The 71,941-nt window shown below is 42.7% G+C and overlaps 3 protein-coding genes, 1 long non-coding RNA gene and 1 pseudogene across 6 annotated transcripts; 3 read left to right on the top strand and 2 right to left on the bottom strand.

The window, feature by feature from the left end:
- Positions 1 to 4,550: 4,550 nt before the first annotated feature.
- On the top strand, positions 4,551 to 6,449 carry LOC104599972 (3-ketoacyl-CoA synthase 17 pseudogene; annotated as a pseudogene). The gene has a single exon (XR_016076097.1). The product of XR_016076097.1 is annotated as a 3-ketoacyl-CoA synthase 17 pseudogene (transcript).
- Positions 6,450 to 29,201: 22,752 nt separating this feature from the next.
- On the top strand, positions 29,202 to 30,566 carry LOC148791369 (uncharacterized). The gene is made up of 2 exons (XR_016076692.1): positions 29,202 to 29,612; positions 29,743 to 30,566. It is a non-coding gene; the product is annotated as an uncharacterized LOC148791369 (long non-coding RNA).
- Positions 30,567 to 32,260: 1,694 nt separating this feature from the next.
- Positions 32,261 to 33,944, bottom strand: NF-YC13 (nuclear factor Y, subunit C13). The gene has a single exon (XM_010262746.3). It carries the CDS (start codon positions 33,076 to 33,078, stop codon positions 32,656 to 32,658), a length of 423 nt encoding a protein of 140 aa, XP_010261048.1. The 5' UTR covers positions 33,079 to 33,944; the 3' UTR covers positions 32,261 to 32,655.
- Positions 33,945 to 36,596: 2,652 nt separating this feature from the next.
- Positions 36,597 to 41,150, bottom strand: LOC104599974 (violaxanthin de-epoxidase-like protein). 2 transcript variants are annotated; one of them, XM_010262748.3, is made up of 3 exons: positions 40,691 to 41,148; positions 38,527 to 38,725; positions 36,597 to 38,409 (listed from the first exon to the last, which is right to left on the bottom strand). In XM_010262748.3, exons 2-3 carry the CDS (start codon positions 38,593 to 38,595, stop codon positions 37,108 to 37,110), a joined length of 1,371 nt encoding a protein of 456 aa, XP_010261050.1. In that variant the 5' UTR covers positions 38,596 to 38,725; positions 40,691 to 41,148; the 3' UTR covers positions 36,597 to 37,107. The 2 variants fall into 2 exon arrangements, with proteins under 2 accessions (XP_010261050.1, XP_010261049.1); XM_010262747.3 differs by lacking the exon at positions 38,527 to 38,725 and having other exon boundaries at positions 40,691 to 41,150.
- Positions 41,151 to 59,115: 17,965 nt separating this feature from the next.
- LOC104599975 (uncharacterized) lies at positions 59,116 to 63,708 on the top strand. Its single transcript, XM_010262750.3, has 2 exons — positions 59,116 to 62,572; positions 63,107 to 63,708. The coding sequence occupies exons 1-2, from the start codon at positions 59,716 to 59,718 to the stop codon at positions 63,487 to 63,489; spliced, it is 3,240 nt and encodes a 1,079-aa protein (XP_010261052.1). The 5' UTR covers positions 59,116 to 59,715; the 3' UTR covers positions 63,490 to 63,708.
- Positions 63,709 to 71,941: the final 8,233 nt, after the last annotated feature.

Raw genomic sequence — 71,941 nt, 5'->3', positions numbered from 1 at the left:
TCATTACCTTATTTACATGACAAATAAAAAAAATATGGATAAATGTACTTACCTGATTACCTGGATAAGTGTTTTTTAGAAAAACTTACCCAAATAACTACATTTACCCCGATAAATAACTTATCGAAAAGTAAACGAGAACTTAGGGGTAGTTAAGTGTTTTACCCATAATTAATACTCTACAGAGACCTGTATAGAACACCTTCAAGCCCAACACTCTGCCTTACCTGTAAAAACAAAGTTATGAGAAGTCCTTGTGTGAATCATAACACACTTGGCCATTAACATCAACCTTCTCTTTAGTTGGCTTTGGTAACTCATTCTTGCTTCCTCATGGAATTAAGGAAGTGTAGTAACCTAATCATGAGCATTAAGGACTTTTATTAAGTCTTTGTCCTGGCTCTGTTCTAACCCTTGTTATTCCAATCCTTTTACACTTCCATTTCTTGTCAACTTTGGAATGGAATTTGGATGGTTCTAGAGAAAGGTTCAGACTTGGAAAAGTAGATTAAGTTGAACTCCATGAATTGATCAACCACAGCCACTTTCCATATAGCAAAGTTCTGCATTTCTCACTTTCGTAACAACTCTTACTCGGGCACTCCATCTATGAAGTTGAAGGAAATCCAATTTTCTTCTCACAGAGTTCACCTCTCAGCACATTGCAGTCATGCATTGGGAACATTTTTTCATGAAAGACAACATACAAATAGGAGAGAGATTTCTAAATGGTTGAAAAAGCTGTGAGGTAGATGTGAAACGTGTTTGTGAAGACATCAGATCTGCTCCTCACACAGGGCGCCTCACACACATCCTACCACGCATTGAGAACATCTCCCATATTTATAAGTTATTATTCATGGGAGATGTTCCCAATGCACGGTGGATGTGCCTGTGAGGCGCCCATGTGTGAGGAGCAGATCCCGCGCATTCTGCTTGTGAAGAGCAAACCCTGACTTAAAAACATTTTTTTCTTGAAATGACAAGTGGAAAACGGTGGTTGGGAAATTACAACAATCATATCCATATTTCTATGATTTTATTCATGGGGAGATATTCTTAACGCATGGCTAGGACTGTGAAGACTGTGTGAGTCTGAATTTTGTGCAATTGACTTGTACTTACCAACTCAGATTCAGTTCTGATATCCACTTGCAACCTTTTATTGATATTCCAATGCACAGCTGCAATTGGCTATGAATACAGTGTGAGCATGCACCATTTAGTTGTGTGAGGACTGAATTATATCACTGCACTCACAGCAATGATCGATGGTATTAGCCATTCCAACAGACGTTATACCGTCCTCATATGAAACTGAGTCTGGATCTGCTCCTCACATTGTGCGCTCCACACCGATCTCACAGTATGTCCTGGTCGTACATTGAGAACATCTCCCATCCTTCAGTTTATTATTCATGGGAGATAATCCCAATTAATACAGGGTGGGATGTGTCTGTGAGGTGGATGTGAGGTTAATTTAGTTATTACATCCAACAACCACAGAACAAAACTCCTCTCTTAAACCTTTCTTATTTTTCCCATAATTATTGATGTTCTTTCTCCCTTTTCCCTAACTTCATTTTCCTTCTCATAAATTAAATTTTCATCTCTCTCTCCCATCTAACAATTCTACACGCATTTAACCTGATGAGGGCAGATTTGGCCCTCTAATGATATTGTAACACATGGCACATCGGAACAACTAGGTGACACCCGGAACAACTTAGGCAACAACTTACTTGCCTTAGCCAAGTTGGTGGTGTCCCACCTAGCAGCCTGGCACAGGCGCCGACCTGGCGACATGCGAGACGTGCTCGCCGATAAATTCCTCATGCATATCCTAACACTCCCACGATCCTTGGAAGTTGGCCCACATGCCGAACGATTTGGAGGGTGGTCAACATGCACAACGATTTCCTTAGGGAATCTCGAATCACTTAGACGACTTCTCGGAAATCTCGGATGCGGTGCATGAAGCCCACGCCAAACAATGCCTATATAAAGGCACCAACCCCAATGGCATAAGGGGGGCAATTAAGCATATTCTAGTTCTCATACTTTGTAATTTTTAGCTCGCAGTCTACTATGAGAGTACTGACTTAAGCATCGAAGCGACCTTGCCTGGTTAGCCACCCCAAGTCCTCTAACATTGATTCCTTGCATGTCTCTAAAGAACTACAAAGCTCAACAATCAATCCAGCTCGCCACTAGGCAGCTCGACCCTCTGGTCAGCTCGGCAACTAATAGGTAGCTCGGCCCTCTGGTCAGCTCAGCACCTAATAGGCAGCTCGGCACTCTGGTCAGCTCGTCACCTAACCTGCCTAGCTCGGCCCAGTCAGCTCGTAACCTAACCTGCCTAGCTCAGCCCAGTCAGCTCGACACCTAACCTGCCCATCTCGGCCCAATTAACTCAGCACCTAATCTACTCCCAGCTCGGCCCAATTAACTCGGCACCTAATCTGCTCCTAGCTCGGTCTGGTCAGCTCGGCATCCAGGTCCTCATCCAGCAAAAGTTCACTTCGGCCTCTGAATCATCGGCCACTTGGAAGCAGACCAAATGACAAGGTACTTAGCACAAAAAAATTGATACATCACCAAAAATTGATTCGTCAATTGGCGCCGTCTATGAGAAACGCTACAAAAAACTAAGTTCTCATCCTCTGAAAGGCTAAGTCCTCTTCTTCCAGAAAGATTATTTCTCACCTTTTAAAAACTAAAAGCTCTCACTTTCTAGTTTCCATCTTTATGAACTCAAAGACTATGCAGGAAGTTGATGGCCAACAAACTAAGCAACTCTGCCGACTTTATTTCAACTCGGATAAAGCCTCATCAATCCTCTTCGCGAGGTACCCTCTACAAAGATGAGCTCTTCGTGGCTTCAGCGGGAGTAGGCGACCAACAGACTGCATGGACGCCCCTGCCGGTCGATCCTTCCAAGGCTCCCATGCGAGCTGGTGACCTAAAGTCAGTAGTGCTACCCCCGTAGGTTGAGCTCCTAGTAGCTTCTTGTATGAGTGGGTAACCAACATCACTAACGAGGCTGATGCAGCATAGCTGTAGCTCTAAGGTGCCAAGCTGATAAAAGACCACGGCACCACATAAGACCCAGTCGCCTCTTCGGCATGGGCAAAATCAAAGATCAAAGAGAGTGGACTACGAGTCGCTCCCAGAGCCTAAGGGCTAAAGTGTCGAACTGGCAAAGACTTCGGCACCACATAAGACCTAGTCGCCTCTTCGACATGGGCAAAATCAAAGGTAAAGAAAGTGGACTGCGAGTCGCTCCCAGAGCCTAAGGAATTGAATCGATGCTTACGAGCTCATCGAATTATTCATTTCAGGCCAAAAGGAGCAATCTACTCCCTTCGTCGAGTTACTTTCAGCTCGGGAGTGGGGGGCAAATGATGAGGGTGGATTTGGCCCTCCAATGATATTGTGACACATGGCACCTCGGAACAAATAGGTGACACCCAGAACCACTTAGGCAACAACTTGCCTTAGCCAAGTTGGTAGTGTCCCACCTGGCGACCTGCGAGACGTGCTCGCCGACAAATTCGGCATGCATATCCTAACACTCCCACAATCCTTGGAAGTTGGCCCACGTGTCGAACGATCCGGAAGGTGGTCAATGTGCATGGCGATTGCCTCAGGGAATCTCGGACTACTTAGACGACTTCTCAGAAATCTCGGATGCGGTGCGTGAAGCCCACGCCAAACAATGCCTATATAAAGGCACCAACCCCAATGGCATAGGGGGGGCAATTAAGCATATTCTAGTTCTCATACTTTGTGATTTTTAGCTCACAGTCTACTATGAGAGTACTGACTTAAGCATCGGAGTGACCTCGACAGGTTAGGCACCCCGGGTCCTCTGACATTGATTCCTTCTAAGTCTCTAAAGAACTACGAAGCTCAACAATCAATCCAGGTCACCACCAGGCAGTTCGACCCTCTGGTCAGCTCGACAACTAATAGGCAGCTCGACCCTCTGGTCAGCTCGGCACCTAAAAGGTAGCTTGGAACTCTGATCAGCTCGTCACCTAACCTGCCTAGCTCGGCCTAGTCAGTTTGGCACCTAACATGCCTAGCTCGGCCCAGTCAGTTTGGCACCTAACCTGCCTAGCTCGGCCCAGTTAACTCAACACTTAATCTGCCCCCAGCTCAGCATCCAGGTCCTCATCCAGCAAAAGTTCACTTTGGCCTCTCAGTCATCGACCACTTGGAAACAGACCAAATGACGAAGTAATTAGCACAAAATTTTGATAAATCACCAAAAGTTGATTCGTCAATTCAAACTTTAAATTGATCGTAAAAAATTGTTAACCAAAAATTGATTCGTCGATTCAAACTTTAAATTGATTCGTAAAAAATTGTTAACAATTCCACACGCATTTAGCCCAAATCCAAAGTTTAACATGCATAGGTGGTTTTTCTTGGTAAATGTCACATCTCAGCGACCGACGGTTTCCTAACCTTCAATCCTTCATTGGCTCTCTCTCTCTCCATCTGAATTTATTACTTATTAGTTTCCAAGTAGACCAATTAATCAAGGGTGAGCCCTCTCTCAAGAGTCAAGCCTCCTCGTTATATAAACACTGCACATCCATCTCTTTATAATATACTACTACATTGAATTACTCATACACCATCCATTTGTTCTCTTTTTCTATTGCAGAGCAAAGAGAAAGATCATTATTACATCCCCTCCCACCTCTACAACGAGCTTCTGCAACTCGATCAAACAAAGCAGACATCATGAAAACCATTATCAATATCCAACTCCTCCAGGCTTCCATTGCAACCCTCTTAACCTTAACCTTCCTCCTTCACACCCTCATATCAGGCACTCCATTAACCCATCTCTTCCTCTTAGACAACCTTGCTATCTCGTTATCATTCGCGTGGTGCCTTCTTGTTTCCATCATCTACTACTTCTGCACTCGTCCACGCCCTGTTCTGTTGCTGGACTACACCTGCTTTAAACCAGACTTCGACCGTATGCTCAGCTTGGAGAGCTGCGAGTATTTCGTACGTCGGACTCGACGCATCAACATGATAAGCGAAGAATTCATGCGAGGTATATATCGCAAATCCGGCGTGGGTGAGCAGACCTATGGACCCAACTTCTTATTTCAATCATACGCCGATGCCAATTTACAGTCCGCCGTTGACGAAGCTGAGGAAGGGATGTTCGCCGCCGTCGGTTCACTCCTCGACAAAACTCGGATTGACCCAGAACAGATCGACATTGTCATCGTCGCCTGCGGCTCCTTCGCGCTGGCTCCTTCCCTCTCGTCGATGATAGTGAACCATTTCAAGCTAAGACCAGATGTTAAGACTTTCAACCTGAGCGGAATGGGTTGTAGCTCAGGTGTCATGTCTGTTGACATGGCCGCTAAGCTCCTGAACTGCAGCAGGCGTATCAGGTACGCGCTCATCGTAGTAACAGAGAACATCAGCTTGAATTGGTATTTTGGCAATGACCGCTCGATGCTCGTCACCAACTGCATCTTCCGCGTCGGTTGCGCCGCGGCGATGATAACCAATGACCCGAGTCGCCGGGGAGAAGCTAAACTGGAACTCATTAGCTCTCTGAGGACTCACCATGGTGCCGACGACAGTGCCTACGCAGCCGCGTTTCAACAAGAAGACGAAGCGGGTAACCCCGGAGTGTCACTCAAGAAGGATTTGATCCGGGTTGCTGGTCTTGGCTTGCGTGAGCACATCCGGTCACTTGCACCGAAAGTTCTGCCGGTGAGTGAACTCATCTCGTATGCCTACTCGGTTGTACTGTCTGCAGTATCAGGTGGCGAGTCCAAGCCAACGGTGCCGGACTTCACGACGGCGTTCGACCACTTTTGCATTCACACCGGAGGGAAGGCCGTGATTCAGCAGGTGGCACGAGTGCTTCGGCTTGGCGACGATGTGACTGAACCGGCTCGAATGTGCTTGCACCGATTCGGAAACACGTCCAGTAGTCTGGTGTTTTACGAGTTGGCTTATTTTGAAGCGAAGCAGAGGGTGAAGAAAGGCGAGAAGATGTGGATGCTGGCGTATGGGACGGGGTTCAAGGTGTGTAGTGTGGTGTGGAAGTCATTAAAGGATTCGCGTAAAGATGACGGAAATCCATGGAACGATTGCATCCACAGATATCCATTAAAGAACTGGTAAAGCAAGATAGTATATTAAGACGGTGGAAAAAGAAGATATTAATTAATAAAAGTAGAAATAAATAAGGAAAGCCCATAAAAGAAACTGGTAGAAGAAGAAGAAGAAGAAGAAAGAGCTTTCTGAAATCTGAAATAATAAACACAAGATGAATATTGTTTCAAATCTGTATTTATTCTGTCATTCATTTCTTCCAAGGAGAATTGTAAAGGCTTAAAGGGATGAAAGAAGATGAATGTTACTTAATTATGTGAATTGTGATTTAATCTCTCTCTCTCTCTCTCTCTCTCTCATGCAGCAACTTATTCAGTCTCAAACACTACGGTGCAATTCCAGTATCCGGTTCCAAGATGTATTTTAGAAAATGGGCCCAGGTTCTCAAAAATAGAAAAAAAAAGAATTTTGCAGAGATGATGGTAATTTTTGTGTTTTCTGATAGCGTTTTGCACCTTATGCTCAGTTTGAAAAGAATAAAAATACAAACGTGTATAATATAAATACATACAAAATAATAGAAAATATAATATGTATAGTATAAATACATACAAGATACAAATTTGTATTTTACTCTTTCCAAACTGAGCCTTAATTATTAATGAAGATATCTCCCTTCTCTTAATTAAGTGGTTGATTTATTTTGCAATAAAAAAAGTGGTTGATTTGTCTATTGTTTTATAAGGATTCCGCTCACAAAATATGATTTGAAAAGGTGATTTGCTGAATTGGCTGATTTGGCAAGATAAATAAAGTGGAATTCCTATTTCATTAAGTAAATCCACCAGATTGTGGCGGTGTTGGTTTGCAGTACAGATTTCATTTGCACTGGTCTAAATGATGCATGGGAGTGCAAATACTGATTTACTTTATTTCAAATTTGATTCTGTCTTGTTTTTCTGAAAAGTAAAATAGGATGTAAAATGGTGTGGTCCCACCTTCTATTGCAAGAGACTAAAGGTAGTGCAAATCATAGGTAGAACTTAACAGAGATGCAAAATTGATATTTGGTTTCAGATTTGTACTGCAACCAAACGCCGTGGCAGGAACAAAATTTGGTTTAGGGCAGTCCTGACTCCTGGGAACCAGTCTGGATCTCCTAAACTTAAAGTTAACTTGTACACTAACCAACGATAACTCATCAAAATATAATGGGTGGTTTTGATTGGTCAGGTCATCACCACCAACTCTTACTTCTGACACTATGATCGACCAATCAAAATCACCCTGTTAAATTTTGATGAATTCTCGTTGGTCAGGACTTGGGAACACAGAAGGCCATTAAAGCTATATCTACCATCCAGTACTGGAGCAGTTGCCTATCAATAAGTCATTCTCCTCGAGTGGTGTATATGACTTAAATGGTTGAGAGCAGCCTGAACTGTGACCAAGAAGAGATGAGCCTTTGTCTTGGCTTCTCAATTAATTCAACTAGATTGAACAAATATAATACACCTTCAGATTCCATGCACCACGCCCTCTGTTCTCTTCTCTTTCAGAACTCAAAACCCAAAACTAAAAAGGGTAGTGTAATTATCGTTTTTCTTTCCAAAAATGAAGAAAAAGAAAGGCTTATCTTCTTTTGTCCACCTTCCATTCTACCCAGTTGAAGCTTCACTTTTTGTTTTCATCATAAACTCTGTCAGTTCTCTCTGTCGTCTGTGTCTCTGTGAATCAAGCTGGATATCTGACATACATAATGACTGATCAACACTCAAGTTGTAAGTTGCCGTGAATCATTTATAAGCATTGAATGAGTTTGATCGTTAGTGAGGGGACACAGTTACTGTGTTCCAGTTGTATGATTAATTAAAACCAGAATCTTAGCATCTAGTATTTGGGTGATGGCACTGATAAATTCAGATGAGTTTGACCGCACACAGAAAATTCGACGAAGCTTCATAAAAGCAGATTGAGATATGGCCAACTTCCTCCTTTCATACTCTTTCAGGGTGCTGATGATTTCTGTACAACAGAGTGAAGCGAAGCATTATGAATCCCTGTTATTCTGATAAAACATTCTAATTCAATATATACAAAATCATTGCTAATTAAGTTCCTCTATTGATCTCAAACAAGATAGAATCTTATAAATACTATTGTTCTCCTTAAGACATCAACCCAACTCGTCTCTCCAATAGCCACCTGCCTGAAAAGAGAAAGTAAATTGAAATCCATCTCTACAATAACTCTTATCCTTTTGATGATGCATAATCTAGCCGGTCTTAGCTGTCGATGATCTTACCTCTGAACTGAGTAACAGGGACCTGAAACGGAAGGAGAAGAGAAGCTCCGGGGAGAACCCGGCGTAAGGGCTCCGAAGCTCAAGTTAGAATCCTTCAAAGGCAAGATAAACCAGATAGCGCGAAAGTTAGCATACCTCGTTCCTGGGGGGTAGAAGCCTTTTATAACCACCTCGCGCACCCACTTCCAGGCTTCCGTCAGGTCGGGCATGATTACTTCTGAACTCCTGCCAGTTCGGATGTCATTTCCTCTAGCCGGACAGAACCGCCACTGTTCCTTTTGTCGGAGCCGTCTCTGCGGCTAGTGACAACGGTTGCAGGTGGCGGTAGCAGGAAGCCGTTTGAAATGCGGCTGTCAGGCGTCAGATCCCAAATCAGTCAGGTACGTCGCCCTTGGATACGGACGTCTTTGGTGTCGGGTACGTTTGGCTGGCCTGGTGCTTTGGAAGTGAAGTGTTTGAATGGCGAGCGAGGTGTCTTGAGTTCGGTTTGGAGTGTTCCGAGCTGCCATGGGCCAGCTCAGGTCAGCTTTGTGAGGCTTGGGGCCCAGTATAGTTCGTGCTCCTTGCAGGGAGCTCGGGTTCTCAGTAGGGAGCTCGCTCTTAATAGGGAGCTCGGACTCCCAGTAGGGAGCTTACTCTTAATAGGGAGCTCGGATTTTAGGGAGCTCGGGTTCTTACTTAGGGAGCTCGGACCCTTAACAGGGAGCTCGCTCTTAACAAGGAGCTCGGACTAAGTACAATGGTCTGGAGTTCAGGCTCGGTAGTGAGCTTGGACTTGCTTCTGATGTTCGCTTTGGGCGCTCTACTGTCCCGAGCTGCTTGCCTTTGCCACGTGTCGGGCGATCGCGAGGTTGGGCCAAATTTCCCTTCATCAATTGCCCCCCACTCCCTGCGACAACGGTCCCGTCTTGGCGCGGGGAGTTTGCAAGGTAGCAAGAGGGTTTTGGTCCGTGCCGAGCGCGCTTGCTCTAATTTGATTTTCAAAAAAGGGCGTGCGTTTGGGAGTCGTCACGGCAGTTGTTCGGGAGTTGCGCTGTAGACGCTTTTATTGCGAGGAGACGTGCGCCGATACCCCGTCAGTTTCGGGAAGACGCGTGCCGACACCTGTCCTCTGACAAGACGTGCGCGACACTCCGTCAGTTTCGGAAAGACATGCGCTGATTGGTCTTGGAAGACGTGCGGCTTAGCGCGGCTGTGGGCCGTTGGATTGGCTTCGATCTGGGCCGTCGCTTTCCGGCCGCTGTGGATATAAATAGTGCACGGGGGGGGGGGCGTCCTTGCTATTGTTGTACATCTTGAGCTCGCGCCTAAGTTTCAGCTCGCGTCCAGGCTTTTCAGCTCGCGTCCCAGGTTTCCTTGCTTGTTCGAGCTCTCGCGGTCTGCTTCAGTCTTCTTCCCGGGTGAGTGCTTTTGGAATCTCGTTCCGTTTTCCGATGTCTGGTTTGGAGGGTTCAGACTGTTCAAGCGGGTCTGATGTAGGTTCTACGAACCAGTTTGCGTCCCCCGGTAGTTCAAGTGAGCCCGATGTAGGTCCTGAGGAAGGGGTCCGGCCTACAGCCCGAGGTGCTTCGGGTAGGTCGGCGTCCACCTCCCGTCGTGGCCGGGTTGTAGATCAGTTCGGCCCTTCGACTATGACGCCTGAGGAACTTCAAACCCTCGTAGACTACTATGACTTGCCCAGTGAGTACGGTTACTTTATCCCTACGGGCAGCTTCCCTTGGGAACACGGTCCTGATGAGTTCGTGATTTTTCGGGAACAGCTCGCCGCGGGGCTGCGACTGCCCTTCCACCCTCTTCTTGTCGAGGTCCTAAACCACTTCGGTGTGACGGTCGGCCAGCTTCACCCGAACTCTATTAGGAACTTAGTGGGAACGATCTCTTTATTTTGCAACGAGAACTTTCCTCTGGATCTGGAGATTTTCTCTTCCATTTTAATGCTGAAAAAGCAAGTGGGTCCCCTTCCTGGGCATAGGCGGGCATACTACCTGTCCCCTCGCCCGGGCTTCAAGCTCTTACACGGACTCCCCAATAAGGTCCCAGTGTGGAAGCGGGACTATTTCGGGGTGCGAAGTGCGCTGAGGTGGCCATTTCAGACCGGCTGGGGGATGGCCGCTCCTGATTCCGGCATCACACTTGATGAGGAGACGGCGAAGGGCCTCCGGCAATGGGCGCGGCTTGGGCTGGATTGTCAATGGTATCTGACGGAGGCCAAGCTTATTGTTGCGGGCCTGAGTTCGGGTAGGTTCTTTCCCTAGTGATCCTGTCTTGCTCTTCTTTTACGTGTCTTATTGATGCCGAACTCCTTTTCGCAGGTACGATGGACTCTCGAGGGACCCGAGGTGGCTAAGCGAGCTAGCACCGAGCCATCCCGGGGTGCGGAGCCCGAGGTGTCAGATTATCTGGCAGAGGAGCCCGAGATGGTTCCTCCTATTCAGGAGCCGGCGAGGGCTCCTTATGCCGAAACCACACACACGGGGGCTCCCGCCTATTCTGAGTCTGCTCATATGCGAGCTGGGCCATCGGGCTCGGAGGCCCCGGGGGACTTCAGGAGCGTGCTGTCACCTGTTCATGCTCTTCAACAGAGTAAGGAGGCGATGTTTCCCGAGGAAGTTGCGGCGTGGACCGAGCTCCCTCTGCACCAAGTGGCCTGCCGTGCCGTTACTCATGCCATGGTGGTAAGTGATCCCTTCTTTAGAGCTCGGCTTTTATTCTTTTATTCGTTTCTTTGATCCCGTTTTCCTTTGATAGGTGAACTCTTCCATTCACGCCTTGGCGAACCAGGTGGAGAAATGCTCGAGGCAGGCGCGAGCTGCCGAGGAGGCTGCTCGGACTGCCGAGGAGAATGCTCGTGTTGCTGATGCTGCTGCTCGCCTTGCGCGGTCTAGGCAAGCGAGGTCTCAGAGGGATGTCGAGGCCATGGGAGTGGTGGTGAAGCGTATGGCGGAAATGAAGTTGGACCTGGAGCACCAGGTCGAGTATCTTCAGGAGGATATTAGGGAGAGGACTCAGATCTTCTCTCAAGGCATCGAAGACGCGAAGAAGAAGGCTGTCAGCGATTACATTGCTTCGCCGGATTTTGATGATCTGATGGTAGACTCCTACAGGAGGGGTTTCAAGCTAAGTCAGTGGATGATCCGGAATACGTACCCCGACCTCGATACCAGCACCATATCCACTTCGCGCATCACTCAAGAGATGGCTAATGCTGCGGATGCCGAACCGGACTCCGAGGGGGAGGCAGGTCCTTCGGGCATTGTCGAAGTGGCTTCTGATAATGATGAAGTGGCCCCTGGCTTATGAAATGAAATGTACACTTTTTTTTTTGAATGTACACATCTATTCTGAAATGAAATGGCTTTTTGTTCATGTACTGGTTATCCTGTCATCGAGCTATATTTTTTGCCGAACTGACCATTTCGGTCCTTCAGTTCGTTTTCTGACATGAAATGTCTTCGGGGTACTTGGTGGCCTATAGGTAGTACCTTCTCAAGTTGACAACGTTCCATGCTCGGGGTACTTGTTTTCCTTCTAGGGTTCCGAGCTCGTATGCTCCCCCACTGAGTGCTTTCTTTACTCTGTAAGGACCTTCCCAGTTCGGTCCAAGTTTCCCTACACCGGGTTCGGGCACCATGACCTTACAGAGAACCAGGTCGCCGACACGGAAGTTCCTCTTTTTTACTCGCGCGTTATAATACCGAGCTACCTTTTGTTGGTAGGCCGCAGTTCGGATGTGTGCGAGGTCTCTCACTTCGTCCAATAGGTCGAGGTTGGTGCGTAACTCGCCCTCGTTTGTTTGTTGGTCGTACGCTTCTAGTCGCAACGTAGGTACTTCGATTTTCGCCGGGATTACTGCCTCGGTGCCGTATGTGAGGTTAAAGGGGGTCTCACCTGTGGCGGTTTTTTTCGTGGTTCGGTGTGCCCATAGAACACATGGTAGTTCGTCTGCCCACAAACCTTTGGCTCGGTCCAATCGCGCTTTCAGTCTGCGGAGGATGGCTCTATTCATTACTTCTGTTTGGCCATTTGTCTGTGGGTGTGCGACCGATGTGAAGTTCTGACTAATTCTCATACTTCGGCACCATTCTTGGAACTTGATATCTTCGAATTGTTTGCTGTTGTCGGAGATCAGTACCCGAGGTAGCCCGAAGCGACATACAATGTTCTTCCAAAAGAAGTTTTGTATGTTTCGGGCTGTAACTATTGCCAGGGGTTCGACTTCTATCCACTTTGTGAAATAATCTACTGCCACCACTAGGAATTTTCTTCCGCCTGTCGCTAGTGGGAATGGCCCCAGGAGGTCGATCCCCCATTGGGCGAAGGGCCATGGGCTGGTGAGGTATTTGAGGTCGGCGGCGGGCTGATGGTGGATGCTGGCGTGCTTCTGACACTTATCGCATTTTCTGACGAGCTCGATTGCCTCTGTCTTCATCGTTGGCCAGTAGTATCCTTGTCGAAGTGCCTTTTGGGCGAGGGCTCTGCCCCCCAGGTGTCCGCCGCACAAGCCTTCATGGATGTCGCGGAGTACCAGCTCGGCTTCGGCTGGGCGCAAGCATCGCAGATAGGGGAGCGTGAAGGATCGTCGGTACAACTGTTCGTCTATCATGACGTATTTGGCTGCCTGGCGCTGCACCCTCTTGGCTGCGTTGCGGTCCGTGGGGAGGGTTCCGTCTAACAGGAAGCTCGCGAGTGGGTCGATCCAGCTCGGCTCTGCTTCGGTGACGGGAGCAACCTCTTCTGCCCCACTGAGAATGCTGGGCCGAGGTAAGTCCTCTATGTACATGATTCTCCTGGCGTTGTGGCTCGTGCTAGCCAGTCGGGACAGGGCGTCGGCCTCAGCGTTCTCTTACCTCGGGATTTGCTTGATGAAGTGTGACTGGAAGTTGAGCAGAGCTTCTTTTACTTTTGCCAAGTACGCAATCATAGTGAGCTCGCGTGCTTCGTACTCGCCTGTAACTTGGTTGACCACGAGCTGGGAATCACTACAGATAACCATGTGCTTTGCTCCGACCTCGTGCGCTAGGTTTAGCCCGGCAATCAGTGCCTCGTACTCCACCTCGTTGTTGGATGCCGCGAACTCAAAGCGTAGTGCTTATTCCAGTTTTGTTCCGCTCGAGCCGCGTAGCACTATTCCAGCCCCGCTGCCTTGTTGGTTCGAGGAGCCATCTACGTGAAGGATCCAGGGCTCCTCATCCCAGTTCGCGCTTGGTCTAACCAGGAGGGATGCCACACTGGCTGCTACTTCACGGGGTTCAGACTCGTTTGGCTTGGGAGCTCCGAGTTCGCCCGAACTGGGGATCTCGGGCTCGACCGGCTCAGGGGCTTCGAGGCTAAACGTGCATTCTGCGATAAAATCTGCCAAGGCTTGGGCCTTAATGGCAGTTCTTGGCTTGTACTGAAGATCGTACTCGCTGAGTTCGATGGCCCACTTCGTCAACCGGCCGGAAACCTCGGGTTTGAGTAAAACTTGTCTCAGAGGTTTGTCGGTCAGGACGATGACGGTGTGGGCCTGGAAGTACGGGCGGAGTTTCCGTGCTGCTACCACCAGGGCATACGCTAGCTTTTCTATCTGCGGGTACCTTGTCTCTGCTCCCTGCAAGATTTTACTAACATAATATATGGGTCGTTGGACCCGGTCTGTCTCCTTTACTAGTACCGAACTGACCACCTCGTCGCTAGCCGAGAGGTACAGTTCTAAGACTTCGCCTTCCTCGGGCCGAGCTAAGGTTGGCACACTGGCGAGGTAGCCTTTTAGCTCGTCAAACGCGAGCTGACAGTCTTGGGTCCATTCGAACCCTTTGCCTTTGATTGCTTTGAAGAAGGGTAGGCAGCGATCTGCCGACTTGGACATGAAGCGGCTTAGAGCGGCTATGCGGCCGTTTAGCCTTTGGACTTCTTTTATTTTCTGAGGTGGTCTCATATCTAGGATGGCTTTTATTTTGTCTGGGTTGGCCTCGATGCCGCGTCGATTGACAACGTAGCGCAGGAACTTGCCCGAGGTGACGCCAAAGACACATTTGTTGGGGTTCAATTTCATGTTATACTGACGTAGGATTTGGAAGACAGAATCTAAGTCTTGTATTAATTCTTGTGAAAACTGTGTTTTGACGACCATGTCGTCTACATAGCACTCAATCTTTGTGCCGATCAGGGGCCGAAACAGCCTATTTACAAGTCTTTGGAAGGTCGCCCCGGCGTTTTTTAACCCGAAGGGCATGACCTTGTAACAGTATAGACCGAACTCGGTTATGAAGCTGGTTTTTTCCTCGTCGGATTGGTCCATCCGGATTTGGTTGTAGCCTGAGTAGGCATCCAGGAAGCTTAGCAATTCATGTCTCGAGGTCGCGTCCACTAGGCGGTCGATCCTAGGAAGGGGGAAGCAGTCTTTCGGGCAAGCTCGATTCAGGTCGGTGTGGTCGACGCACATGCGCCACTTGCCGTTCGCCTTTTTCACCAGCACAGGGTTGGCCACCCAGCTCGGGTAATGGACTTCCCTTATGAAGTCTGCCGCGAGGAGCTTTTCGACTTCCTCGTCGACCGCTTTCCAGCGCTCCGGGGCTATGTTCCGTTTCTTCTGTCTAACGGGTCTGACTAAAGGGTCAGTGTTAAGTTTGTGAGTTATAAGACTAGGGTCAATACCGGGCATATCGGTCGTGGACCATGCAAAAATATCTAAATTTTGGAGTAAAAAACTTACCAGTTCGGTCCATAGGGGTTCTTTGACAGAAGCACCAATCTGGAGTGCGCGAGCTGGGTCCGTAGGTGAGGTCAGGATCGCGACTACTTCTTCTGTTGGCGAGGCTCGTTCTTCGCCTTGCTCCGTAGGCCGCTCCAGATCGAGGTCGCCGGCCGGCTTGGACTTGCCCTTTAGGGCGGCAACGTAGCACTTGCAGGACTCGAGCTGGTCGCCCCGCACTACCCCCACACCGAAGTCCGTAGGGAACTTCATGGCCAAATAGTAGGTGGAGACCACCGCCCGCAGGATATGCGTGATTGGCCATCCTATTATGGCATTGTATGGGGAGGGGGTCGCGACCACCAGGAAATCGTGGTTGAGTCTGACCGCACAAGGCCACGTGCCGACTTCCACGGGCACCGTTATTTTTCCAAGGGCCCTGACTTCCTCCCCACTGAAGCCCACCAGGGGAGTGCTTGCAGGTTTTAGTTCGCTCCTTGGCAGCTGTAGCCGATCAAACGCCGACTTGAAGAGGATGTCCGCTGAGCTGCCTGAATCTACGAGCACGCGCCTAACCTCGAAGTCGCTGATCCTGAGTTTAATGACAAGTGCGTCGTCGTGAGGGTAGCGAACTCCCCGCGCGTCGTCTTCTGTGAAGAGGATCGGCTCCTCGGTCTTCGGCCTTTTCGGGGGGTTCCGCTCCTCGAGGACCGCTTCGCGAACTGAGGTCCGGGCTGCCGCTGATGTGCATCCCGCCACCACCGAACCACCCACAATTACATGGATGGTTCCCCGAACTGGCCTTTTTGTCGGAGGCTGTCGCTGCATCGGTTCGGTAGGCCTGCTGCTAGTCTCGGGGGCGTCCTTTAAGTGTTCGCCCGGCTGATCCGCTTTATTGCTATTATTGTTGTGCTGTACAAAGTTTCTTAAGTATCCGCGACGGATGAGCCTTTCTATCTCGTCTCGGAGGTTATTGCACTGCTCGGTACTGTGACCGTGGTCCCTATGGAAACTACAATACAAATTCTTGTTTCTTTCGTTCGGATTTCCCTTTAGGCAAGGTGGCCATTTCACGTATGGGGCGTCCTTGATCGTCATTAGGATCTCGGTCCGCCTCGTGTTCAGGGGCGTGTAATCCGTCCGAACTGGCAGGGGAGCTCGGAACGACTGGTTCGGTTTTGGGTCCCGGGCCGGGTTTCTTCGGTCGGTCGAGCTAGAGGGCTCGCCGTCCCTCTTTCTTTTCTCGCTTCCGCCCTCGGTTCGCTGGTTGATTTCCTCCTCTGTTCTCATGAACTTGTCCGCGAGCTTGAGGAACTCGGCCACGGTCGCGGGTTGGTTGGCTACCATGTGCCATTTGAATTCCTTGTGCGTCACCCCTCTTTTTGCTGCGGTGAGCTGCACCGCGGGGTCTAACTGCGGTATCTGTAAGCATGCCTCGTTGAATCGCTTGATGTAGCCCCGTATGGGTTCTCCTTCCCTCTGGACTACCCCGAAGATGCTTTCCTCTGCTCTGGGGCACCGTTTGCTGGTGACAAAATGTGCAGTGAAGACCTGCACGAACTGAGCCCAACACTTTATCGATCCGGGGGCCAGGTTCCTGTACCAAGTGCGGGCTACCCCCTTGAGGGTTGTGGTGAAGGCCACGCACATGCATGATTCGCTGGCTTTGGCGAGGTGCATTTGGGACTGGAAAGCGTCCACGTGGTCGTTGGGGTCGAAGGACCCGTCATACTTGTCTAGGGGCGGGAGCTTGAAATCTCTGGGCAAGGGGACTGCCAGGAGTTCTGAGGCGAGGGGGAAGGAACTGAGAGAATCGGGGTGACTCCTACCTCGTCCGAGCTCGTCTCGCCTTTGCCTCTGAGCTCGGATAGGACGCGGGTGGCGGTTCGTCTACTTCGACGGCGCCTTCGCTGTTGAGTGGGCCTTGTACTGGCGCTGCTGGCCTCTGTGTTGCCGAGCTCGATGGGCCCAGAGTGCTGGTAGTCCGCTGCTGCCAGTGCGCCGAATCGGTTTCCCACCAGTGGGGACTCCAGTTTGGAGACCCGAGGTGCCGACCTCGCGGGCGAGGTTCCCGATCCGCCTGCGAGCCGCGAGGCGGGGATGACTTTTCTTTCTCTCCGGCCTGGGGACGAGGCCTGGCTGTTTGGGGGATTCTGGGGCCTAGAGGCCTTTCCTTGGTGGAGGCGCCCATCCTGCGGAGAGGCCTTGACTGGCTTCGGGGCAGGGTGGCGAGGTGGAAGTAGTGGTTGGTTCGGTGTCAGTTAGGGGAACTGCTATTGATAGTGGTATTGGGAGAGGTTGTGCAACACTTGGTGCTGGTGAAGCTGGTGTTGCTGGAACTGCTACATCTGGGCTTGCATTGCCCGCATACACTGCATTAAGTCGTCCAACCGATTTTGGCTAGCTGCCAGGGGGACGGCGGTTGGTTCAGTGATGGTAGTCTCGATGGGAAGAGGGAAGGGGATGTTTGCGAAAGGTAGGCTTACAGGCGCCACTGCTTGTGGCGTAGTCAGATTGGGGATTCCATCCACCGAGAGGGGGATGGTGAACTACCCAACACACACCACGGGAACTTGGGGCTGTTCCCCTGTGGTGTTTGTCTCTGTGCCGCGTCCGGCGTTGCTGGATGAGGCCATGAGTATCGAGTTTCTCAGAGAAGAAGAAAAGAGTATGAAAGTTTTGGAGGGAGGCCTTTTGAAGCGTTCCCACAGACGGCGCCAATTGATGATGCACAATCTGGCCGGTCTTAGCTGTCAATGATCTTGCCTCTGAACTGAGTAACAGGGACCTGAAACGGAAGGAGAAGAGAAGCTCCGGGGAGAACCCGCCGTAAGGGCTCCGAAGCTCAAGTTAGAATCCTTCAAAGGCAAGATAAACCAGATAGCGCGAAAGTTAGCATACCTCGTTCCTGGGGGGTAGAAGCCTTTTATAACCACCTCGCGCACCCACTTCCAGGCTTCCGTCAGGTCGGGCATGATTACTTCTGAACTCCTGCCAGTTCGGATGTCATTTCCTCTGGCCGGACAGAACCGCCACTGTTCCTTTTGTCGGAGCCGTCTCTGCGACTAGTGACGACGGTTGCAGGTGGCGGTAGCAGGAAGCCGTTTGAAATGCGGCTGTCAGGCGTCAGATCCCAAATCAGTCAGGTACGTCGCCTTTGGATACGAACGTCTTTGGTGTCGGGTACGTTTGGCTGGCCTGGTGCTTTGGAAGTGAAGTGTTGGAGTGGCGAGCGAGGTGTCTTGAGTTTGGTTTGGAGTGTTCCGAGCTGCCATGGGCCAGCTCAGGTCAGCTTTGTGAGGCTTGGGGTCCAGTATAGTTCGTGCTCCTTGCAGGGAGCTCGGGTTCTCAGTAGGGAGCTCGCTCTTAATAGGGAGCTCGGACTCCCAGTAGGGAGCTTGCTCTTAATAGGGAGCTCAGATTTTAGGGAGCTCGGGTTCTTACTTAGGGAGCTCGGACCCTTAACAGGGAGCTCGCTCTTAACAAGGAGCTCGGACTAAGTATAGTGGTCTGGAGTTCGGGCTCGGTAGTGAGCTTGGACTTGCTTCCGATGTTCACTTTGGGTGCTCTACTGTCCCGAGCTGCTTGCCTTTTCCACATGTCGGGCGATCGCAAGGTCGGGCCAAATTTCCCTTCATCACCTTTCATGGAGGAAAGTGATTGAGAGTTCATTAAAACTACTTCAGATACCTCTAAACATTGACTGAGCAGCCTTCAAATTCAAATATGCTGAAAAGACCGAGTTACCCTTATATTCATATATAGAAAAAGACTTTCAGGGTCATCCTTATACTTTGACCTTTTCCCTTGCATTGGAGAAGTTTATAGGTTTAATGGGAGAACAACAAGAACATAAAATAGGAGGAAAGAACAAGATTGTAGATGTAGATGTGGATATTCAGGATGCGGCTTCAATTACTAAAAATTTCATTGATTGGTTATAAGTTTTTCCGGCATCATAGACTTCTCCGTGATATCTACTTTGAAAACAAATTTGTTAAACAAACTCTGAAGAGGGCAATGAACCCAATTGGTTTATCAGCATCCCACAATCTAAGGAGGTGTGGGTTAAAAATGGTAGGCTCTCTATGTTAACTGGGTTCAGTTTAATGCACCCTGTCCCCACATTTCCACCCTAAAAGAAAAGAAAAGGAAAAGAGAAAGAAAAAACTGTGAAGAGAATCAGTTTTTACAATATGATAAATTAGATTGGTATCATCATCATCATCTAAACCTCCTCCCAACTGTATGGGTTCCACTCCACCTGTTTCGCCATTCCATTATTGTTTTTTCTTCTGGCACTAAACTAGGGCTGTTCATAAGAAAATCCAACCCGACCAACTCAGATCAATCCAACCCGAGTTGGTCGGGTTTTATTCAGCACCGGTCGATTTCGGGTTGTAAAAAATCATAAACCGATGGTTCGGGTCAGTTTCGGTCATGAAAACCAAAACCAACCCGAACCGAACCGATTTAGTAGTTAGTTCCTATTTACTAGTTACAACCTACTTACTTCCTATTTAACTAAGTTGTCCCTATTGTAGTTACAACCTAACTTAATTTCTAGTCTTCTAGTTAGGAATGACATTAATGGCAAGTATTGTAAAACAACTAGACAAGAAATTTTTTTGAAAAGTTTATAAAAAAGAATCAAAGGATCCTAGTTTCTATGGTCTTTTACACCAAATAGGCAACCAATTACAATTAGAATTATGTATCCTTTTTTACTTAGATTAGAAGGTTTCTTGAAATATACAAATTGCAGTCTTCTTTCTCTAATACAGTTTGACTTTCTAGTTTCTTGATAACTTCTATTCTAACTTGGCTCGCCCCCCTTAGCCCCTCAACTCAAGCACAATTTCTAATACAATTTGACTTTCAAGAATCAAAAATTTGAAATTTTAATTTATTACCATGGTTGAACTTAGAGTCGAAACCGAATCAAACCGACCCAACCCGACTCAAACCGACCAGGTCGGTTTTGCTTAACACAAGGTTAGTTAACCCAACTCAAACCGACCAAGTCGGGTCGGTTGGAAAAATCTCAGTAAACCAACTCAACCCGACCCGTGAACAGCCCTACACTAAACTATTAATTCCTATCTTTTTGGTGCCATATCCATTGTTAAGTTATAAGCAGTTAAATCATAAATTAGAGGGTAAAATATCCAATGAAATTGTTTCTTGCAGGGTGAAATATTGAAGAGAAACAATAATTATACTATTTTCTTGATTGCCTCTTGTTATTTTTTTGCATAAAATAATCAAAAGCTGACATCAACATTAATCAAATGAGCAATCTTATTGCTGAAAATGGTAATTTAAGCTGGAGGGAAGGTTCAAAGTATGGATACGTATCGGCCCGTATCGGCCATGCCGATACATATCATATTGCAAGCTTCCTAGTACACCCCTACAGAGGGTGTATCAGGGTTTTAACCGATTCAGGAGGATGGACAGACCTTAAACCAGCCCCTCTAAACCGAATTTAAAAAAAAAAAAACTAAAAAAAAAATATCGATACACCTCTACCAATATATCAAACGTATCGATATTTTAAACCTTGGCCGGAGGTCCAAGTCATATCAATATACGTTACACCAGAAGCAGGACCAACCATTTAACTGATCCTAACTTGGGCATGAATTTACTCAAGCTTCTAGTGACATTAGCTAGGCATCCTAACTAGGGCTTTGAACACTGACAACATTGTTCATATTACAGCCATTATGCCATTGTTACTAATCTTGCCGATATTTATATTGATGTAGTTTTATTGCTAAAAGTTACAATTCCTTACATAACTACAAGAATGTATCTCCCTCCACTTACTAAAAAAATTCATCTGTTGCAAAAGCAGCAAATTTATAAAACAGTTATGATGTATAGATGAATGTAATTATAGCATCACCCTCTCAATTGGTACTATTCATGAATCCATCCAGGTTGTTCTCATGAAGATTTTGGGGCACCCATGTACACCTACTCAATTGGGCAGGCTTAAGTCAAGTACTATAAAAAGTGGTTAATGCGAAGAGTTGGGATTCCCCTAGTTGATAAGGTGTAACTTTTCCGGGTTAGGGTTGTGATTTTATCAAAATTTCAATGGATCTTACCGGAAACAATGTAAACTGTTAACTCGGGTCAATTCGATTTGCACCCCTACCAATTAGTAAATGGGTTCAATCCCAAACTGTCTATGTCATTCATTTAGAGGACTAAATGGGGTTCGAGTAGGGGTGTCAATTGGACTGGATTTCGTCCAATCCAATCCAGTCCAATGTGAGTCCATTATAAATAAATGGACCTGGTCCAATCCAATCCAATGAATATTTTGTGCTGGTCCAATACAATGTCTGGACCATCCAATCTATTCAAATTTGTTTTAATTTAGTTTAATTCTAACCCAATCCTGGTCCATTGACACCTATATTCTTATCTTCTATCAATAGACCGGATATTGGCTCAATCCAACCCAATCCAGTATAAATTCATTATGGATGGACCAGGTCCAATCCAATCAAATACTTTGGACCATCAAGTCTAGACTGGTCCAATTCGATATATCTTGTTGGTCCATCCAATCTGTCCAAATTGATTTGGTTTGGATGGGGTCCAATTCAAAGACGGTCCATTGACACCCCTAGGTTCGAGTCTGAGGGTGGTCATTTGTGCCAAAAAAAAAAAAAAAGCTAAAAATTAGTTAGGTCTTTATTCAGTCCACCCCTCCTAACACCTCAGAGAACCGTTTTATGGATCATCTTCTAAATGTTGTTGTTGCACTTTTTTACTAGGGGTGTAACTTGGGCCTGGGTTGAGCATTTGCTAAAATTTGAAGGGGTCTGGACCGATGGCCCAAATACAGCATGTTTTGTTGGTTGAAAAGAATGCAGAATTTGTAGAAAATAGAACTTGTATTTTGGTATTAATGTACATTTGTAATAATAGTAGGCTCTTTTCTATTTTGTTTGGTATTGATGTAGTAGGCTCTTTTGTATTTTGTTTGCCTTTACAAAACACGTGGGAACAACATTTACAATAAAATGCATCGGGACCCCATTTGAGAGAGAGAGAGGATTTATTATGAGGATAGAGATTTCAAAAGTAGATTGGGAATTAAAAAATGATGTTAAAAGAAAATTAATATCTATAAGTCTTGGTCCACCGTGCCTAAAAAAACTGGTAATGGTTGGTAGGACTTAAATGTGTATCAATTTCAAAGAAAAATTGTACCCTGAACTTTGAGGGTAGTGTCCAGTTAGTATCCCAACTTTCAAACGTATCGTATTCAAATTTTCAAAAAGTCTTAAATTGGTCTCTACAATTAACCAACAGTAAATTATCTGATCATGTAATGATTGTGCAACTTAAAATTTTTTAAAATGTCAAATCTATCTTTCAAAAGAAGATATTATTCACTATTTCCTACCTTGAGACTTTATGCAGGCTGCAACGGCTACAGCACTGAACGAGGGTTAAAGTGGGACCCAACCCTAACCGGCCAATAGGGAAGAAACTAAGCTCTTGAGTTAGCTCAGAGCCTCAGACCTGACTCCAGAGAAAGAGAGAGTATGTCACCTTTCAAATGGGCCTAGATCACTATAACCGGAAGGCGTGGTCGAGATTCCGAGTTCCTGAGTCCTAAGTCCTGACCTTATAAGTACAGTTCGGAGTATTCGGACCATTCCAATGGCTTATCTGTTCAAACATCCGATACATTGCCGATGGCCCCCACTAGGACCTCTGTAGTGTAATCTGTATCAGCATGAAGGATATATAGCCATTGATTGGAACTAAAAAGCTTTATATGAATCAACTGAAAACATTTACTCTCCAAATTTGATCGAATGGTTGAGATTATCTGGTTGTCTTTGGACCCATTTCAAAGATCTCGAACGAGTTGTCTAATTAAAATCATATAATTATTATTGAGTTGTCAAGAATGTAGGTGTAAGAATTGAATTGAACTCAATAAAACCTTGCAATCAGGACTCAGGGCTCAGGCAAGAAGGAAGGGATAATAGCATATAAGGGTAACTTGTGTGCCCTAATATCAATAAAATTAATATATTTAAAAAAAAATCAAAAATAGGTTAACTTTTAAAAAATAATATCAATAAAGGGCAGAATTATTGTTCATCTTCTTCCTCTTGCAATTTATTCACCAGCGCCGCCGCTCGCCACCGTCTACCACCGCCCATCACCACCTTCAACAACATTGCCGGAGGTGGGTGGAGGCAGAGGTAGGAGCAGCGGCGGCGCTAAAGGTTATTTCTCTGCCCAACACCGCTACCTCCGCCCACCAGCACCGCCACTACATCTGTCTCCACCCACCCCTGGCAACATTGTCGGAGGTGGCAGCAAGCAGCGGCACTGGTGAATAGACTGCAAGAGGAAGAAGATGAACAGTGATTCTGCCATTTATTGATATTATTTTTCAAAAGTTAACCTATTTTCGGAAATGTTTTAAAAATATTACTTTTACTGATATTAGGGCCCAAAAGTTGCCCTTATATGCTATTATCCCAAGAAATAAAGATAACCAGATAATGTTGATTTTGGTTGCATGTCTTTTGGAAAATAGAGAAGCAAAAAAGCAAAATACTCCAAATCTTTCACTCGTCAAAAAATCATTGAACGTGTATGTATTTAAAAGGCGGGGAGGGGCATTTGGATGGGCTTAACTTGTTTAAAAGGGAGTCTAGAGAGTGAAGGGAATTTTTGTCCTTTTACATGATACTTAACGTTTGTTAACAATTTTGGACCAATTTAATACTTTTTAAAAGTTTGGGTACTGCAGTGATACATTTGAAAGTCCAGGTACTAACTTGACACTACTCCAAATTGATTTTGATTTGGATGGATCCAATCCAAAGCCGGACCATTGACACCCCTAGTTTCGAATATGAAGGTGGCTATTTGTGTTAAAAATACCTAAAAAAAAAGAACCTAAAAATTAATTATGTCTTTATTCAGTCCACCCCTCCAAACACCTTAGAGAACAATTTTATGGATATCATGCATCGGAAGCATCTCCCTATTTATTAATTATTATTCACGGGAGATGTTCCCAATACACAGTGGATGTGACCCATTTATGAGGAGCAGATCCCGTCACATCTTCTTAATGTTGTTGCTGCACCTTTTGGTGTACCTTGGGTGGGCCTAGGTTGAGCATTTGTTAAAATTTGAAAGGGATCCGGATCTGGACTGACGGCCCAAATACAGCCTTTTTTGTTGGCTGAAAAGAATGTAGAAAATAGAATTTGCATCTTGGTATTAATGCACATTTGTAATAATAGTAGGCCTTCGTTTCTTTTGTGTTTTGTTTGCTTTAAAAAACACCTGCATACAACATTTACATTAAAATGCATGGGGACCATTTGAGAGAGAGATGATTTATTCTAAGGATAGGGATTTCAAAAGTGGATTGGGAATTAAAAAATTATGTTAAAAGAAAATCAATATCTATATGCCTTGGTTCACCATGCCCCAAAAATTGGTAATGGCTGAAAATTGGTAGAAGAACTTAAATGTGTATTAATTTCAAAAAAAAAATCAATATAATTTCTATTGTTATATATTAGTATAGAAAACTTAAAATCAATTTTAGCATTAATTCACAAACATCCATTAAGAAGAGAAAATTTGATTGAGAAAAAGCGCATATAATTTTAAAAAGGACCATTCACTAAAAAGACCTCTATAGTTTCATGGATTTACTAAAACCTACCCTATAATTTGTGTTTTACTAAAACACCCACTATAATTTGTAATTAATTTACTTAATTGACCATTCATTAAATGACAGTGGAAAATGATAATTTTGGACATTAGACATGAGCAATCATTCTATTTGGCCAATTTTATTTTCTGTACAAACAAGTATTACTGTATTAGGGGTACTTTTGGAATAAACAACCATAGGACCATACCCTTGAACATTTTCCACTTAGCTTAGCTAATCATGTTATTATTTTATTATGGCAAAACAAGCACTTTTAACAAATGGAATTTGAATTTGGCATAGTAGTAAGGCCATGTGTTTTTGTCTTAAATGGAATGTCAAATTCGAACATTGTATTAATGGCCAGTTAATTTCAAATTTGAATTTAAATTTAGCCTTAAATGTACCTATTAATTCAAATTAAACAATTTTGAATTTGCCTTAAATATAGGATTACTAAAAGGAATTGTAGGGGGCTAACCAACCGAGGGCTGGCTCGTTGGTGTGTTAGCTGGTTTATTCCAGCGTTAACACGGAATCAAATCCCGCAACAAGCTCTTTGGGAAAAAAGGGGTTAAGGGGATGTTATTAACGGTGCTGTATGGCACCGAATACCAAAAAAATGGGAATTATAGGGGGCTAGAAAAGGTTGTTAAGAGTTATAAGAGGGACAAGGAGTAATTATAGAAGGAATTAATGAGATAATGTAAATACAGCAATATCACAATTCGTCAACACTGATACATCTAGAGTTTCAGCCCATATCAATTCTGTAGGGCCCAAAATGACCCTTTACAGACCAGTATCGGCCAGATTAGGGGTGTCAATTAGATTGGATTTGGTCCAATCCAATCCAGTCTAATGTGAGTTCATTACAAATGGATTAGGTTCAATCCAATCTAATGAATATTTTAAACCATTTAAGACCGATCTAATTCAATGTTTAAATCGTCCTATCTGTACAAATTTATTTTAATTTAAAGTAATTCTAATTCAAACATGGTCCATTGACACCTATATTCTTATCTTCTATCAAGTGGCTTAATCCAACCCAATCCAATATGAATTCATTACGGATGAATCACATCCAATCCAAACTTGAGATCTTAATTTTTGGTTGCATATTTAATGACCAGAGCCAGAAGTAACAAATAAACAACTCTTCCACGCTACCTTATCTGTTTCTTTATCCTGAGGACCTAAACTTGCATATTAAATGGTGGAAGGAAACATTGGTAGGTGTTTGTCTGCGTCAGCCACAACAAGTCTATGGTCCTTCACTGTAGATTCCATCAACGAAAATGTTGGCTCAACCAACCAAAGACCAAATGCTAACTAGAATTAATGCATTCCACATTAACTATTGATGGGCTTTCATTAGGCATGTTATTCTCTATCTAATTTCATTTTCCAATTTGAATTTGATAATGAAGGGCAATTCAAATCCATTATGTTTGTGGTTGGATAATTTATGGATTAGGTTTAGTTATAAATTCAGTCTTATAGAAATTGTTTTTATGTCATTTTATTCATGATTATACAACTGGGCATAGGAATTTCCAATTTGAATTCGATCATTTGCTGATTTGCATTTAACTTATAAAATTGACAAGTTCATGAAACCCTGATCAGGGATTATAAAGTTTTTGATTTTTCATAGTTGAATAATGTTAAATGAATGAGAAAAAAAATACAGCTACAAGAAAAAGAAAAATATTCTCAACATCAAATTATTATAATGACAATGGAATTGGAAACGGCCATTTGTTGGATTGAGTGACTTATGACCTTTGGGTTCGTTCTGTTTGGTTCATTTTCGGAGTTTGAATCGGAATCAAAATCAAAATTTATTGGAATTAGAATCGGAATGGTCTATTCCAATAATATGTCTGGTTCAATTAGAATTAGAATCAGAATTGAAATAAATTGGAATGAAATCTCATTCCCAAGGGGAGGGAAAGGAAATGACCATTCCCTCAAATGGGGGAATGGCATTCCACCAGGAATAGGAATAGGATTCCAATTCCAACCAATCAAATGGTTGGAATCAGAATGAGCCATTCAGATTTTGATTCCTGACCTCTATTCCCACGAACCAAATAGGCCCTTAATTTCATCCCACTTAAACTTATTAATGGGTCGGGCCGAGCTTTCACTCTTCATTAACAAATTTTTTAAGGCCCGAGCCCTAGGGCTGTTCATAACAAGGCCCAAACCGACCAACCCGGTCTGATCCAACTTGTGTTGGCCGGTTTTTTTCTTCAGCACCGATCGGTTTCGGGTTACAAAAAAACATAAACCGATGGTTCGGTTCGGTTTCGGTTTTCATGTGTGAAAACCAAAACCGAACCGACTTAGATATATTACATATATGATATATTTCAGATATTATATATATATATATATATATATATTTCAATTTTAATATATATTTCAGATATATATATATTTGTGGAAATATATATATATATATATATATATATATATATATATATTTATTTATTTATTTCAGAAATATGCATATTATATATAAAATTTCAGCTTTAATCCATCAAATCATTTTTAATTTCTAGGCATCCAGCCTTCGCTTCTTAGACTTGAATCCTTTACCGTTCACACCGAGAGAATCATTCACAAAACCGATCCAAACCGACTCAAACCGACCAGGTCGGTTTTACTTAGTACAGGGTTGGTTTCAGTTTCATTTCTAGGTAAACCGACCAGGTCGGGTCAATTGGAAAAATGACAGTAAACCGACCCAACCTGACCCGTGAACAGCCCTACCAAGCTCGAGCCTGATCCGACCATTGGGCCTACAACTTGGGCCCAAGCCTGGCCCTCATAAAAAGCTTGAAGCCTGGGCCCAAGCCCGAAGTCTAAAGCTCAACTTGTTGCCACTGCTACCGCTGAAGTGGCTGAACAGAGAGAGAGAAAGAGAGAAATTATAAAGAAAAAATAAAAAATGTATATATTAAATTATTAATATACATTATAATAAATATTATATATTTTATATTATATAAATTAGCCCGATTGGGCCGGGCTTTTTTGACAAATCCCGAGCCCGGCCCAAAACACAATCGGGCTTGGTGTTTTGGGCCCAAGGTCAGACCCGCGGGCCTAACTACATGTCCAAGCCTAACTGGGTGCGGGCTGGACTGTCAGGCTACCCGGCCCATTAATAGGTCTAATCCCATTCAATCTCCTACCCATAAACTCTTTCCACATCCCTACTAGACTTGTTCACAGGTCGGGCTTCAGGCCTGACTTTACACTATGTTGGGCCTAGGTTTTAGGTCGGGCCCATTCAAATTTTGGCAAAAGCCAAGCCCAAACTGGCCCATGAACAAGTCTAATCCCTACCACTGTCGATGTGTATTGAAAACATCTCATAAATGACAAAGGAAATATTGCCAATGCGCACCTCTAGTGTCGTATGGGTAAGGATGCGCAAAGAGTTTGTGAGTAGGAGATCTGAGTTCATCTCATCCTCCACAAGTTGGACAAATCATCAGCCTACTAGATCACCTAAAAATAAGAATCTTTCTTTGGTGGTCATAAGAAATAAAATTCCTTGCAAAGAAAATCTGAAGAGAAGAGGATTATTATGCAATCCAGAATGCCATATTTGTGGGAACCCTGAAGACACAAACCGCATTCTTCTTAATTGTCCATTAGCCATTCAAGTTTGGAGGCTAGTTAATGACCAACTCCTGGTTCCCAACCTTGATGGAAGCCAATCTCTAGTACGTTGGTGGAACAGCTTTGTTGAAGAAAGAAAAGACAAAGAATATAGCCTAATGCGGGAGAAAGTGGCTTCTATCCTTTGGGTTTGGCACCTATGGAAGAATAGAAACTAAGGCTTCCGGGGATCATCAAGAAAGTTTTAGAAAGTAACAGATACTATATAGAAGTTCAAAATGTTGAGAAAGACCAGAATGGGCAACGAAACAAGTACACAACAAAGTTATATTGGTAAAATGGACTCTACCAAGTGAGGACACAATTAAAATCAACTTTGTTGCTTCGAAAAGAGAGGATAATTATTGTGCTAATGGCTGTGTAGTCCAGAACAATAAAGGAGAAATCCTAAAAATATTAGCCGATTCTATAGGTTCCACAACCATCACCGTGGCTAAAATGAGAGCTTGAAGCCATGGTTTTCAAAACCGGTAACTGGTCAGCCCCCGGGTCTGGTTTTACTAAAAACCGAAATTTGGTAAAAAACGTTGAAAAGGTAAAAAAAAACACTGACGCGGGTGATCGGACCACTAAACCGTTTGACCGGGCAGAAGTTCAAGAGTTATCTTTTTATTTTTAATGTTTTAAATAAAAAAAAAAACAAAAAATAAAATTCTTATTATATCCCAATCCGGTTTGAATCCCTTATTCCCTTTAGCTTTAGGGTTAGAATTCTAAGCCTTCCCGAGTTCCATCCTCAGTCCTCTCAACCCTCACACCCTACCGACCGACCACCTGCGGCGGCCATCACCTCCGGCATCCAACGGTGACACACACCGATGGCGACTGGCAAGCTTTTAGCAACGAGAAGAGTCACCCTCACCAGCACTTGCAGCGGTGTCCGACGGCGAAAAGATTCACCAGCACTTGCAGCAGCGACTTACAACAACGAATGGCAAGCTTGCAACGGCACTCGGCACTCGGTACTCGGCATTGGGCATTGGGCATTGGGCATTGGCGAGCAAGCCCACTGTCAATTTCTTGGAGCAGTACTTGCAGGCTTGCAGCGGCAACTTGCCTGTGACCAAGCCCGACTGCCCGAGCCCACTAGGGAACTTGATTAGGCAACTTCTTGAACTTGTTTGCAAAGCCTGCAACTCTCTTTAACTATTTGATACAGTTACTTAGGCTACACTAGGGAACTTGATTATTTCCTCTCACGCTCCACCTGATTGTGCTTTCCTTTGAATGCAGGTTAACTTTTTGGTTGTCGAATTTAGTTGTTTTAAGGGCAATTATTAGCCAGGTTGTTGCGGAATCTCAACCATCAATTTGTGTTGATCCCCAAATTGAAGCTAATGGTGGTAAAATGGGAAACGAAAAGAAATCTTCTCCATTAAAATGGAATGAAAGTTCTCTGAACAAGAAAGAGAAGTTTGTTTTTTCTAATGATTTTGATGACTGGGAGGATCCGCAGACATTTGTAACTGCACTGGAAAATGTTGAAGCCTGGATTTTCTCCCAAATAATTGAATCTGTTGGTGGCAGGTCAATTCCAAGTGCTTTCCACCTCCCCCCTAATTTAACGTTTCAGATTTTTCTAGATTAAGCATCCTGAATTGCTGCTAGCCTTCTGACCTGGCTTTCTGTTTGTTTCTCCAGACCCTAACACCATATATGCAGTCTGCCACCGGGATAGCAAATGATAAAGTAATGGCATCAAACTCAGGGAGTTTGGGTGAGCAAGAACAGGGGAACTTTTCTTTACACCTTTCGAAAGAAGCTTTCAGGGATGCTTGTGAAAAGCTTTGCCCTGTTCGAGCTGGAGGCCATGAGTGTGGTTGTTTGCCTGTGCTGGCTAGACTGGTAGTCTATATTTTCATTATCTGTTACTAATGTACTTGCACCAATCAAGTGCCCCAGCTATCATTTGTAATTGGCCTTTATTATCCAGTGCTAATCTGGGTGCACAAGCATTAAGCATTGTATGGATTGACCATTGCATGGATGCTGTTAAGTGATAGTTTAAACATGGACCCTTTTACATGTAGAGTGAACATGGAATTCCTTTACAAGTAGCCCCTTTTTTTATATGTTTCTAGAATTCACTTCCTATATCATACTCAGGTATCAGTCTTTCTGCAATAATATTCTAGTAGTTGTTCTCCTTCGCCCTATCAATATATAGTCAGGTCTAAGCTCTAAATATGACATGGCAATCCTTTTTTCTCGATATCCAGGTGATGGAGCAATGCATGAATAGATTAGATGTGGCCATGTTTAATGCTATTCTTCGTGAATCAGCTGATGAGATCCCAACAGATCCTGTCTCTAACCCCATTAGTGATTCCAAAGTTCTTCCTATCCCAGTTGGAAAATCAAGCTTTGGTAATGGTGCACAAGTGAAAAATGTTGTAAGTAATTCACATGTTGCACAAGTTCATGTTCTATGACTGGACATTACATATTCTTGCTTACATATTTTTTTACATTTTTTGGAAAATTTTCTGTTTTTTTTGGAATTGTTTTTGTATTGTTTGTATTTTATTATTTTATATTTTTCATATATTGTTCTTTTTCCTGTATTTTTCTGTGCATTTTTTGTATTTTATTTAAATTTCTATAATATTTTTTATTATATATAAATATTTTTTTGTTTTTTATTTATTTATGACATCATGAGTCGAACCATTCAACCCAGACAGTTGAACCACCGAACCGGAAAACGGTTCCTAAAACGGTTCCACTTTCGAGTCAGTTTTAAAAACCATGCTTGAAGCCCATAGACTAGTGAAAGAGTTGGGTGCAAGTAAAGTCATTATAGAAGGAGATTTTTGTATCAATGAGATTCGAAGACCACAATAGATACCCTAAAAGGAGTAACGCATGCTACATCAACATGTGCAACCATGAAGGAAGAATGGATGAAGATAGTGCGTGAGTGAAACCTCAATAATACAACCATGCAGCTGATTGGATTGCGAATGAAGGCCATGCATTCAAGATGGATCACTCGTAAGGACATTGATAATTGGAAGCTCAAGTTCGTTTTTCTTTCTGATACCTTAGGTTGCTCTTAAATTAGGTGCTGTTAATATACAGGCCCGCAAAGCCCTCAGCAAGCTTGCTAATTGAAACTTAGCTTCCACTAATTCAACAAAGTAGGCTGAACAGAGATTGAATAATAGAGTGAAAGGTGTTCAAAAGGCACTAAAGAGGTGGAATGGAATTGGCGAGATGGCTGCAGTACTACTTAGAGAGGATTGTAGACATTCAGGCCCCATTTGGTTTGCGAGAATAGGGTCTGAAATCGGAATTAGAATGGGTTATATCGATTCCAACTATTTGGTTGAGCAGAATTGGAATCCCATTTCCATTCCTACTGGAATGACCATTCCCCCGTTGAGGGAATGACCATTCCCCCGTTGAGGGAATGACCATTCCCTGCCCCTCCTTTGAGAATGAAATTCCATTCTTATTGATTCAAATTTTCATCATCATTCCTGTCTGAACCAAATATATTATAGGAATAGACTATTCTGATTCTAATTCCAAAAGATTTTGATTTCCATTCTGATTCCAACTGCAAATCAAACGGACCCCAATAGCAAAGAAAATGCAAAGTAAAGATAAGGGAAAGGTTGGTAGGAAAGTAAGAGGCATGGTTAGAAGATATAAAACATTTGATTAGCACAGTATATTTGGATCACTTTGTAACTATTTCCAATTCTTCAAGTAGGACTATTTAATCAAATATCAATAAATAAATAAATAAATAAAAGTGAGACCATTTAATGGTGGGTGCCCATTATCCAGTTCAGTGGGCCAATGTCCAACTTTTAGCAGTTATCTATTATCTACTAGAGGGATATAATTTGGTGCTGAGCAGATTTGGGATATCAAATGCACATTACCATCTCCCTAGAGATTGACGGTGGCTTAGATCAGACTAGTTCTAGCAGTAGCACTTCCCCAATTAGGTAATTTACATTTTACAGACCATATGCTTGGTGGGGTATATAGCAATCTCAGGCCCATCACCGTCTGGTCAAAAGATCAAACGGCACTCTATCACACACTACCACATCAAAATCTCCATTAACACACAGGGATATATAATACTTATATGAGTAAGAGAAAGTAAACAATTCATGTAAAAGGGAAGAATTACTCGGTCTGATTTGAAATCCCATTTGAACATTTGTGAAAGAAATCATCGATCCTGTGAGTACCAGCGGGAACGGCCTTCTCAACGGTGGGCTTAGGTCGGCTCTCGGCCGTCGATGGACGAGTCGACACCTGAGAAGGCATCGGGAGCGAATCGAGGAGGAAATCCTTGGTGGGTTCGTGCTTCTTGACGGCAATTCTCAGGTGTTCGAGCTTCACGATCTTTCGCTTCTTCTCGACGGCAACCCCGGCGGATTTCTCGGCGAGGAATCGGAGGAATAGATCAGTGGAGAGGGAGACCAGGAGGAGAGCTTCCGAGTTCACCTTCTTAATCTCATTGTCGAGTTTCATGATCTTCTTCACTCGCCCGAGTGGAAACGCGGGTTGAAGGGTCTCTGTGTTCTCTTCTTCCGCGTCCGCCATTACCGATCCAAAACTTTTCGGCTGATGGTGGTGTTCAAACTTCAAATTCTAGGGTTTTTAAAGGGGAAACCGAGAAAGGAAGTTGTATAATTTTAAAACCCTCGTGATACGGAAAAATGGCATGCTTTTGTTGGATTATTCATTTATTTTGGTAACGTGACGAAGGGTATTTTCGTCATTCAGACATGATTTCCCGCCAAATAGAGGTCTCCCGCCAACGCGAAATAGTTCAGAAATCACCGCTTCAACTATTGAACCGAACTGATACAATCCAATCCAACGCAACAAGTCGTCAAACTTGGAGAGTTTGAGTTGGGTTATTGGCGAAACCAAGCCCAACCATGAAAATAGAAGAAAACCCAAAAACCTATCTCAAACAAAGATTCGCATATTTGTGTGGGGACCACCTGGACTGATGGTGGGGAGAGTTTACTTGAAATGAAAATTGCTCCATCCTCCAGAATCCAGGTGTGTGCCGTATGATGCAGTTGTAAAGAATGCAAGGAAACAAATGTATGACTAACAATTTAGGTTCAGCCCGCTGCCCGGCTGTTGGAACTTTTGGGTTTGGCGGGGTAGTCTAGAAAGTGATATGAGTACATGACTAGTAGGGTTGCAACTTGGGCCGGATTAGACTGAAACTAACCCGAACCCAGCCAAAAAAAAGTAAAAGTAGGGTTTGATTGAAGTTCAGGTTAGATTAGGGCTTGAGAAGTGTGAACCCAATTTAACTTTGGTCTTTGGGTTGGGTTAGAGTTGAGGCATTTACCAACCTGGTCCAATTAGAATACAATTTAAATTCATATTTACATGTAAAATATTATATAGATATGTATTTATGTATTATATTTATATTTATATTTATGTATTTATGTATTTTTCACAAATACTTGTATATTTATATATATGCATAATTATCTATGTATGTATATATGTATGTATGCATATATGTATATATGTATGTTTGTATATTGACTATCAAAAATTTTAAGTTTTAAGGCAATTTTTTTTAACATGATAATCATGTCTTTTTAGACATAATAATACTAAATTACCAAAATTTGACAAGAAAGAAGTAGAAAAATCAAGCCAACCCGAACCCAACCCAATCCTAACCAACCTGAAATCTTAGGGTTGGGCTAGAATTAGGGTTGACTTCAACCCAATTTGCATCCTTAATGACTAATGAGGGCAAGATGTACAACAGTACAAGTACAACTTTGCAATGTTTGCAGATTGATAAGGGAAATGTTGTTTTGGGAAACTGCACAGAATCAAAACCTGGCAACTGGAAAATGAGGTTGCAGGCGATGCAAGGTAGCTTAATTAGCTCTTCAAGATCTAAGCGGAGGGCTTAAATATGGAAGAAGTGCATAGTCTCTTTTTGCTGGGTTGTAACTGTAATGGTTCTTCAGAGTCTCTAGACATTTTAGATTCCCTCCAAGTTCCAAGTAAGGTTGTAAGTCGAGTTTTTTGAAAACCTAACAGATTTACAACCCAACCCAACTTGCACCCCCTCATGCTTAAGTGGTGAAAGCTACATTAAAACCTAACTGAAACATAAAACACACAGTGGTTCAAACTTCTAAGTATTGATAGTGTATTAGTTTCCCGTTCGCTTTTAGGTAAGTTATTTATCCATGTTCTTCTATTTCCCAGGAAAATAAACCAATGACCATATTTTAGTCATAAAAATTCATTATTAAAAGGGGTATTTTTGTTCCATCCAAGTATTGCCATCTTTCCCCTAGTATCCACCTATAAAATGGACCCAGAAAAATAAATTTTTTGTGACCTCCACATAAATCTAAAATAAAAAATAACATAGATTTCTTGGTCTGGGATCGAACTCCCGCCCCCTTCAAAATCCAAAAAACAAATGCCCCCTCATACAAAGATGGGAGTGGTATGGACTAGGAGCTAGCTCAAGAGTCAAGAGTAGAATTATCTCTTTAGCATACTAAGAATTCAAAAGTGTTGTTAAATGGGTATCCTCTTTAACCTAGTTTAATTTATTTGAGATCAATCTTATACTTATGAGCCTTGGGCTGTAGAAAATAAAAATAAGCAAAAAAAAAGTGTGTGTTTGGTAATAATTGCTTTTAAAGGCATAAAATTCTGCATAACTGTTCTAAGATCTATTTATTGGGGCGTTGTACTTCTGGTCTTTAAAAGCACTGAAGTTTATCCAAACACTAACTTTAATCTATCTAGAGCTGAGAATGGACTGGATTTTGGTCCAGTCGAATCAGAACTATCCAAATCCAAATTTAAGATACAAGAATTCGATCCGTCGATCCATTTGTTCTGAAGCAAATTAATATTAGATCCAATTCAATCCAACTCGAATTCAAAATCTGTGATATAAGATTTTATTTTTGTAGATTAGTAGAATTTGCTTTACTAAGATACTTATGTGTTTAGGCTTCAAAAGAAAAAAAAAAAAAAAAACACTTTTTATAAATAAATTTATTTAACATATTTGTACAGTTTTGGAGTACTCTCACCTCAATGTTGATACCAAATTCCTCATCTCTCTCTCTTCCCTAATAAAGCCCTTCTAACCCTCTCTAATAAAGTAAGGTGTAAATTAGATGGATTGAATTAGGCTAAGAAATGGAGCCAAAGTGATGTCAAAACCCGAATTTACCAACTCAAACCTAACCAAATTTCTATTCAACCCCAGGCATTGCATGGGTTTACATGCTAGTTATTCAATACAAAAGCTAAACAATTTGCTGGTGATATATTGTCAACTGTGTGATTGGAAATCTTGAGTATCATACAAAATAGACGCACACATGCTAATATGCTATCTACCTTCGGATTGGAATTCAAACGCCGCATGCTCCGATTGGAACCCAATCGGACTATCGGAGACAACCCCAAATCCCTAACTTCAACCCAGATCAAGAATCAACTCTAGATGCTTGGCCTAGGCCCAAACAAGGTCTCATTTGAGCCCACAGCAAGTTAACATGGTGCCCAGAAATTAAATTTCACAACCCCTGGAGTAATGCCAAGGGTAAAAGCTTACCTTAGATGGAGTGATCTGTCCAACCATGTAAGCTACCTTGTGTTGTACTACCCCTAAGCAAAACAACTTGCTATAGTTCAAAGTTTTGATTGACAAAATTGCCAAGAAGAAAGTGTTCTTCTGGCCACTCCGCTTGGGCTATTGGGTTGAAACTAGCCTGTGGAAATGGAGTGTTTTGGGCCCCAAAGAGAGCTGCCATGTGAAGATCACTGGTCAGTAAAACATTTGTAACTGCCCTCTGCTGGTACCCACCAACATACACCATCTGGCTGAGGCTTATATTGGACAGCTCCAGCCAAGCTAACTGGAGGAATCAAATATGACCAACCCATATATACTTATTGGAGCTTCAACTGAGCTCTAGCTGATTGTGTACCTATCTGTAGGCAGCTGTTTTTGGTTGGCCACAAGCCTGGTGCAGTTTAGTCCTCTTGTAATGTAGAACTTTAAATAATGCAGCAGTTCAAACCATTAGAATCAATAAAAAACAAACCAGCCTCCCAAATTCATACGCATGTAAAGGAGCAGATATATCTTTCTTAGCTATCTCTTAAAGCAAAGTAAGCACCATGCCTTTTGTTAGTCTAACTTGTGTTGCTTCTATCATCCTCTTACAATTTCCCCTCAACATATTATGGCAGCATAAATTTCTTCAATCATCCAAATTACATGCACACCATACATCTATTATGGCAGAAATTGATTTTTCAAGTAACATCTTACATGCACATTGTTAAAAGATGAATGGCTGTGTGAATGGTACGCTTCAAAATGCTCTTGCAACAACGATTCACTTCACTTTTTTTTTTCTCTGAGTTTGTCTGAAGATTCCCTGTGGAAACCAACCTTTTATTTATCATATTCATTCATGTTTCAAGCATTGCTCCAGCTTTTTAATCTGTCCATGTATTTGTAGGTGTGCTATGGAATTTAAGATGTGGTATGAACTTTGAGATGCATAGATGAGTGATTTGTTGTATCTATGAAGACAATCACTTCTTATTTTTAACTTCAAGTTTACAATGCAAACCTGATCCCTCAGGAAGTCCCAGAGGTGGGTCAGGACAAGAACGATTATCAACTGTGTAAAGCTCCCACTCCTTGATTCCACTCTTCTTCAAAGCAGAAATTAATTGTGGTCTCTGCATCTCATTTGGATACTGTCCGTTTGGGCTAACAAGCACTGCCCCAGTATAAGCCAGTCCAGCAACCTGAGCAGCCCCACTGTAGTGAAATAAACCCCAACTAAGATCTTCAGCGACATCCACAATTGTCCAATACTCATTTGAAACAACACCATTATCTAAGACACTGAAGTAAAAGGTCCCAGGAATCTTGCCTCTCCTAACTCGATATCGGCGCCGCCTCCAAACTATCTTACCCTCTAAGGTTCTCACTTGAAAAACAGGTTCATACCAGAAGGACCCTCTAGCCTTCCCTCTATAGAATAGCTGGTACTGGCAGGGGAACTGATCATAAGCTGGATTTTGCCCTGCAACAACTCGCCAACTCCAATCCAAACTACCCAACCAACCCACAAAGAGATCCTCAGCAACTTCATGACACAAGTCCTCTCCTCGAAACTGAACCATTGGAGGCACATAAGGCTTGTCAGGGATCCTTGCATCCAATTCTAGACAGTTATGCTTCTGCAATACACAGAGAGAAAATGCTTCTAGCTGTGGACTCTCATACGAGGCAATGCATTGATAATTACAGACCTGATCCACTGGACTACAGCGGTTTAAGCATTGGAGGGCCTTCCTACAGTTGGGATCCAAGAGGCAATTCAATATCTGTGGACCACAGTTCTTTATCATGCAATTAAGTGTTGAGAGACCCTTTGACCTTAGGTTCTTTAAGATTGGAACCGGCCTTATATAAGCATTGATTATGACTAATAAGCAGAACCTTATATCATCAGAATTGTAACGATCCCATGCCTCAGACACTGTTTGAACCACTTCAACTGATTCATTTGTGTTATTACCCTGAATAATTCCAGTGATTTTGGTGAATATATTTCCTTTTACTTGAGTATGAATGTATGATCCTCCGAGTTTGTTAATTAGAGTAGGGGATGAGTCAAAGCAGATGATGTTTCGGACACTTTCACCGCTTGTTTGGATCCACTTGACTGATTCTTGATTATTAACAGCAACAACCACCAAGATATCTGCATGGCTTAACTCCTTTTTGAGTGCTTCCACCCTTGGGTCATCAGATTGGGTTAGAATGTTGTCAGAAAATACAAGCATCTGAAATCCTTCATCAATCCATTTTAGTCTATCGACCTGCATTTATGAGAAGAAAAAAAAAAGCTAGTAAAGAAAATGTTTTCAACATTCTACCATGTCTGTATGGGTAATACCAAATAAAACTATGTTTTCTTCAAGGGGATAAGAACCCACAACATGGTGTTGGAATGAATGATGGTCCTGAGGATTGCAATCCACTGTGCTAAAAGAGGCGGCAATCATCTAAATCCATATACTCCCTTTTCTTGAGCACAGCATGTCCACCAGAATGGCACAATGCAGCTATTGTCTCAAACAAGAATTCACTGATGTCACAAATGGTGGGACCCTTATGAAGAAAGAATGGAATTTCCTGGCCACAGATGAATTGCTGTGTGAAGTCTTGCATGAAAAAAAGAGCTCCTCACCATCTAAAAAAACATATAGTAGGGTACAATGGAAAATAACAATAAACGAGATTGCATTTTTCCTCCGTTTCCTGCTAGTTGGATAAAGGGGCCTCTTCTATCCCTTTGAAAAAACTCTTATACTGTACGAAGTGAAACTTTTACTGTCCATGCATTACGCAAGGTTCGTCTTGTGGGAGGATGCATCATATTTGATGAGGGTGGATTTGGCCCTCCAGTGACATTGTGACACCTGGCACCTTATGCCAATTAAGTGCAGCCTCTCGACAACTAGACAGCTCGAGCTCGCCACAGGAAGTTCGCCACAAGCAGCTCGTTACAGGCAACTCGCCACAGGCTCACCCTCATGTAGCCTAGCACCTTAGAACAACTAGGTGACACCCGGGACCACTTTGGCAACAACTTGCCTTTGCTAAGTTGATGGTGTCCCACCAGGCGCGGCCTTGGCACGAGCTGGCAGCCTGGCCCTGACACGAGCTGGCGACCTGGCCTTGGCACGAGCTGGCAGCCTGGCCCTGGCACGACTTGGCGGCCTGGCGCAGGCGCCAACCTGACAACCTCGAGGAGCACACCTCCGTACTCTATATCCCACAGGACCATACTTTGTAATGGCTATATTAGTTCACCAACTCCCCGGTTCAGACGGGAAGGGACAGTCTTACTGATGGATGGCATTTTTTCCACCTAACACGCAAGCAAGTCCCATCACAGTGGGAATCCAGGAACTGCTCCACCTAACCCACAAGGACTCCAGTATATAAAGACCTCACCCCCTAGGGAAAAAGGTATGCGAAAAGGCTGAAGGAAGATGTGGTAACCCCTGCTCTTCATCTCTCTCACTCTCTTATATCATTTTCAGCTCTACAACTAAGTGTTGACTTAGCCATCGGAGTGACTTCTCCAGGTAAACACCCCCGGGTTCTTTGACTCAGTTCTCGCAGGTCCCCCAGCTCCCGCCGTCTACAAAGAGGAGTAGATCATCTCCTACAGGGAGCGGTCGGGTTGCACTATACCAGGGAGCTCAGCATCAAGGTAGCTCACTACCTGGCAACTCATCGAGGTAGCCCCACCTCCAAACAGCTCATCAAGGTAGCCCATCTCCAAGCAGCTCATCAAGCTCATCAAGGTAGCTCACCACAAGGCAGCTCGCCACCAAGGAGCTCCACTTCAGCCCCTGAGTACATCAGGAAAAAAGATTGACACGTGACCGGATACGGTAACATCAATATTCATACCAGATTACTCCCTGATAGAAGACACGTTTTGATGCTCTGCCCCAAAACTCAGCCCGTTGAGTTAGGAGAAGCACTCTCTGCTTCACCCTCTGGCCATTTTGCTCATGGAATTCTTTAATGCCCCTTAAGGAAAGGCTGTATATAGACCTTTGTAGATTCAGGGCATGCAGCAGTAGGACCTAATATTCGGGCTAATCGCCCTCTGTGAGACTGATCACCCAAGATGGGTCTTCAACTGAAATTCTAAAACACCAAGAAGGACCCCCTTCCTCAAGGCAGAAGTGATGGACACCAAAAAAGATTAACAGAAAAGATACAGTACACCAGCTGGTGTCCAGGCGAGGAGGATCCTCCATACTACTTTACAGTTTAGTGGAGGTTTTTTAATTGTATTCAATTATAATTGGGGGTCATAGACGGCAAAATAAGAATTGACAATGTCAGTGGTCTGGTCTCGGGTGTCTGGTTCTGTATTGGTTCTCGGTACATTGCCAAACAAGCGATATTTAGAGTAATCTAGCGAGCGCCACAGAGTATTATGATTTAAATAGTTTGATCAAGGGACCATGATATCAGAAATCAAGCAGAGAGAGAGAGAGAGAAGGGTCTCTGCTATACTCTATTAAGAGAGAGAAATAGGAAAGGAGAAGCTGCCTTTTTGTTTTTTTCACTTACAGTGTGAAGCATGACCTCTTCCCAAGGTGTACATTTTAGTGGGCTGACGCTTCCTTCTCCGACGATGCCCACTATTCTCACAGGAGTACTTTGGCCCTCCATTACAGTATTCTCTTTGGTTTCCAAAACAGCCGAAACTTTTGTGGCAGGCCCCCCATGGAAAACGGTGTTCCATCCAGAAAACAAGGCACCCGGAAGAAGAGCTCTTTTCCGGCGACGTGAAAATTGGAGAGAGTGGGTTCTGAAGATGGATATTTGGGGGTTTAGAAAAGCGGTTTTGAGAAGAGATGTTTCACCGGGCATGACTGACTGCAAAAGATAAGGCGCAGTGGAGAAAGAAAGTAGATGGAACATCTGAAAGATGAGAATTGAATAGAGATCAGAGGAAGGGGTTTTTTCTTGATTTCTTCTCGTCGAAACGCTATTCTTCCGTACTCTTCTAGTCTGATCTCTATGTTGAAGTTTGAAGGTGTGGACCATAGAGATGACCCGTCACCACTAGGCGGCGAGTCGGCTCAACATTGCTCTGATAGGGGTGAGGAAAAAACCGAAACATCGAACCGAAAATTGGTTAATCGGACCGGTCAGTTTGGTTTTGGTTTCGGTTTCGGTTTCGGTTCGGTATTTTTAAAAATTAAATAACCGGTTCAATTTTGGTTAATCAATAAAAAAAGTAGCGGTTAACTGAACCGACTGATATATATATATTATAAGTTAATAAATATGTATTATATTTATATATATAGATATAAATATTTATAATATATAATATATTATTTATTATTTAAAATATAATATTATATTTATTATATAAATATATTATAAAAAAAAACCAAAAAACTGATGAACCAAATCGATAATTAACCAAACTGGTCAATCAGTTGACCATAAATTTCGATTTGGTTTCGATTACCAGTTTTCCAAAAACCAGTATTACCAATTCATTTACAAAATATGCCCCACGGTTCAGTGAGCACCCCTAAGGCCCCAACTGTGAATGGATTCAAGTCAAAGTGGAATTGACTCGACACTGAAACGAATAATATCACACAAATCATGGTTAGGATAGATATGGTAGATATACATTGTGTTTGGAAGCGTGGGTTTTTAGGACCAGTTTTCAAGAAAAAACACATGCTTCTAAGATCTTTTTTTCGTAAAAAAAACGCTTCTGCCACATTGGCAGTGAGCAATACTATGCTGTTTGGTAAAGTGATTTTCATCACCATTTTTCATGTATGTACCGCCAAATAAGCATCACATAGGACACACATCAGTCAACCGTTGGGGAAAACGGTTTACCGATGCATGAAATATCAAATTTAGTGTTTCATGGATCGTGGGGTCCCCATTTTTGAGACATTCCCGATTTTTTAATAATCGGCTGAACCAAACAATTTGGTGTTCCAATTGATAAGGCTCCCACCTGAAGAATTACCACCACTGACGGAGGTGTGAAAATCTCTGAGCTGTCAACTATCCGGTCAGAGGTCTTGTGTTTGAGGGTTGCTGATGGACTTTGCTGCTTGAAACAACTACAGTGTTATGCTGAGAAGTAGGCACTTGGGGAGGTAAACCCAGAGCTTCTTGACACTCAGGCCAACCGGTTGTGTGGGAAATCAGTGGCCACATGGTGTTAAAAAGGAAACAGGACTATGAGAAAGCAACAGAGGAGAACGCATGCAGGCTCCTTGCAGAGGTCTCCCTCTCTGAAGGGAGGTTCCAGGAGGTGATGGCTCTGATTTTTGAAGCTATTGCTTGCAATGTCGATGCAAAGGGAAACATTGAAGAGAAAGCAACTAATAATGGGAATCAAGGAACCAACGCTACAATGATCCCTGGGAAGCAGGAATGCCTTGTCCAGTATTAGTTGATGTGTGCAAAGAACTGGGTGACTGCGGTAGATGTATTGTGGTAAATCCTGGTAGTCACCTAAATGTTTGCTTTTCGCCATTGTCATTGTTGTTCTGGTGTCTTGTCTTGGTAATCAGATGTCTTCTATGCACATCAGTTTATGCCTAATGTATTGTTCTAGTTCCAGATGAATTTCCCTGTACTTGAGCCTTGAGGATAGTTCTACCTCTACTGTTATTTATGTGGTTCGTTCTTTCTCCTATAAAAATTAATGGCTATGGTAAAAGTGAAAATGGAAGGAATGAGACAAACAAAACAATCTATCCGTTTGTTAATTGTTGCTTTTCTGGGTTTCCTGTCATAAAGAGGGTCTCCCTTCATTGAAGGCGATGAACAGCGGCCTTACAGATTAAATTAAAGGCACCAATAATAGAGTCTTGGCCGCAGCTAATTGGCACTGATGACTTGTAGAGAGGAAGAAGATACTAGAAGCTACTGGACCAATACGGTGGTCATGAGCCGAACCTTTCACGAGTTATTCGAGTTTGGTTTAAAAAAAAATCGGTTTAAACCGAATTTCAAGCCGAATTCGAGCTTTGAGCTTTGAGCTTTGAGCTCGGCTCGTGAGACTCACGAGCCTAGTATTAAATAAATAATTTTTATTACATACATAAATACATACATACATCCATACATATAAATATATAATAATATTTTTATTAATATAATATTTTTATTTTATGCATAATAGTAAATAATTTCTATCATTCTTATTTTCTTGTATATAAAATAAAATTATTTTTATATATAATATTAATTAATTTTTATAATTCTTAAATTTTTGTCTAAAAAATAAAAAATAAAATAATTTTATACATATAATTTTTTTTCAAAAAAAAACTTGGCTTATGATTAAGCTCGAGCTCAAACTTGAGCCTAATACTTTCTATCTCTATATTTATTTGTTCAATTCACTGGGCCAGATGGTTTTGAGTTTTGGGTCTTGTAGTCTGATTAATAGGAAGCTTGTGGGCGTGCTGTAAATTTTGCGTTCTTACCTTTTTCACAGGAGTGTTAATTAAGATCTGGAGTAGCTGTGATATTTGCACCTCTAATTACGTGAAACTGGATCAGAGAATTTTCTTAATTACCTGGGTGGATCCAAATGCTCCACCAACAGGAGTATAGTCATGAATTTTGTGTCACCACACAGAGAGAGATTGTTTATAGGCCCTAAAATCAAGCCCAGATAACAATTTGTTGGGCATATAAATATCAGCCCAAGTCGAACAAACATCATATAGGTATAGGGTGAAACTGTGGGCACCAGACCAGACTCTTTAAAGTGTCTAATTGGTGGGACCTTAGCCCAATACCTGCCTAGTCCACGAGCCCATCTAAAGCAAGTGCTAGTTATAGTTCCCAAAAGCTTTAGGCCCTTAACCGGGAAGCCAACATTGGAAGAGGAATTCAAACGATCAACCTGCTTCATGACTCATGAGGTGCGCTCATCATAACTGATAAGATAATTGACCGAACTGACGACTCTTATGCTATACTAGTAATTAAGTATGCGCATTGTAAGTATGGATTTTTTTTTTCATATTAATTACTTTAATTTTAGATATATCATAGTTAGGATAGAAATTAAAAATTAATAAAAGTAATAATATTGTTAAAAATAAATTTAAATACTTGTATTAAATGTGTACCTGCAAAAATTTTAAATTACTACTACTACTATTATTACTAAATTTTGTATTCCATTTATGTCTTAAATAAAAATAAATTTTATTTTAATAATTATTTTTATTTAATATGATGATTATATAACATTAAAAATGTTATGAAATATTTTTGACAAAACTCTGTACTTTTTTTATCTTTTGTGTTTTGTCTTTTTTTTTAAATATTTATTATTCAACCATGACATCATGAATTTCTTTGAAAAGTTGGATCATTGACCCACCATTTAAATAAGAAAATAACTTTACTTTTGGATCAGTTTTAAATTATATATTTCATCTACATAATATACATAATTTTTACTCATCACACTTAATTTTTGTTTGACATAATTAATATATAATTTTTTATATATCATTTTGATTACTTGAACTTTTTTATTATTTTTTAAAGATTTATTATTTAACTATTATATAATCGATTAATCCATTTGACCCAAAGCACTAACCCACAACCCAAAAAGAAAAATAGTTTGATTTCTAGGTTGACATTAAATTTTGTATTATAGTTCCATTATTGATAAAATTATATCTTATGTATAATATTTATTTTTGTGATTCTTTGTATTTTCTATTTTTAAAAAATTTTATTATTTAACTATGACATCATTTCACTTCTATGTTGATTTTAATTTTGGCATTCTATTTTCATCATTTGCAAAAATACTTCTTACATTTCATACTTATTTTTGTTTAATATAATGAATATACAATATTAATGACATGCTATTTCTTTTTATATTATTTTGTATTATATATTTTATTTATTTTAAATTTTTATTATTTAATTATAGCATTATTTATCAACAGATTTGACCTCAAATGGTTGAATTGCTTACCCACCACATAGAGGAAAGCAAATGGTTTTGTTTTCAAATTATTTTTTAAAATATTTATTTTTATATTATTGAAATAATTGTTATGGATTTAATTAGTAGAATTTAATGATGAGAGAAATATATCTTAAATATAGGATTTAATAAGAGAATATACCTTAGATATGAGATTTAATGAGAGATAATAGAAAAATAATTTTACTTCCAATTGGTTTTAAATTTTACATTTCATTTCCATCATTAATAAAAACAATTCTTATTTATAATCAATGTTTTTAACTTGTTATTGACATGCCCGATTGAACCGTTCGAACCATCACTCGGTCTTGATTCTATGTTTGGTTCTATTGAAACCCCCTTTTGGTTAAAAACATCTAACTTGGGCGGTTCAACCATTGACCTGTTCAACGCAATAACCAAGTCGTAGGTTGCACGGTTAATTATTTGCAAACTTTTGGAAGCCATAACTTTGCACTCTGATGTCCGATTGGGATTATCTTTTTTTTTTTGAGTAACTTTTCAAGATCTATACGTCGAAAGGGCATTATGCGCCTTGCCTTGCTATTTTTGCAAAAGAACCTTTTTTTTTGCCCCAAATTGCAATTTTTAATATTTTTTATAAATAAAAAATTTAAAATAGAATTGAAAAACATAAATAAATATAATATAATACATATATTATATGTAATATATGTAAAACACAATTATAAAATATAACTATGATATATGTAAAACATAATTATACTATTTATTGATTAAATATGTATTTTTACACACACATAGTGTTGATGCAGAGCACTTTGACTCGTTTGACTTTGATAGTCGAATTGGTGACCTGTGACCCGAAGGCAAAAGTGAGTCGACATTCGGGTCAGTTTTTAAAACATTGTTTACCATACTTATTATTATTTAATATGACAAATATATTGATGTTAAAAATGTTATCATTTTTTTTTAATTTTTATATTTTTTTCATTTTATTATTTAATTGTGACAACATGGATTGGCCCATTTGACCCAAATGGTTTAATTTCTTACCACTACCTAGATGAAAACATTATTTTTCCATGTAGGTTTTACAAGTATAAGTTTTTATGTTATTAAGTTTGTTAATTTATTATATATGTATTTAATTATAGAATTTAATGATGAGAAAAAACAAAGTATCCTTAAATATATGATTCAATGAAGGTGAATGCAAATTAATACCTTAAATGTTGGATTTAATGAGAGATAATTGAATGCATTGAATACCTTAAAATTAACTCTCTTCAACACATTTAATATCAATAAATAATTATCCTATTTACCCTCATTTTTTATCAATAAATTTAAATATAGAGGGGTAAGTTTTGATATCACAAAATTCCAAAAATATTTTTGAGGTTGTTCGTACTTTTTAAAGTAGCATAGATAGATATGGATTTGGTTTCATAAAAAATAAGAGAGAAATACAAAATTGAATAAAAGTTATTAAATTAATCACAGCATGGACAAGTACAGGCCCACCCATATCTCTTGTTGAAATTAAGAGAGAAATAAAAAATTGAGGAAAATTTCTTAAACCAATTGGTTAGATAAACTTTGATACCATGCTAAAAGATCGTTCAGCCTAAAATCTTAAGTTATTAAGTAAGGTCCCTAAATAGGTTTTCTATTCTCTAACAAATGCTATCGGTGGTCATCAGTCCTGATAAGATGATTAGGAGTACTAACCGGTTACACCCTAAACTCTCTTTCGCGGTGATTCTCTACATTGTCGTGTTGAATACGTATTGGGTAGCTGTCTCATGGCTTTGTAATTTTGTATATGTTACTCTCTTTTTTTTCTTTGTATTGGGTTGGATTGAGATGACGAGGAACGCAGGCTACACTCGCTCTGTTTGAATCATAACTCGTAACTTTGTCTGGATGAACCTGTAATTGATTCCAATCCAAATTGACATCCGTATTCTTATCTTCTATCAAGGGATTAGATATTGGTTAAATCTTCTATCAATGAATCAAGTCCAGTCCAATTCAATAAATACTTTAAACCATTAAATTTGGATTCAATATTCTTATTAATCCCTCCAATCTGTCTAAATTGATTTGGAATGAAAATAGGATACCATCCCAAAACAGGTCGGTCGACACCCCTACTATTAAGAACTTCATAGTTTTGCTCCATGTGTAAATATTTGATTGAACTTCGAAAATCCATGGCAATCAGAATGGTTGCACGGGACAAGCCCTCGGTATCAGTATTGAAGGCCGGTGTGTGGAGTGGACAAGACAGCTGAAAAACAGGACTGGTCCTTACTTGGTTTGAGGCTTTGCTCAGCGCCTAATTGTTGTTCTTATTTGTTTGGCTGTTAATGTTGTTCTTATTGTTAAGACAAGCACTAAATGCTGATATAGCATATCATTTGATTATTTCCGTTTTGGTGATTATTGTTTCCAAATCTAATTACCTAACCTAAAAAAAAAATAAGGCTTAGTTTGGAAGGAATATTAATACAAATATGTAGAGTGCAAAATCTTGTATTTTGTATTATTTTATATCTATTTTCATATCATAGATTTTCCCTGTATTCTTTTTAAACATAGCCTAAGGCTCAATTTGAAAAGAGTACGAATACAAATATCTACAGTGCAAATACATACAAAATAGTACAAAATACAAAGTTTTGCACCCTACATATTTGTATTTATACTCCTTCCAAACTGAGCTTAAAAGACAATTGGTTGTGTCCTGATTTTGATTTCTTAAGTTCCTTTATGCCCATCTAATTTGTAGGTTAGGTTATGTTTGGAAATGATGTAAATAAAAAGAATTTCGATTCATTCAAATGTAAAGTTGGGTTAGTTTTGCATTGACAAATTTATTTTCTTATCTAACAACTTTTACTTGTAATAGATGCAAACACAAATCCCGATAAATTAATATACATTTTTTTTTTAAAAAGTCTATTTTGAATACAAATTTACTTCCTAATTTTTTAATATAAAATTTATATCTCATTTTTTATGTAAGCATGCCTTGAAAATTATATTTTCTGTCATTATCAATGCATAAATGCATCTTGCTAAACACTAGTAAAAGTGAATTAGAATGCATATTTACACTAAACCGGCATTACATTCTATTTGCACAATTTCCAAACACAGCCTTAATTACTAGGTCTATGCTGTAAACTGATCCAAGTCTTTAAATCTACTTATTTGATGATGCATAGCTACAAAAATAAGAAATCGCTTGTGGGTTTGTAAAATCAAATCCTACAGTTCAGGAATTATACAGTATATGATCATTAAATTCAAGAAAATATTCATAATTTTTATTTATTACTTTCAAAAGAAGAAGATATCTTCATAATCAAGTAGCTTCATTGGCACCTTCTTGGAAGATCCTTCACATTTGTTAGCTGCTTGTTGCCTCCTATACTGTTGTCATTTGCTTGTTACCTGTTTAGAATTCACTTGAGGTTTAAGCTTTTCTTTACAACCAAAAGAACCCAAAAAGAAGAAACTACTTCACTAGGATCGAGTTATCCTTGTATCCAGACAACGTTATACCAGAAAAGTCAAAATACACGACTCAATATATAAAGCGAATTTTAGGCTCTATTTGTTTGCAGTGCAAATCCAAATAGATACAAACTTTGATCCTAGTCCAATTTTGCATTCATTTGTTCTTAATGATGATTAATACAACTATTGGTGTAAATTTTGCACTTTTTGTCTTATTTACATTTACTGGCAGTGCAAATTTTATATCCCAAAAACTGATCCAAAATTTGAACCATTTTCCTCCTGCCTCAAACCCTTTTCATATAAAATGGGGATTACATCATCTGGCTTTAAACCTCATGATCCCCAAACGCATAACCCTTCTCCTACCTATATTATCTTTCATAATTTGGGGATCACATCATTTTACTTGTTACAAACAAACAAGACAAAACCAAATCTGAAGCGAATACACAACCTAGTTGAACTTCTATGCATTTATACCATTACAAACAAAATTTTCACTGTGACAACAAATTTAGAGTAAGGCTAATCCCTTCTCACAATGGTAAAAAAATAAATAAATATACATAAAATTTTAAAAAGTTCCTATAATAGACTAATTGACATGAGGGCCTACAAGCAAAAACTCTGCACATACTTTGCATGTACGAGATTGGGTTAGCTGAATGCGATGGTTATTTTACAGCTGTAGAACCAATGATAATGCCCCACACCAGTCATTAAATGCCTATCACTCACAACCACTATCCCTCTCACTTAGTATTTATGCTGGTGTGAGGCACTGTCATTGGTTCCACAGCCTGCTAAGTAACTATCACATTCAACTAATTTGAAATTTTCAAGAACAAGAATCCAATGCAGATAATCCAAACTCATTTAGATTATAGTGCCACATGTCAGCCATCAAGTGTATATGGTCCATATGTTTATGTTTAAATATGTATTATTCATTCAATTTCAGCCATTGTTATTGTTTGTTTCAATTTTTAACTTGATGTCCAAGGAGATGTTTATATTTGAGAAAGTGTGCATATGACATGCACAAATTCAAATATACACCCATGTACATGCACTCGCACACATAAGCGAGTGTGTACATACACATACATATAATAAAATATGTTGGGTTACTAACAAATTCGTTTTCTATAAATAAATAAAATTGCTAAACACCATATTGTACAAGAGTCCTAACTTTGATTGAAAAAACAAATCAAGAAGAAAACAAATTTAATTACATTCTAAACATTTACTTCTAAAATCTCTCAAGTTTTTGCATGTATGCAACAAATTGAAAGAAAATAATAAAAGCAAGAAATATATAGTAAAAGTAGTTTTTGAATTTTCTAAGTAAAACATGATAGATCACTAACTGAAATTAGATAGGAAAAGTGAAAATTTTATTTTCTATCTAAAACAAAACACTTTTTAACTTATAGACGTATATATAAAATTGTTTTTTTTTTGTTTATTATGTTATTTTTTGGGTCGAGTCATTTTAATTTTATTAACTAACTCTTTCTTCTTTTTGCTCCAAAGTTTTCGAATACAATATTGCATTAAACCAGGATTGCACTACACATGCTTTTTGTCGTCTATATGGAATTATAATACCTATTGCGTATGATTCAAGAAGTCAGGAAAAATAAAATATCCCTCTTAATTCCCTTTTTACATGAAGGGGTTTGACTCATCTGAACAAATGTCTTTAAAATTGGAGAATATTATGCTTCTTGCTTAAATTTCTCTCTTTATTATTTTATAATTAATTATAACTATGTAGCCCAAGTGAAAACAATTTGATAGTCTGAATTCAAACAACTAGATATTGAGAACTGCTGGAATCCCATACCTTCTGAGTTCTGATTAGTGGCAAATGCACATTTGGGCTAAAATGTTGATGAATCCAGATTAGAAACCATATTCTTTAGTGAATATATATTAAAAAAAAAGATATTTTTGGGTTTATTGGGCCCGGACTAATAACCCTATTCAACTAGGGTAGCAGTATTGTCCTCTTAGAATAAAACCATTCATTGCAAATAAGCATATTTGTTTAGAAACCCTAATCTAAGCTAATGGAGCTTCCAATGACAAACAGGAGAGCGACCCATTGGCTAGATCATGATGTGGTTTCAGTCACAAGCCAGAATGTGGTAAAATAAGCTACAGAGGAGGCAGTAGGTTTGCGGCTCAACCTCAAGGAATCTCTCATCCCTTTCCTCTTGTCTTGATGGATTCCTTTGGATATGCTCTTTACATATAATATAAGAAAGGAGAGGATCAAGGTGACAAAGCTAGGCCCTAATAGGGTTTGGGGCTCCATATGAATTATGAAGTAATGACTCAAAGATTGAGGAAACATTAAAGAATGGGGCACTCAAAGATATGATTATAGAAAATTGCACGCCCCCTACTAAGCAGTAAGCACCTATTTCCTTTGTTAGCTCACTAGGTTGGCTCCTTCATTCCTCTCTCTCTCTCTCTCTCTCTAAATGATAAAGAATTTTCAGGAGCTGGACCCAGTTTTGGGTGTACAAAGGATAAGGATCTAAGTATGGGTATTCCGGGACTGGTTCAGTTTTGCAACATACCAGTCAAACCTAATGGGCCCTACACAACATGGGCCTCAACAATTGTAATGCCAGGTTATCTGTTTCTTTCTTTTGAATGGACCGAGAAGTTACTTAAGTCTTGGACATGTCAAATAGTGGGCCCTGATTTGGGTCAAAGTCCACCCCAACACCAGACATTGGTCAGTGGAGGCTGGACAGATTAGAATGGTGGGTGGTGGGTCCCCTGTTTATCACTTTACAAGCACTGATTTCGTCCAGTCACCATTCCAATAATGGACCAACATACACAGCCCAGACTAATGAATTGAAACTCATCTGTAGAGCACGAGCCCTTAACAAGCCTTCTAGAGAGAGAGAGAGAGTTGGGTCATGACTCATGGGTGAAGCCCTAAGACCAGGGAGGTCCATCATTTTAAGTTCTGGTTTCAGAGACAGAAAAAGTGTTTTGCAAGCATGTAGCGGCGGATTAAGATAATAATCTCTTTAACCCTTTTTTTATGCATCATATTCTAAAAATATTAATTACATTTTTATAATCTGTTAATAACTAATAAATTAGTCACACGTAAGCACCAATCAGGGGAAGATAGCACGACAAATATATTTAATATACGTACAGCCTATTGGCGGACATGATACGTTATCTCAGGATGGATGATGGATATGATGGATGGATGGTGACTGTCATGTTTTACTTAATTAAATAAGATTAATTTGTAATTAATAAGCAAAGCCCATATCATATATTAACTTAACTAAGTAAAGATTTTCGTGTTTGGACATTAATACCAGAATTAATGAAGCTTCTAACTCAAGACACCGGTCTGTAGACCGAATCAAACCAAAAATGAGGGATCATGTTCACAGTGGAAACAAAACCCATGATGGACTGTTGGGTGTTGCTCACCTCATGCATGCCAATTGCCCAACTTGCTATTGACTATTGTTAAATGGTTTTCAGCCTTTTTTTTACTGAGTCAGTAACTCGGTTAGGGTTTAGTGGGTAATGTATGAAACTCGGTATTATTGCTTATTAGTGTAGTCAGAGGCAAATTAATTTCTCGTTCATTTCTCATATTATGAGAAACTGGTGCCCACTGTTCCGGCAGTTTGATGCGTTTGGGTTTGGGCCACATCCGGCCTCCACTGCTAAAAGACAAGCAAAATCCTTCGGTCCATCACAAATGTGTGATGGGTAGACCTCCTTATGTGACGGGTAGCCCGACGGGCTGGCCTGGCCCGGCCTGTTATAATAGGTTTGGTCATAATTTTATGCCCGTGGGCTCGGGCTTGGGCCTAAAGCACCAGGCCCAATTTTTTTTGAGTCTGGTTCGAGTTTTCTCAAAAAAGTCTGGCCCAAGCTTGATCTTGACTTGATACTATATATTAAATAATAAAAATATATTTTATTTAATAAAAAATATATATACAATATTTTTTCTTTGTTCTTCTCTTTTTTTTTCGAAGTAATAGTGTGATGTTTATTATTTTTGAGTTTTGAAGGTTTTTACTATAAATAAAACACTTTCTTATTGAATAAAAAAGAAAAAAAATATGTTTTCAAATTTTTAGCCGGGCTCAAGCTCGGGACTGAGTGTATTCTGTTGATACATATACAAAGATCGGTCTGAACCCAGCCCAGTGTGGCCCATAAACAGGTCTACTGATGGATTTGTGGCCTATCGGTAGAGATCGGCTTCTCTCTGGGCAAGTCCGTTCTCACATCGTTCCAACCGCCATTTGCAAGAAATATATTCCCATAAAATAAAATACATAAGTACGGAAACTGAACTCCTATCGACACTGGGGCCCTTCCGGCGGATCAGGGTGTTGAGATCCGGTTTAAATGGGAATGTGGGTTGGGTTGGATTGGAATTGGGTACATTTTTGGTTCACACAGGCTCAATTTGGTAATAGTATAAATGCAGATATGTACAGAACCGTGTATACTGTATTGTAAATCTTTTATTTGTATTGTATGTAATTGTATTCCTTTCAATCTGAACCACAACAAGAAGTAGTTTTGAGTTAGAAGCACAAAAAAAAAAAGAAAAAAAAAATTGAACTTGTATTTACTTTTGGGTTGACCTATTGAGAGAGGTTTCAAGGTCTCTTTATGGACTAACTAGATAAATTGACAAATAAAATCAACATGTCTCGTTTAAGCACAAATGAGGTTAATTATTTTATTTTTCTTTCTTTTCTTTTCTTATCAGAAAAATCTATGATGCCATAAAGACTTTGACCAATCAAAACCTCTGCGAATTTTGATGAAGTCCTAATTGTTTGATTACCACTTTTATAATGCAGCTTAATTGGTTACAAGGTTAACAAAATAAATTTGAAAAAAAAAAAAACAAACATCCATAGGCCATAGCATTCATCAAGATGAAAGGGTGTAAGCAGAGCAGATCCAATCTGATTAGAGGATATTTGAAAAGCTCAACCAAAGTAATCAGATTCTGATTCTTTTGTTAGAGAGAAACAAAAGAGTATTTCGGTAGTCTGATGTAGGTATAGGGGTGTCAATGGACCGGTTTTGGATTGGACTCTGTCCAAATCAAAATCAATTTGGATAGATTGGATAGACCAATAAGACATATTGAAATTGGATAGAATGGACAGACTGATATGACATATTGGATTGGACCTGATCCATCCATAATGAACTTATATTGGATTGAGCCAATATCTAGTCCATTAATAGAAGATAAGAACATAGGTATCAATAGACCAAATTTGCATTGGAACCAATCTAAATTAACAAGAATTTGAACAGATTGGATAGTCTCTGAACCAGTCCAAAATAGTCCAAAATATTCATTGGGCTGGATTGGACCAGGTCCATTTGTATGAACTCACATTGGACTGGATCGGATTGGACCAAATCCAATTGAAATAAATTAGTGTTAAGATCATCATCATTGTTATCATTAAAGCCTTATCCCAATTATATGGGTTGCTTGCTTTTCTCCATTCTCTCTTGTTTAATGCTAATATTTCATTGTTAAATTATTAGTGTTTAAATATTTTTTTACTAATACTTATATCCTTTTTGGTGTATACAAAACCAAACTTTCAAAGACCATTTTGCAACCTTATGCTCATGTTGCTTTTATATTAAAAGTAGGGCTGTAATTGGATTTGATCCAAAAGGTTCAAAATATCGATACATCGGTAGAGGCGTATTGGGCAGTATCAGATTTTTTTTTTAACTTTTTTTTTATTTTTTTTCAAATCCAGTTCAGAGAGGTTTGTTTAAGGTCCGTCCACCCCCTGAGCCGGTTAAAACCCCGATACACCCTCTATAGGGGCGTATTAGGAAGCTCTCAATATGATATGTATCGACCGATACAGGCCGATACGTGTCGATTTTTTGAACCTTGGATCCAACTACATCCGTATCTGATCCCGTTATCAAATTTGTAAATCCAAAATCAATATGAAATTTGACAAATCAGACTCAAATCAAATTTAGATTTAATTCACATTGATGAGGGCGGATTTAGCCCTCCAATGACATTGTGACACGTGATATCTCGGAACATCTGGGTGACACCCGGAACCATTTAGGCAACAACTTGCCTTATCCAAGATGCTGGCGACCTGGCACAGGTGCCGAACTGGCGGCCTGGCATAGGCGCCGACCTAGAGACTTGCGAGACGTGCTTGTTGACAAATTCGGCATGCATATCTCAACACTCCCACGATCCTTGGAAGTTGGTCCACGTTCCGAACGATCTGGAGGGTGGTCAACGTGCATGGCAGTTGCCTCCGGGAATCTCATACCACTTAGACGACCTCTCGGAAATCTTGGATACGATGTGTGAAGCCCACGCCAAATAATGCCTATATAAAGGCACCAACACCGATGGCATGGAGGGGGGCAAGTAAGCATATTCTTGCTCTCATACTTCATGTTTTTTAGCTCGCAGTCTACTATGAGAGTATTGAGTTAATCATCAGAGCAACCTCGCCGGGTTAGCCACCCCGGGTCCTCTGGCATTAATTCCTTGCAAGTCTCTAAAGAACTACGAAAGTCAACAATCAAGAAAGCTCGGCCCTCTGGTCAGCTTGTCACCTAATAGGTAGCTCGACACTTTGGTCAGCAGTACCTAATAGGCAGCTTGGCCCTCTGGGCAGGTTTGGCACCTAACCTGCCCAGCTCGGCACCTAATCTGCCCCCAGCTTGGCCTGGTCAGCTCGGCATCCAGGTCCTCATCCAGCAAAAGTTCTCCACTTCGGCCTCTGAGTCATTGGCCACTTGGAAGTAGACCAAATGACGAGGTACTTAGCCAAAAAATTGATTCATCAATTGGTGTCATTTGTGGGAAACGCTACAAAAAACTAAGTTCTCATCCTCTGAAAGGCTAAGTTCTCTTCTTCCAGAAAGCTAAGTTCTCACCTTTTAGAAACTAAACCTCTCACTTTCTAGTTTCCAATTTTTATGAACTCAAAGACTATGCAGGAAGTTGATGGCCAACAGACTAAGCAGCTTTGCTGACTTTATTTCAACTCGGATAAAGCCTCATCAATCCTCTTTGCGAGGTAACCTCTACGAGATAAGCTCTTCGTGGCTTCCGCGGGAGTTGGCGGCCAACGGACTGCACGGACGCCCCTTCTGGTCGAGCCTTCCAAGGCTCCCGCGCGAGTTGGTGACCTAATGTCAGTAGTATTGTCCTCATAGGTCGAGCTCCCAGTAGCTTTTTGTAGGAGTGGGTGATCGGCGTCACTAACGAGGCTGATGCAGCGTAGCTGTAACTCTAAAGTGTCGAACTGATAAAAGACCTCGGCACCACATAAGACCCAGTCGCCTCTTTGGCATAGGAAAAATCAAGGGTAAGGAGAATGGACTGCGAGTCGCTCCCAAAGCCCAATGGCTAAAGTACTGAGCTAATAAAAGATCTCGGCCCCACATAAGACCTAGTCGCCTCTTCGGCATGGGCAAAATCAAGGGTAAGGAGAGTGGACTGCAAGTCGCTCCCAAAGCCCAAGGCTGCAAACACTTGGACTCTTCCGACCTAAGAAGCAAATTGGATCGATGCTTACGAGCTCATCGAATTAGTCATTCCAAGCAAAAAGGAGCAATCTACTCCCTTCGCCAAGTTACTTTCAGCTCGGGAGTGGGGGGCAAATGATGAGGGCGGATTTGGCCCTCCAATGACATTGTGACACATAATATCTCGAAACAACTAGGTGACACCCGAAACCACTTAGGCAACAACTTGCCTTAGCCAAGATGTTGGTGACCTGGCATAGGTGCCGAACTGGCGACCTGGCATAGGTGCCGAACTGGCGGCCTGGCACAGGCCCCAACCTGGCGACCTGGCACAAGTGTCGAACTGGCGACTTGGCACAGGCGCCGAACTGGCGGCCTAGCACAGGCGCTGACCTGGCGGCCTGCATATCCCAACACTCCCACGATCCTTGGAAGTTGGCCCACGTTCTGAACGATCTGGAGGGTGGTCAATGTGCATGGCGATTGCCTCCGGAAATCTCAGACCACTTAGATGACCTCTCGGAAATCTCGGATACGATGCATGAAACCCACGCCAAACAATGCCTATATAAAGGCACCAACCCCAATGGCATGGAGGGGGCAAGTAAGCATATTCTAGCTCTCATACTTCATGATTTTTAGCTCACAGTCTACTATGAGAGTATTGAATTAATCATCGGAGCGACCTCGCCAGGTTAGCCACCCTGGGTCCTCTGACATTGATTCCTTGCAGGTCTCTAAAGAACTACGAAGCTCAACAATCAAGGCAACTCGGCCCTCTGGTTAGCTCGGCACCTAACCTGCCCAACTCGGCCCAGTTAGTTCGGCACCTAACCTGCCCAACTCGGCCTAGTCAGTTCGACACCTAACTTGCCCAGCTCGGCCCAGTCAGTTCGACACCTAACCTGCCCAGCTCTCAGTCATTTCGACACCTAATCTACCCCCAGCTCGGCCTGGTCAGCTCGGCATCCAGGTCCTCATCTAGCAAAAGTTCTCCACTTTGACCTCTGAGTCATCGGCCACTTGGAAGCAGACCAAATGACGAGGTACTTAACCCAAAAATTGATTCGTCACACATTGTCTTTATTGTGCTTAAAATGATAATAATTTATGTATTTTTTTAAACAATTACTTTTAATTTATACATGCATAATAAATATATATAAAAGCCCAATTTGAAAAAGAGTACAAATTTGTAGAACACAAAACCTTATATCTTACATTATTTTGTATGTATGTATTTACACTATACATATTTGTATTTATACTCTTTCCGAACTGAACCAAAGCATCAAATATTAAATTAATTTCAATCGAATCATTCCAAGTAAAATTTGCATCCATTCTAATTATTAATGGGATGCAAATTGTAACATCTAAATTCGAGATAATGTAAGTTACCGGACTTTAGAGTCATTGGCAGCCCTACTTGAAAACTTCGAATAAAAAATTGATATGTTTACATGTAAATAATTGAAATTAAGTTTTATAATTAATAAAAATAATAATAGAAAAATATGGTTAGGCTGTTAGCCAAGCATGTCCTTAAGAATTGCGACCCTGTAGGCTGTAGCTAACAGTTTGGGTTCTGATTAAACGCCGAGGCCCATTTTCTCACAGCAAGTTGCACGTAGAATTAGGCAGGCGTACCCGAAGTCCCAAACCCAATATAAGTCAAGCCCAGAGACGAACCCCCGTAGGCCGTAGCAAGCAATTAATTAACCATTTTAATGACTTCGTTTAAATCTAATCCAATTTCTCATTTCTCAACTCCCGAGATATCGATGACAAGACGTCACACTAGACCACCTCAAACCCTAATCAACCCTCTCACAACCCTAATCGTGAACCGTGCCCTTAATCTCCAACCCTCCTTCTCATCTCATGTGTGGGTGGCTGGGTGCATTTTTTTCTCTACTCCCAAAACACACCCACCATTTCCTCCTCGGTAACCCAAACCACTTAGTTCACTTCACTTAATTTACCAAATTCACAGTTAAAAAGCTTCAATTTATCCTTTTTACCCCTCCACCCAAAACCGTCCTCTATGCTCACGCCCCCCCCCCCAAACCCTAAAAAACCCTAATTGTTTATTAATTCAGAAACCACGTTTCATTAGGCATAGTTTATGGATATTAATACAAAGAAAAGACATCGAAGTGGTTGCTTACTCCAACACTTTTTACTTTCACAATCCCCTAAGCTGCCTCACTCCCATATCATCCAATCACCTGTTCCCTAGGCACCTTGCCAGGCCACCTCCCCCTGGAATCTTAAAATAACTCGGATATTATCTGACACACTGCCGGAAATCTGACACCCCCTATGACATGAGTCATTCCCGGAGTCTGATACACCAACCCAATTACCATATTTGCCCTTCTATTAGACCCAATAGTTATCTACATTTGATCTTCTGGGGTTAGCTTCTAAAGGTTAGCTGTGTCATTCGAGATGGAGGTAATCCAGTTGAAGCCAGTCTGACACAGAAGTAGGCCTCGCCTCATTGCCTCAAACTCGAAGACTCATTTGTATATGTAGTAAAGTCATCTTGATCAAGGATTCTGGTCCACTGGGACCCATCTGGGAGTGAGAGATCTTACTGGCCAAGATAGATCTAACCAAACAATCCCAGCCATTAAATGTGGATAACAGCATGTTGGGTCCTGTAGGACTCTAGGATCACTCGTTTGATAGGACCGATGTTTCGGCCCGGATTGGAAAATGGCCATGGTCCATCGTCCATGAGCAATGGCTGAGAAAAGGTTAGGGTTTGGACACGTCCGTGTATTATAGAGTCAAAGACAGACACACTACCGTCCGTCCTCAGTCCTGACTGAAGTAATTGCGGATAAAAATATTATAGTATTCATATACGGTTTAAGCATAAAATGGCGACGACAGTGGCAGAGAGAGCTTAGAACTCAAAACTCGTACCTCCACCTCCGCCCTCCAAGGCTCCAACTATCGGCACCAACGCCAACGCCAGAGCCACCGGCACCTCCTGCCAATATGCCAATGAAAACCCAGAAGCTCCACTGTGTGGTGAACAGAAAATCTGTCTTCACCCCCATCAGCTGACGGCAAGAAAGAGTAATCTTGGGTGTAAGTTCAGCTCCACCTCCACCTCCACCACTGCTTCCACCCACCACCACTACCACCAACCATTCCCCCTGGAAAAGGCTCTTCAGGTAAGAAAGTTCAACTATCTTGACCATAACCTCCTTTATTTTCTCTCTCTTCACCACCACCTTTTACACACATGCATGTTTTTCAATACTTGGTGTGAACGTTAAGCATCCTCGCCACCACTACCAGAATCACTCCCACTCCCACATGCATGTTGTCCCTTAGAGTGGACTTCGACTACCACCACCACCACCACCATCACCACCGCCGCCGTTACCTCCAGCACCACCACCACCGCCGCCGCTACCTACTACCAAAATCACATTAACCATATTTATTAACCTTCACCATCAGACTATTGTAACCTCAAATGGAGAAAAGAATCCATGTCATCATCTTCTCTCTCTGTTTCTTTTTTTTCTTAACCTTCTCTCCTGTACTAGTTTCCTCTCTCTCCCCTGATGGACAAGCTCTTCTTTCCCTTCTCGCCAATGCTGATGCATCTTCAACGGAATCTTCATCCATCCTCGCTTCATGGAACCCTTCACACCCAACACCCTGCTCATGGCAGGGAATAACATGCTCTCCGGAAGACAGGGTTATTTCGCTCTCTCTCCCGAACACATTCCTCAACCTCTCTGCGCTCCCTTCTCAGCTTTCTTCACTGTCGTCTCTCCAACTTCTCAATCTATCATCTACCAATGTATCGGGCCCAATTCCCCCCTCCTTCGGCCTCCTTACCCAACTTCGCCTCCTAGACCTTTCGTCTAATTCTCTTTCGGGTCCCATCCCACCGCAGCTTGGCACGCTCACTTCACTCCAGTTTCTGTTCTTGAATTCTAATCGTCTCTCAGGGAGCATTCCTCCGCAGCTTGCAAACCTCTCCTCCCTGCAAGTCCTCTGTCTCCAAGATAATCTCCTTAATGGTTCTATACCGTCCCAATTGGGCTCATTGGTCTCCCTCCAACAGTTTCGTGTTGGTGGAAACCCATATCTAACCGGTGAGATACCACCCCAGTTGGGACTACTGACTAATCTAACCACTTTCGGTGCTGCGGCAACTGGGCTCTCTGGTGTAATACCTTCCACGTTCGGGGACTTGATCAATCTCCAGACATTGGCGCTTTACGATACTGAGATATCTGGTTCGATTCCACCTGAATTGGGTTTGTGTTCTGAGCTGACGAATTTGTATTTGCACATGAACAAGCTCACCGGCTCAATCCCGCCTCAACTTGGTAAGTTGCAAAAGCTTACAAGCTTGCTTATATGGGGCAATGCGATTACAGGATCAATCCCTGCGGAGCTCTCCAACTGTTCATCGATGGTTGTCTTTGACGTCTCTGCTAATGATATCACTGGTGAAATCCCGGCTGATTTAGGGAAGCTAGTGGTTCTAGAGCAGCTTCATCTGTCTGATAATTTACTCACCGGTTCTATTCCATGGCAGTTGAGTAACTGTACGAGTTTAACTACCCTTCAGCTTGATAAGAACCAGTTATCAGGGCCAATTCCATGGCAGGTTGGTAATTTGAAATTTCTGCAGTCCTTCTTATTGTGGGGTAATTCGGTTTCTGGAACCATACCTTCTTCTTTTGGAAATTGCACGGAGCTTAATGCTCTTGATCTTTCAAGAAACAAGCTAACAGGGTCGATTCCAGAAGAGATTTTTGGTCTGAAGAAGTTAAGCAAGCTTCTGCTTATGGGAAACTCGTTGTCTGGTGGGTTGCCTCGGAGCGTTTCCAAGTGTCAGTCTCTGGTGAGGTTGAGGCTAGGAGAGAACCAGCTTTCGGGGAAGATTCCTAAGGAGATAGGTCAATTGCAGAATCTCCTCTTCTTTGACCTGTATACAAACCATTTCTCTGGTAACCTGCCTCCCGAGATTGCCAACATCACAGTTCTTGAGCTCTTAGATGTGCATAACAACCATCTAACAGGAGAAATCCCATCTCAGCTTGGGGAGCTTGTAAATTTAGAGCAGCTTGATCTCAGCCAAAACAGCTTTGCAGGTGGAATTCCCTGGAGTTTTGGGAACTTCAGTTACTTGAACAAGCTTATTCTCAATAATAATCTGCTGACAGGGTCGATCCCCAAATCCTTCAGGAATCTTCAGAAACTTACTCTACTAGATTTAAATTTCAACAGCCTCTCTGGTGCAATTCCGCCTGAAATAGGTAATATGACAAGTTTGACGATCAGTCTGGACTTGAGCTCAAATGGGTTTACAGGAGAAATCCCCAAGGAATTCTCGGGTTTGACACAGTTACAGTCACTTGATCTTTCCAATAATATGCTTTATGGAGGAATTCAAATACTGGGCCTCTTGACCAGTCTTACTTCCTTGAATATCTCTTTCAACAATTTCTCAGGTCCCATCCCTGTGACACCATTCTTCAGGACTCTATCTTCAAATTCTTATCTCCACAACCCAAACCTATGTGAATCCCTTGATGGGTCTACTTGTTCCTCAACTCTATTCCAGAGAAGTGGGCTAAAATCTGCGAAAACTGTAGCCTTAGTCTCTATTATTCTGGCTTCTATAACAATGGCAGTTCTTGTATCTTGGATCATTGTAACCAGAAATAGAAATTATTTGGCCAAAAATTCTTCAGGTTCACCAGGGTCTTCATCACAAGTTGAAGACTTTTCATATCCATGGACGTTCATCCCATTTCAGAAGCTCAATTTCACAATTGATAACATTTTGGACTGTCTGAAAGATGAGAATATAATTGGGAAAGGATGTTCAGGGATTGTCTATAAGGCTGAAATGCCTAATGGGGAATTGATTGCGGTGAAGAAGCTATGGAAAACAAACAAGGATGAAGAACCTGTGGATTCTTTTGCTTCAGAGATTCAGATTCTTGGGCATATACGTCATCGGAATATTGTTAGACTTCTGGGTTACTGCTCAAATAAGTCCACGAAGCTACTCCTTTACAATTATATTTCAAATGGGAATCTGCAACAGCTATTACAGGGAACTAGGAACTTGGATTGGGAAACCAGGTACAAGATTGCTGTAGGTTCTGCTCAGGGTCTTGCTTATCTTCACCATGATTGCGTGCCAGCAATCCTTCACAGGGATGTAAAGTGTAACAACATACTTCTAGATTCCAAATTTGAGGCTTACCTGGCTGATTTTGGGCTGGCCAAGCTGATGAACTCTCCAAATTATCACCAAGCAATTTCTAAAGTTGCTGGCTCCTATGGGTATATTGCACCAGGTATTTTCCTGATCCTCCATTTCCTTTACATATACTTCTTTATTTTATATATTCTATATGATGCAAAGTTTTGTGTTTCCTTCAAATTTTGAATTATTTCCACTTGGTTTCATAGACCAGTACATTTTATAGCCATGAAAGTAGATGACACTCAAGGAGCTGATACTCGCTTTCAGATGTGAGGTCATGTCCCAATAATCAATTCAATTGGATGGCCATCATGATCCAGCATGTGGACCTGTTAGGATCAGTCTCATGCCATTTCTCTTCCTCTCATATCAATTCTATAGAGTTATTTTAAATTCATCCATTTCTTATTTCATTATATACCATTTTCTGTGCTTAAAATCACTTTCCCCATTAACCACATTCAACATTTGAATCAAATCACCTATATATATTTCTTTATGCATTGTTCTTTCCAACTGTCTTAATATTGTGTTGAAGCTTGCTTATCGAAAAAAAAAATGTTGTGTTGAAACTTTCTTTGAATGTTCAAATTTTCTAATTCAGAGATTTCTATGATTTTGGCAGAATATGGATACACTATGAACATAACAGAGAAGAGTGATGTCTACAGTTACGGGGTAGTTTTGCTGGAGATCCTTAGTGGTCGTAGTGCCATTGAGCACCAGGTTGCAGATGGGCTTCACATAGTTGAGTGGGTGAGGAAGAAGATGGGCAGCTTTGAGCCTGCTGTATCTGTATTGGATGCTAAGCTCCGGGGCTTACCTGATCAGATGGTGCAAGAGATGCTCCAAACACTTGGAATCGCAATGTTCTGTGTGAATTCATCACCCTCAGAGAGACCAACCATGAAGGAAGTGGTGGCGCTGCTAATGGAGGTCAAGAGCCAACCTGAAGAATGGGGGAAGACTTCTCAACCTCTCATAAAGCAGCCATCGAACCAGAGCTGAAAGATTAATTTTTGTTTGTTCTAGTCCAAGTATTCTCTCAATTATGATTTTCTATTCCTTCCCAAGATAAAAAGGTAGAGTTAATATGGGCGGGAAGCAAGCGGAGGAAGCATTTGATAATGCTATTTGTTTGGATCATGATGGCGGTCTCTTGTTCATTGTACAGTTCAAAACAAAAATTTGCTTCACCTTTTTTTAATATTCTTCTTTCGCTTCATATTTCTTGGAGTTTATGCTTCTTTCATGGCTTGTCCAATGTTATTCGAGTAAGGAGGCGCTGAGAGTTCAAGGCTCAACACTTTCATTTCCAAAGTTTGAGAGACCAGAGAGAATCGAATCATATATATGTGAAAGCCATTACCCAAGTGGGACATAGGGCCAATTATGTGAGTCCAATCTTTTTTTTTATTGGTAGAAATAGGAAGAGCTAAAAGAGCTTGATTGGTTTTTCTGAAAACGTGGTTGTAAGTGACTTCACATTTTAAATCTCTACCCAGCTTTAAATACTCTTTGATGGTCTTCAATCTCCATTTGCAATCCACTTTGTTCTTTAAGCACAATATTAGAAGGGAGTCTCCCTCAATGAAAATGGGGAGAATTTTATAGTTAAGAGCTATGTTATGGCCTTATGGGCCTCTCACACAGTCAAGCCTCCGCTACATTAATTGAAAAATTCCGGTCTCTAAAATATTTCCCATTGATTTCTTACAATGCAGCCTATTGCACATTCATCCTTATCATAAGCCCCCTTTTCAGCCTATTGCAATATTCTCTACATTGTGATTAGCATATAAAAGAAACAAAACTCTATATGTTGATTCATCACGTCATTTTCTGATCTTCATACACAGGGGACCCAGATGTCCCATGACTCAAAATGTGGGGCCAGAACCCATCTAACCCCCCCCCCCCCCCATCCACCCACTTGGCCATGTACGAGTAAAACTACCTGACACCAATCAGATATCTGAACTCACACATGCTGAACAATTGTCGAATGGGAACGTAAAAGCAAAAGAGAGAGCCATTTACCAACATCTGCCTGCATTGTACTTGTAGACCATTTATGTAGCTTAAGAGGAGACAGAAGTACAAGAAACCACGTCCCCAAGTCTCAACTTTTTTCTGCACATGCATGGTCAAACCGTAGCTTAATTCTCTCAAATTCTTCACTTGCCCATACTTCTTTTTCTGGTTTTCAGTAGTCGGTAATGGTACAAATTCAATAATTCGTTGCTTAAGTCCATGGATTGTGTACAAACCCGAAAGGAGAAAAGAGGGTATGAATTCTCAGTGAAGTATGGGTCTGAGGGGGGACACATCCTTGATTCCTCATGTCCTGTCTGTTGGACACTGATCCCTCACGTCTTTGTCTGTTAGACAAGGAATCTCAATCTACTTTTTATACAGTAGTTGCGCCTCATGATCTCCCAAGCTAAGGAAATGAAATCAATCCTGCAAGCAGACGACGCAAGTTCGTAAATGCTTAACTATAACCGATGGTGCACAATTCGGCCGGTCTTAGCTGTCAACGACCTTGCCTCTGAACGAAATGGCGGGGAATCTGAAACGGAGAAGATGAAAAAGCTCTGAGGGGAACCCGGTGTGGAGGCTCCGAAGCTCAAGTTAGAATCCTTCAAAGGCAAGATAAAACCAGATAGCGCAAAGTTTGCATACTTTGTTCTTGGGGGTAGGGGGCCTTTTATAGTCACCTCGTGCACTCACTCCTAAGCTTCTGTCAGGTCGGGTACGGTTACCTCTGGTCTCCTACCAGTTCGGGTGTCATCCCCGCTGCTGGTCAGAACCGCCACTGCTTCCTTTTGTCGGAGCCATCTCTACGACTGGCGATGACAGTGGCAGGTGGCGGTGGTAGGTGACCGTTGAAGTGCGGCTGTCAAGTGTCAGATCCCAAGTCAGTCAGATGCGCCGCCCCTTGGATACGGACCTCCTCGGTGTCAGGTATGGTACGTTTGTTCAGTTTGGCGTCTCGGAGGCGAAGTGTTGGAGTGGCGAACGAGGTGAAGTCTTGAGTTCGGATAGGGGAGTGTCCTGAACTGCCATGAGGCGGGCCAATTCGGGTCACTGCCTTGTGTGGCTCGGGGCCCAAGGGAGAGTTCAGGCTCCTCGTAGGGAGGTCGGGCTCCTCGTAGGGAGTTCGAGCTTTTAATAGGGAGGTTGGGCTCCTCGTAGGGAGTTCGAGCTCTTAGTTAGGGAGGTTGGGCTCCTCATGGGGAGGTCGGGCTCCTCGTAGGGAGTTCGGACTGCTGGTTTCTTCCCTTTGGTGCTTGCGCCTTGGGTACGCTGTTAAGTGCCGAGCTATTTGTTTTTGCCACGTGGAGTGATTGCGAGGTCGGGCCAAATCTTCCTTCATCAATTGCCCCCCACTCCTCGCGCTAAGGGTCTTGCCCTGGCACGGGGAGTTTGCAAGGTGTCAGGTGGATTTGCCCTATACTTTGAATCTTGGTTCTGATGGCGCGAGGTGCGTTGTCAGGGTTCCTTGAGTTCCTTCGAGCGCCCAAAAGGCGGGAAACATGCCGACCTGCCTAAACGCTGATAGATGCGACGACGCGCGCTTTATTTCGAAATTTCAAAAAAGCGCGCCACTTGGGAGGCGCGACAACCGGCGTCTTTTCAAATTTGAAAACGTGCCGCTGCCACTTTTATTGCGAGGAGACGTGCGCTGGCATTCCGTTAGTTTCGAAAAGACGTGCGCCGGCGCTCTGTCAGTTTCAGGAAGACATGCACCGGCGCTCTGTCAATTTCAGAAAGACGTGCGCCAATCACGTCTCGGTCTCAGGGGACGTGCGATCAGTGCGACTGTGGGCCGTCGGATTGGCTTTGATCTAAGCTGTCGTTTTTCGATCACTGTGAGTATAAATAGCGGGGGGGGGGGGACCCCAGTCGCTCACTTCTGTATTTCTCTCGAGCTTGCGTCCGAGTTTCAGCTCGCATCTAGGTTTTTTCAGTTCACGTTCAAGGTCTTTTGCTCGTCCGAGCTCCCGTGGTCTACAGCTTTTTTTCGGGTGAGTACTTTCCTGGAATCCATCTTACTTCTCGATGTCTAGCTTGGATAGCTCAGATAGTCCTTCCAGTGGGTCTGATGCAGGTTCTACGAACCGAGTTGCATCCCCTGATAGCCCTAAAGAGCCGGAGGTAGAGCTCAAGGAAGAGTTCGAACTCGTAGGCCGAGGCGCTTCGGGTAGTTTGGCGTCCACCTCGCGTCGGGGTCGAATGTTAGACAAGTTTGGCCCTTCGACCATGACGCCTGAGGGGCTCTAATCCCTCATTACCTACTATAACTTGCCCGGGGAGTACGTTTATTTCATACCTTCGGGTAGCTTTCCTTGGGAACACGGTCCTGATGAGATTGTGATATTCCGGGAGCAGCTCGCCGCAGGGCTGCGATTGCCTTTCCATCCCCTCCTTGTTGAGGTCTTGAACCACTTCAGCATGACGGTCGGCCAGCTTCACCCGAACTCCATTTGAAATTTGGTGGGGACAATCTCCTTATTTTGCGAAGAGAGCTTTCCTTTGGATTTGGAGATCTTCTCTTCAATCTTAATGCTTAAGAAGCAAGCGGGTCCCCTCTCGGGCTTTAAGCTTTTACATGAACTCCCCAACAAGGTCCCAGCGTGGAAGCGGGACTATTTCGGGGTGTGAAGTGTGCTGGGGTGGCCGTTTTCAGACCGGGTGGGGGATGGCCGCTCCTGACTCCGGGGTCACGCTTGACAAAGAGACGGCGAAGGGCCTCCAGCAATGGGCGCGGCTTGGGCTGAAGTGTCAACAGTATCTGACGGAGGCCAAGCTCATTGCGGCCGGCCTGAGCTCGGGTAGGTTCTTCACTTGGAGATTCTGTCTTGTTGTCTTTTTTGCTTTTTACTGATGGTGAACTTCTTTTCGTAGGTGTGATGGACTCTCGAGGGACCCGTGGTGGGCACTTGTTCCAGGGCATGAAGAGGAGGAAGCGGGTTGCCAAGCGAACTCGTGCCGAGCTGCCCCGGGATGCGGAGCCCGAGGTATCGGACTATCCGTCAGAAGATCTGCCCAGGGAGCCCAAGATGGTTCCTCCAATGCAAGAGCCGGCAGGGGTCCCTTATGCTGAGACTACTTACACAGGGGCTCCTACATACTCCGGTGCCCCTGCTAACTCCGGGTCTACTCATACGCGAGCTGGGTCCTCAGGCTCGGGGGCTCCAGGGGATTTCAAGAGTGTGCTGTCAGCATGGAGGCCATTTTGTGCATGTCGTGCCGTTACCCATGCCATGGTGGTAAGTGTTCTTCCTTTTTTAGAGCTCTTTGGCTTTTGTTTTGTTGGTTCTTTTGATCACTCGGTTCTTTTTGGTAGGTGAACTCTTCTATTCACGCCTTGGCGGCCTAGGTGGAGAGGAGCTCGAGGTAGGCGCAAGCTGCCAAAGAGGCTCTTCGCACTGCAGAGACGACTTCGCGAATTGCTGAAGCAGCTGCCCGTGCTGCCGAGGAGGCTGCTCGTTTTTCACGGATCAGGCAGGCGAGGTCTCAGAGAGATGCCGAGGCCATGGGAGTGGTGGTGAAGCACATGGAGGACTTGAGGCTGGATCTGCAGCATCAGGTTGAGTACCTTCAGGAGGACATCAGGGAGAGGACGCAAATCTTTTCTCAAGGTGTCGAAGATGCCAAGAAGAAGGCTGTCGATAAGTACATTGCTTCACCGGGCTTTGATGATCTGATGGTGGATTCATATAGGAGGGGTTTTAAACTAAGCCGGTGGATGATCCGGAATACGTACCCCGAGCTCGATATTAGCGCCATATCCACTTCGCGCATAACTCAGGAGATGGCCAATGCTGCTGATGGTGAGCCAGACTCCGAGGGTGAGGCGGGGCCTTTGGGTATTGTTGAAGTGCCTTCCGATAATGAAGAAGTAGCTCCGGGCTTGTAATTTTTTTTTAAATGTACTACCTTACTTTTGAAATGGAATGACTTTCTTTTGGTTAAGTGTTGGTTGTTCTTTCTCCCGAACTGAGCATATTTGCCGAACTAATCATACGTCCGATTTGTTTTCTGCCCGAGCTACCGCACTCGCGCGGCCTGTTTTGGTGGTGATTTTATCCACTTTGCTTGGTGGTCTATAGGTAGTATCGCCTTAGGTTGACGATGTTCCATGCTCGGGGTACTTGCTTACCCTCTAAGGTTTCGAGCTCGTATGCCCCCCCCCCCCCCCGAGTGCTTTCTTTACTCTGTAGGGTCCTCCCCAATTTGGTCCGAGTTTGCCCACGCCGGGTTCGGGTACCATGATCTTATGGAGAACCAGGTCGCCGACGCGGAAGCTCCTCTTCTTTACTCTGGCGTTATAGTACCGAGCTACTTTTTGCTGGTAGGCCGCTGTTCGGATGTGCGCGAGGTCTCTTACCTCATCCAGTAGGTCGAGGTTGGTGCGTAACTCTCCATTTGTCTGGTCGTCGTATGCTTCTAGTCGCAGTGTGGGTATTTCGATTTCCGCCAGAATTACCGCTTCGGTGCCGTAGGTGAGGTTAAAGGGGGTCTCTCCCATAGCGGTTTTTTCCGTGGTTCGATGAGCCCACAGGACACTTGGTAGCTCGTCCACCCACAACCCTTTAGCTCGGTCTAGTCGTGCTTTCAGTCCGCAGAGGATGGCTCTGTTCATTACTTCTGTCTGACCGTTTGCTTGCGAGTGTGCGATCGACGTGAAGTTGTGACGAATTCCCATATTTTGGCACCATTCTTGGAACTTAATATCCTCGAACTGTTTGCCGTTGTCGGAGATCAGTACCCGAGGTAGCCCGAAGCGACATACTATGTTCTTCCAAAAGAAGTTCTGTATGTTTCGGGCTGTAACTGTTGCCAGAGGTTCAGCTTCTATCCACTTTGTGAAGTAATCTACTGCCACCACTAGAAACTTTCCCACCTGTTGCGGGCGGGAATGGCCCCAGAAGGTTGATGCCCCATTGTGCAAAGGGCCATGGACTAGTGAGGTACTTGAGGTTGGCAACAGGCTGATGGTGGATATTGGCATGCTTCTGACACTTGTCACATTTTCTGACGAGCTCGACGGCTTCTGCCTTCATCGTTGGCCAGTAGTATCCTTGTCGAAGTGCCTTTTGAGCGAGGGCTCTGCCCCCCATGTGTCCGCCGCACAGACCTTCATGAGTGTCGCAGAGTATGAGCTCGGCTTCGGCAGGTCGCAAGCAACGCAGGTAGGGGAGCGTGTAGGATCGTCGGTACAACCGTTAGTCTATTATGACGTATTTGGTTGCTTGGCGCTGCACCCTCTTGGCTGCATTGCGGTCCGCAGGGAGGGTTCCATCTAGCAGGAAGCTCGCGAGTGGGTCGATCCAGCTCGACTCTGCTTCAAGAACGGGAGCGACCTCTTCTAGCCCATCGAGAATGCTGGGCCGAGGTAAGTCCTCTACGTACACGGTTCTCATGGCATTGTGACTCGTGCTGGCTAACCGGGACAGGGCGTCGGCCTCAGTGTTCTCTGACCTCGGGATTTGCCTGATGAAGTGTGACTGGAAGTTGAGCAGTGCCTCCTTTACTTTTGCCAAGTATGCAATCATAGTGAGCTTGTGTGCTTCGTACTCGCCTATAACTCGGTTGACCACAAGCTGGGAGTCACTGCAGATAACTACATGCTTTGCTCCGACCTTGTGCGCTAGGTTCAGCCCGGCTATCAGTGTCTCGTACTCCACCTTGTTGTTGGATGCCGCGAACTCAAAGCGTAGTGCGTATTCCAATTTCGTTCCTCTTGGGCCGCGTAGCACTATTCTAGCCCCGCTGCCCTGCTGGTTCGAGGAGCCATCTACGTGAAGGATCCAGGGCTCCTCATCCCAGTTTGCGTTTGGCATAACCAGGAGAGATGCTACACTGGCTGCTACTTCACGGGGTTCGAACTCTATTGGCTTGGGAGCTCCGAGCTCGCCCGAACTGGGGATCTCGGGCTCGACCGGCTCAGGGGCTTCGAGGCTAAACGTTTACTCGGCGATAAAATCTGCCAAGGATTGGGCCTTAATAGCAGTTCTTGGCTTGTACTGGAGGTCGTACTCGCTGAGTTCGATGGCCCATTTCGTCAGTCGGCCGGAAACCACGGGCTTGTGTAAAACTTGCCTCAGAGGTTTGTCAGTCAGGACGATGACGGTGTGAGCCTGGAAGTACGGGCGGAGTTTCCGAGCTGCTATCACCAGTGCGTATGCTATCTTTTCTATCTGCGGGTACCTTGTCTCTGCTCCCTGCAAAATTTTACTAACATAATAGATGGGTCGCTGGACCCGGTTTGCTTCTTTTATTAGTACCGAACTGAACACCTCGTCGCTTGCCGAGGGGTACAGTTCTAAGACCGCGCCCTCCTCGGGCCGGGCTAAGGTTGGCACACTAGCGATGTAACTTTTTAGCTTGTCGAATGCGAGCTGGTAGCCTTGGGTCCATTCGAACTCTTTGCCTTTGACTACTTTGAAGAAGGGCAGGCAGCGGTCTGCTGATTTGGACATGAAGCGGCTTAGAGCGGCTATGCGGCTGTTTAGCCTCTGAACTTCTTTTACTTTCCGAGGTGGTCTCATATCTAGGATGGCTTTTATCTTGTCCGGGTTGGCCTCAATACCGCGTCGGTTGACAATGTACCCTAGGAACTTGCCCGAGGTGACACCGAAGACACATTTGTTAGGGTTCAGCTTCATGCTAAATTGACACAGGATTTGGAAGACAGAATCTAAGTCTTGTATTAATTCCTGTGAAAACTGTGTCTTGACGACCATGTCATCTACATAACATTCTATCTTCATGCCAATCAAGGGCCGAAACATCCTATTTACAAGTCTTTGGAAGGTTGCCCCGGCATTTTTTAACCCGAAGGGCATGACCTTGTAGCAGTACAGGCCGAACTCGGTTATGAAGCTGGTTTTTTCCTCATCGGACTGGTCCATCCTGATTTGGTTGTAGCCTGAGTAGGCGTCCAGGAAGCTTAGCAACTCATGTCCTGAGGTCGCGTCCACTAGGCGGTCAATTCTAGGGAGGGGGAAGCAATCTTTCAAGCAAGCTCGGTTCAGGTCGGTGTAGTCGACGCACATGCACCACTTGTCATTTGCCTTTTTCACCAACATTGGGTTGGCTACCCAGCTCGGGTAATGGACTTCCCTTATGAAATCTGCTGCGAGGAGCTTTTCGACCTCCTCGTCGACCGCCCTCCAGCGCTCTGGGGCTAAGTTGCGTTTCTTCTGTCTAACGGGTCTGACTACAGGGTTAGTATTAAGTTTGTGAGTTATAAGGCCAAGGTCAATACCGGGCGTATCGGCCGCAGGCCAGGCAAAAATATCTAAATTTTGAAGTAAAAAACTCACCAGTTCGGTTCGTAGTGGTTCATCGACGGAAGCACCGATTTGTAGCGTGCGAGCTGGGTTTGTAGCCGAAGTCGGGACTGCGACCGTTTCCTCTGTGGGCGAAGCTCGTTCCTCGCCTTGCT

The sequence above is a fragment of the Nelumbo nucifera genome, chromosome 5 (genome assembly GCF_055504915.1).
Source record: "Nelumbo nucifera cultivar China Antique chromosome 5, China Antique-T2T, whole genome shotgun sequence".
Lineage (NCBI taxonomy): Eukaryota > Viridiplantae > Streptophyta > Magnoliopsida > Proteales > Nelumbonaceae > Nelumbo > Nelumbo nucifera.
This window is presented reverse-complemented; position numbering and strand designations above follow the sequence as displayed.

What these genes read in the sequence shown, in the direction of transcription:
- NF-YC13 (XM_010262746.3), bottom strand. Translation starts at nt 33,078, where the DNA reads ATGGCGGACGCGGAAGAAGAGAACACAGAGACCCTTCAACCCGCGTTT.
- LOC104599974 (XM_010262747.3), bottom strand. Translation starts at nt 41,044, where the DNA reads ATGTTCCATCTACTTTCTTTCTCCACTGCGCCTTATCTTTTGCAGTCA. An exon ending in AAGAGGTCATGCTTCACACT is followed by an intron (nt 38,410 to 40,690) that starts GTAAGTGAAAAA and finishes TCATAAATGCAG; the next exon opens with GTCGATAGACTAAAATGGAT.
- LOC104599975 (XM_010262750.3), top strand. Translation starts at nt 59,716, where the DNA reads ATGGAGAAAAGAATCCATGTCATCATCTTCTCTCTCTGTTTCTTTTTT. An exon ending in CTATGGGTATATTGCACCAG is followed by an intron (nt 62,573 to 63,106) that starts GTATTTTCCTGA and finishes TGATTTTGGCAG; the next exon opens with AATATGGATACACTATGAAC.